General features: G+C 46.0%; 2 protein-coding genes across 2 annotated transcripts in view; both read left to right on the forward strand.

The window, feature by feature from the left end:
- The window catches only part of LOC138801838 (NXPE family member 4-like), a 10,479-nt gene extending 26 nt beyond the window's left edge, over positions 1–10,453 (forward strand). Inside the window, exons 1-10 of the mRNA XM_069984938.1 lie at positions 1–114; positions 486–636; positions 1,508–1,631; positions 2,581–2,902; positions 3,686–3,812; positions 6,090–6,182; positions 6,706–7,439; positions 8,351–8,412; positions 8,862–9,083; positions 9,909–10,453. The exon at positions 1–114 is cut by the window's left edge and continues 26 nt beyond it. Coding sequence (XP_069841039.1) covers positions 1–114; positions 486–636; positions 1,508–1,631; positions 2,581–2,902; positions 3,686–3,812; positions 6,090–6,182; positions 6,706–7,439; positions 8,351–8,412; positions 8,862–9,083; positions 9,909–10,453 — 2,494 coding nt within the window. The remainder of the gene's footprint in view (positions 115–485; positions 637–1,507; positions 1,632–2,580; positions 2,903–3,685; positions 3,813–6,089; positions 6,183–6,705; positions 7,440–8,350; positions 8,413–8,861; positions 9,084–9,908) is intronic.
- Positions 10,454–32,623: 22,170 nt separating this feature from the next.
- LOC138800468 (NXPE family member 4-like) lies at positions 32,624–56,608 on the forward strand. Its single transcript, XM_069982153.1, has 7 exons — positions 32,624–32,652; positions 41,816–41,911; positions 47,738–47,826; positions 48,928–49,661; positions 52,271–52,332; positions 53,417–53,638; positions 54,927–56,608. Exons 2-7 carry the CDS (start codon positions 41,902–41,904, stop codon positions 55,469–55,471), a joined length of 1,662 nt encoding a protein of 553 aa, XP_069838254.1. The 5' UTR covers positions 32,624–32,652; positions 41,816–41,901; the 3' UTR covers positions 55,472–56,608.
- The last annotated feature ends 15,481 nt before the right edge of the window (positions 56,609–72,089 follow it).

Below are 72,089 nucleotides of genomic sequence, written 5' to 3' on the forward strand. Positions count from 1 at the left end.
AACGAGCGCAGATGCTGTCGGACCAAAAGTCCAACAGTCCGCGCAACTCTACTTGTTACCTGGAATGAGCAGAGTGGTCAGAATTTTATGGTTACACCCGCGCTGTGAGATAGAGTACGTAGGCTTCTAGCAACTTTGCTCTATGCGGATCAGTTCTTCTTTCTTCAGGATACTGTCCTGCACTTTTAGATGTGTTCTCGGCGTGGGCTTGGATGATCCCTGACTTGTCCTCTCTAAGTGTGCGTTCAGCACTGCATAGTGTATGGAAGTGCTGCTTTGAAGAAAGAAGTGCTCTCTGGTCCCATGTGCGTGCATCCACTACCACACCTCAGACTCATGTGACTTCCTACAGCATCTGTAAAGTGTAAAGCACGAACTCCTCTCTAGTGTTCTCAGCTCACTCTACTTCTCCATGCACAACCAAGTCAGATCACTTCTTCTATTCTACGGCTCTCATTACAGATTCTGTTCAGTTGTGTCTACAGTCTGGTCAACTACTGTACAAAGTATTCTCACAATAAAGTAAAGAAGATTTTATTTATAACAGGACTCAGTTATTGCTCAAGCATCTACACAGTAGATACCCCATCCTTGAGTCATCTGCCTTTTCTGTGGGTGGCGGTACCGATAGTCCGGGTGAGTCATAACTCCACTCCGGACCACTTTGATAGACTTATATACTTCATTACCACAAGGCACCCCCTCCTAACCCGGCAGGTCACTGACCACAGAGAAAAAGGTATAGCTCGCCACTGTAAACTAAAAGCAGGTGCGCCTCTATACCTGTGTGCCCAACTGGCACTGGAGTCACAACAGTAAAACATCTGGCTGAGCTATACTTTGACCAACCACCACAGGGGTGGCGTCACACATCACCATCTGGCAAGTGACTGGTTGACCGCACACATGGGCGTGCACCACACCACCACGGGTGTTGTTAGTCTGTACATCCCTCGCAAAAGCCTGTTCTCCAATTAAAGTGGTAATGAAGTTATGCCTAAGTTATGCCACTAGATGTCGCTATTATATATCTATGTACTTGTATTTTGCACAGCTGTAGTAAGCAAAGGGTTATTGTTTATCTGTGATCTGTGCACCAATGTGAGCTCTTTCTTTTCTCCACCTATCTCTATCCTCTTCTTTTTCTGCACTTTCTTCTCCACCACTCACAGGAGTTATTACATACCTTGTAGGAGGTTGTCACATAGGGAGAGGAAGTACACACCCACACCTAGTGAGTTTTACAGAAATCTTGGTAGAGAGAGGATGCAAGACAAGACGGTCCCTGCTGTAGTTCAGCTGGGCCCTGGCTCGGCCAGGTCTCCTGTCAGGGACAAGAGAACAAGTCCAGTGTAGACTAGTCTGGAGTGTGGTAGTAGACGAACACACATGGGAGACACAGAGAACTTCTTAAAAGCTACACTTATTTCAACCATGCAATGCTGAACTACTTAAGAGAGGACAAGTCAGGGATCATCCCAACCCACGCCTTTGAACATCTCTAAAGTTGCATGACAGTATCCTAAAGCTAGAGGAACTGATCCGGATAGAGCAAGGTTGCTACAAGCCTACGTACTCTATCTTGCAGCGCAGGTGTAACCAGGTAATTTTGGCCACCTTGCTCAACTTAGGTAACAAGGGCTGGGCTTGTGTCACCTTGTTAGGACGGGTCATCCGACACTGCAGGGCAATCGGTGGTATCACGACAGAGGTCGAAATACGGGCACAAGTATTCTTCTACTCTCAAGTATTCTACTTCTTCTAAAGTTCTGGCAGAGCACACTTCTAAACTGGGTTGGGACCTACTCTACTTATCAGCACGCAACCAAGTCAGCACTATTAGTCTGCCTCTGAAGCTCTCAGCACAGATTTTGTTCAGTCAAGTAAAAAGTCTATTGTCAGCTGGCTGGTGTATTAAGTGTTCCTACAGTAAAGAAGAGTTTATTTGTGGTAACAGGACTCAGTGGTTATTGCTCCAGCACCTACACCCCCTTTCTGTGGGTGGCGGTACCAATAGTCCGGGTGGGTAATATGCGCCCAAGGGACCCCTCACAGCCCGGCAGGTCACCGACCACAGGGGAAAGGGTATATCCAGCCACCCTAAAATAAAAGCAGGTGTGCCTGAGTGCCCAAACGACACTGGCGTCATGACAACCTACCATCCGGCTGAGCTATACTCCGACTAACCACCACAGTAGTGGCGTCACACAAAACCATCTGGCAAGTGAGCGGTTGACCATAGCGCACCACATATACAGTCAGGAGCTAGGAGGGGTTCGTATTAAGTCCCCAACCAAATTGTCACACAGGGCCTCAACCAACCTTATCCCGGCTCTGTCACCACCTTGTGTCTTACTCTCTGCTGTCTGTTGTGCACAGCTGAAGGATTTAAAGGGTTAATTGCTGTTTGCTCTATGGTTACTGTTGTCCAATCACTGGTGCAGGTACCACACACACTCACAACCTATCACTCTTCTTCCCTCTCCTCTTTGTAGTATGTTCTCCACCAATAGGTGGTTAGACCGGCTACCCCTATATAAGAGAGTTAGTTCCTGGTGGGAGGGTCATTGTCTTCTGTAGTGGAGTTGGTGAAAGACAGAAGTCTGAGAGAGAAAAGCCAAGATGTACTGCTAAGCCCAAAGGTGGGGAAACTGTCTCCTGGGTTCATCCTCGCCTACTTCTGGGATCCTTCTAATCCATCAGGAGAATCTACAGAGACAGAGAATGATCCGCAGTGGAACAAAGAGCCTGAGCTGACGTCATATTACACTCATACCTGCTTGACCTTCTCGGGGAACCTTGAGAGGTTAGCGTCGGCCAGCAATTCAAACCTGAGACTCCGGCTACCAAACCTGACACTCGCTGGACTTGTTTGGCAAAAGGCGGTCTTCTTATCTAAACCGTGAGTACAAGGTCTTCTTCTCCTTCACACTAAGTTCTCCTACACCACCATCCCGGCAGAGTACTGTACTCACTAGGCAGGGTCCCCAAGACAGTCCCTAAACCTATCCTAAGTCAAGCAACATTTCTTCTACTCCTTACTACTACTTTCAGATACTACCTCACCCACTACCAACACCATGTAAATATATTCACTTGTAACTGAACTTCTCAAGTAACGCTATCTTCTGTATAAGTGCTGGACTTTACAAGGCCCAATGCCAGTGTGTCCGAGGTGGGTATCGCCTCTCCTGGCCACGATGACAAGTGCCCGAGTAGAAACACCAGAAACCCACCTGCTGTTCCCACCTAACAACTCAGGGACACTGCATATGTATATAGTATATACTGATGGTAGACAGTGATAGTCATCCGCTGAACGTTTGTTGTGCCCCAAGGCCATTGGAACATTAGAATTTCAAAGGCCATGAGTACAGGAAGAAGCCAATGTAACCAGTTGGTCAACATTCTCCATGTCACCCACTCTAAGGTATGTAAGTGGTCTTAGGGTGGAGTCCACAGAGTGGGTGGTGACAAATTCTAGGGATCGTGATATCATCCTCTAAGCGAGCTCTCTTCTCTGCAGCCCTGGGAGACAAAGCACTTAGGAACAGGTATAATATATATGTGCCGCCTTCCGTGAGTGTATGTAGCATTGAGTGTGTGTAACATCACAGTAGACTGTATATGTGAGTATATAAACAGTGTAGGTACCATAGCTCTTAACATTTGAAATTTTTTCCAGGAGCACTTTGTTTTTGCAAAGAGAGGGTCCCTCGTCTTATGTTGCAATACTCGCAACCGAGTTAGACTTTGACTTAAAAGGGGCCACCTTGGTATTTCCAGGTTTATGTCCCAATACTCGCAACCGGGTGGGACTTAAGGGGCTACATATCAGGGTGGTTTGGTGAACTCCCCACTGGGAGGCACCCCTTGGCAACAGGTTTGCTTCTCTGGAGGGATATCTGGCTATTCCTGTGTTCTGAGGCTCCACAGACCCCTTCTTTGCATATTGAAATTTTATAGGGGGCAATCGGTGGAGACTCTTTAATAAGTACTCCATTGGATTTTTTTTTACGGATCCCGCTGAGCTCAGTGATTGTTCTGTTTGGTTGCACTTTGCTTTTTAAAAGCTATGGGGTGTGGTTTCTGGTCGGTGTATTTTGTGGGGGTGTGGCATATTGTGGGTTTTAGTTACCAAATTCTCCCTATATTAACCTCATTTTATGGACCTTACATTTAGGACAATACAGAGGGAGCATATTACGCTAGTATCAGGCCCCCAGCATATTATAGACCCCAGTATTAGACCCCCGGTATGTTACACACCCCAGTATCAGATGCCCAGCATATTACACACCCCAATATCAGGCCCCCAGCATATTATAGAGCCCAGTATCAGACCCCCAGCATATTACAGACCCCAGTATCAGGCCCCCAGCATATTATAGAGCCCAGTAAGGCCCCCAGCATACTATAGAGCCCAGTATCAGACCTCAGTATATTACACACCCCAATATCAGGCCCCCAGCATATTATAGAGCCCAGTATGAGGCCCCCAGCATACTATAGAGCCCAGTATCAGACCTCAGTATATTACATACCCCAGTATCAGACCCCCCAGTATCAGACCCCCAGCATATTATAGAGCCCAGTATCAGGCCCCCAGCATATTACATACCCCAGTATCATACCCCCAGCATATTATAGACCCCAGTATCAGGCCCACAGTATGTTATAGACCCTATTATCCAGTCCTCAGCATATTACATACCCCATTATCGGGCCCCCAGCATATTAAAGACCCCAATATCAGCACCATCCCCACTTCTATACATACTTCCCAATTGTTTTGTTCCAGTGCTCCCATGTAACAGGACCCATATAATTTATCCATCTATACATTCATTCATTTATTCATTCACTCACTCACTCACCCATCCTTTCTTTATTCATTCTCATTTATAAATGTATTTATAGATTATATATTCATTTATTGTTATTTATGCATCTACACCTTCATTCATTTCATTCATCCATGTATACATTCATTGAATTAACCAATCAATAATTTGTTATTGCATTAATTCATTAATTTTTATCCATCCATTCATTTATAAAGTTGTATAGGTGAAAAGTAATAATTGGAAAAAAAGACACGTTTGACCAAAGCAGAGAAGTGCAATCAAGGGAGGAGGTTCAACCACTGAATTTGTTAATTCATTCATTCATTCATTTTCTCATATATCCAGTAAATCTCATATCTTATGTGTATATATATCTGTGCTTTAATTTCATTTAGTCATTAGTTCTTACATTGTAAGTTCAATCACTTGTTCTAATTATCAATCTATACATTAATTCATTTCTTTCATTCTCATTTATCTGTTTATACATTCATTTCTTTTATTTGGTTATAGATATATTTTTCCCCTTAATTATTCATCATATATCATTTGGTCATCCATTCTACTTTATCCATGTGTTTATAGTTTTTTTTGTCATTGCATTCATGAATTAATAAATAAATGTATTTATGTATTAATTCATTCATCTATTTGTTCTTGTAATAATTCTACTTTCATTCATTATTTAATTTTCATTCAATCATTAAATAAATAGTACAGGTCATCTGTACCAACTCATCAGAATCCAGATGTCTTCTCAGATGAAACCAGAAAACTTATTTTCTAATAATTGGTTGTTTTATTGTCCATTAAATAATCTTTTTTAAAGATTATTCAATACATTCCTAAATTTTTATTGATTCATTCTGGCTATAGGAAACACCACAGAGGTGGTGGCTGTGGCCGGCAGACATAACAGGTCTCAGAAATTTAATAATGAATTTTTAATAATCTATTTTTAATAATTATTTCTTCATTCATTATATTCCTATAACATTAGACTTTATGTATGAAAAATAGTGCAGGAAAAATTTAGGATTTTCAGATTCTAGATGTTCCTTGGCCAATGTGGACACCTGTTGTCATTCATTCATTTAGCTACAATGGACACTATGCGCCAACACTGGGATAGATTGGAATTATTCATAATTGTTTGATTAATTATTCAGAATGGTCCAGTGGACTAATGAAAATAATACAAGAACTTGTGTATTTATGAGTGATCATGTCTGTCTCCAACAGGTAAAACGACCCACCATGGGCAAAGTCTTCATCGGAATACTAATCTTTGCCATTTTATTCTTGAGCTTTAGCTTGCACAAGCTTTATTTCCAGGTGAGAAATTTCACTTCTTTCAAGTGTGTAGAAATTACAGTACTTTGCCCACCATTGGTGTAAGTGGTGGGGTTAGTGGGGGTGGTGGGGCGGAGGCTTACCTACAACTTCATTCAGGATAGTAAAAATGATAGTACTTTTCCCACCTTTAGTGTACATAGTGATGGTGGTGGGGAGAGCTTACCAACAACATCATACATGATAATAGAAGTTACAGTACTTTGCCCACCACTGGTGTACATAGCTTACCTACAACCTATTTCTGGATAGTAGAAATTACTTTGGCCACCATTGGTGTATCTGGAGGTAAATGCTTAACCACAACTCATTCAAGATGTTAGAAAATATTTTGAGGGGAATAATTCACCTAGGGCTCATTTATGATAGTAGATAATACTTTGGCCACCACTGGTGCAGATGGGGGGAAGGGCTCAACCACAACTTTTTGACACATTCATCTTTTCATAGTATCAATAAAATCCACTTTTATTCCTGTGTATGTAAAGAATGTTGTAAATTTCAGGAATCTCTGAGACATATTGTTCAGAACTGCCTTCTACCCACCAACCCTGAACAACCTGTGACGACTCCTCCACTGAAGACCTCTCCACCGAAAACTGAGCTTCAAGCACAAGTAGATGCAATATTCGACAAAATAGAAGCGCTCATCCCCAAACCTACATATACACACATAAGCCAAACCTCAAATGGAAAGAACAGTAAGACCTCTATTGTCAACCCACGGGGGGTGTACTGTGTTGGAGAAGACCTTGTTGTCCAGGTTGATATGTATGATCACGCGGGCAACAAAAAGTCCTATGGAGGAGACTTCTTAAGACCGCGACTCATTTCTTCAAATCTTGGAGCTGCTGTTTCAGGAGTTGTGGAGGATTTCAAGAATGGCTCCTACCATGTTCGCTTTCCGTTGTACTGGGCCGGCGCAGTCAACATTAACATTTTGTTGTTCTACCCAAGTGAAGGGGTGGCCGCTGTCTGGAGGTCGAGACATTCCAGTCAAGGAGTTATTGGTTTCCAAGGGAAATTTGAAAAGTCTGGTAAAACAGCGGCGGCTACATGTGGATTTAAGCTCCCTGAGGCTGATGGGAAGGAGATCTGTGAGTACAAGGACACTCTATACGAGGAGGTCTTCGAATGCTACAAAGTTGAAGGTTTTCCCTGTGAGAGTCTGGATGAAATGAGGGGCTATGATCTTTTTGCAACATATCTTAACCCGGTGGAAAAGCAAATATTTCAAAGGTATAATTTTCATTATTAATTTCAGAATTTTAAAAGGGAAGTCTACCCGAGATGTTATCCAGATGATAGTGGTGGCTAGGGGACCATGTTCCATAACGTCCATGCAGTCTCTCTCTAACCTCCAGAAGAATCTTTGGTCGTTTTGACCTTGTATTATAAACAGAATATAAGGAGACTTTGATCTTAATGGATCTAAAGAACAAAAGAATAAAACCATAGAGAAGTGATGTATTTTAGCTTTCACGGAGTACGTCCCCCTTCCAGTGAAGGTTGTAAAATAAAAAAAATTCTGTAGAAAGTCACCCCTAAAAATCGGGTCTGTAAAGGAGTATTGTGGTCTGGTAAAAAACATATTGAATCATATCACCTCCTTGAGACTAACAATTACCATACGTTATTATCCTTTCAGTCTCCTCCCCCTAGGTGTGAGCTGCAGAAAACTGTGTGTGAGCTGTTTACTCCATCTCCCCTTCTTCCCCCCTCCCTTCCGAGATGGCTCATGTAAACACTGTCCCTCCCTGGCTGTTTCTGCACTCTGTGATGCCAGGAGGGTTAATCACAGTAAGGTCACATGTAACCTGACTTTAGATTAACCCTCCTAGCATAACAGAGTGTAGAGACAGCCAGCCATGGACAATATTTACAGGAGTGGGGGGAAGAACGGGTTCAGAGCAGAGAGGGAGAGAACAGCTCACACACAGTTTTCTGTGTTTTTAGCAGAAAGCAGCAGACACAGAACTGGGGGAAGTAAACTGAAAAGATAATAACAAGTATGGAACTAACTGCTAGTCTCCAGGAGGGGGATGATTAAACGTGTACTTTTCCTGACCAGAATACCCCTTTAATACTTTATGGACATAATTTGTTGCAAATACAATGGACTCACCACTTGTACCATTTCTGTTTTAAAGCTCAAATATCGTTATCGAAATCCCACAATCATTTCCGTCTGTCACAGTCACCCAGTGCAACAGTAAGTTTAAGCAATGTTTTTTTTTCCCCCTGTAATCTGAAAAATATTTCTTCTGTTAGGTCAGGGTCACATGGAGACTTAAAGGGATTTTTTATGGGGGACTCTATCCAAGCCCTGCTTCCTACTTCAAGCCCTGGTTAGTCTGTAAAGGACCTCTTTTTCTCTGAAAATATATAAATAAATAAATAAATCAAGCTCTTTTTTAGTCTAATATAGATACAGTATATGAGAAGAGTATTTGCTTTGTTGATCTTATACTCTATTATGCCCTATACTCCAGAGCTGCATTCACAGTTCTGCTTGGCAATCTGTCAGCACTGTGCAGTCAGACACACCTCAGCTTATCTGAGTTTCTTGTTATATTGCTGTGACATCTTGTACATGTTTTGTGTGGTTCTCCAGCTATTGAAAAACTATAACTCCCCCTTTTTTTCTTGGATCTTTTCCAGCATCGGTGACATTACCCCCAAAGCCCAAGTGTCAGACTGGAATGAGCTCTCCTTACCCCAGCGGATACTTCTACGGTAACACCTGGAATCCAGTTTACTGTAGTATGACGGCTTACAAAACGCCCGAAATGTATACCAATTGTCTGCAGGGGAAGGATCTCTTCCTGATCGGAGACTCCACGTTGCGCCAGTTCATGATGCACTTCACCGAGGGAATTAAGAGTAAGGCTATAGTTACATGTTACTAACACTGCTGCATGCAGATACGGAGCCTCCCTTAATGTGTATATATAGCATATTGTCATTAGAATTGACATTACAATGGGGGAAGCTGTCTGTGTCAGGAGCGCTGCAGGAACAGCACCGTATAGCAGAGCTACTGCAGCGCTAGTGACACGGACAGCTTCCCCCAATGTATTGTCGATTCTAATGTTAATGTGCATTAGACATAAACATCAGGGATCCTCGATATTGCATGTACACGGTGGCAGGACCAGGGTTTTAGCACTCCTGCAGTTCCCAACACAGCCAATGGCGGCAGCAGAGGAGCTGTGTCCACCCTTACTGCTGCCACTCAGTGTAAAGGTAAAAAAATAGACATTTTCTTTAATAAAATTATATTACAAAACTGTGTTGTTGGGGTGCCAATTGGGCGCCTGATTTAGTCTTTCAAGCAAATGTACCATTAGGTACATTCGCTTTAAGTGTTGCACATGAATAGAATGGTGCCGACATGTTGAAGCTGGTGCCACAGTCTTTTTTTTAAAACCGCGGCCTGGTTCCCACACATGGCGCCAGTCTGTTACTGAGCACCGACACAGGTTTAAGCTATGAAGGAGGGCCGGCTTACCCCCAGTGTGATGTTCTGCTCTCCCCTCTGTGATTCGGCTTCATTAGAATCAATAGGGCCATGTCATAGAGGGGCGGGGGTTTCCTCCCACTGGTGGTGGGTCTCTGTTCTACAATATATCCTAATAAAACATAGGTTGACTTGACATGTGATGACATTACATTTTCATCTGATCTGTGATGTTTTGTCTTTATCAGTCGTGCAATATTTCCGCTACCATTACAGCGGCTGGGCTGGTTGGTCTTTAGCACTGGAAGCACTGAATATGGACAAGGATATATACGTTTCCTACAAGAGGCATGGATTCCCATTGGAACACGATGAATTCTACTACTTCAAGGGAGACCTGTACACCAGTCAGCAGATTGACCGTACCCCCGGGGGAAAAAACACCATTTTTGCTATCACAATGGGACAACACTTCAGGCAATTTCCTCTAAAAATTTTCATTCGTCGAGCTATCAACATCCGACGAGCTTTAGAACGACTGTTCCTCAGGAGTCCCGACACCAAAGTCATCATAAAGACCGAAAACACCAGAGAGGTCTACGCCCCAGTGGAAAGGCAAGGGGACTTCCATGGCTACACCCAGTATCTAGTCCTCAGGGAGGTTTTTCAGGGGCTAAATGTTGGCTTTGTGGATGCATGGGACATGACGGTGGCATCGGGTTCAGCATCTGTGCATCCTCCCGATCCCGCATTTTCAGGAATACTCAGTCTGACCTTCAGCTTTGCTTGTTAACAAAACAACATAAAGAAAGAAAGACAATTTGGAAATTTACTTGCATAGGACGGGTTTCTTGGATGAGGACCAGGACAGGTTACTTGGACCTTGATTATATTTTTGATTAGGGAAAGTGTTTAACCCCTTAACACAAATGGGCGTACATGTACGCCCAGTCGGGGTACCGCTCTATGAAGCAAGGTCAGAAGCTAAGCTTGCTTCCTAGGGGGTGAGGACAGGCTGCTATCAGCAGCTGTACCCTCACCGTCAATGACGGGCCGCTGCAATCGTGTGACCACGTTTAAGTGTAAGTGACAGGAGCAGCTCCTGTCACTTACCGATCAGGACCCCCACAACGTGTCTGCGGGGGTCCTGACTGCTGCAGTTATATCGCTTACCTCTGTGCAGTCTGATCTTTTGTCTTCTGATAGAGTCTGCCACAGGTTTTTTCAGAAGATCGCAGATAACACTGATCCTTGCTATGCTATGCTACAGTATGACATAGTAGTGATCAGTGCGAGAAATCTAACGTATGTATGTAATAGTCCCCTGGGGGGCTTTAAAAGTGTAAAAAAAACCTAATGAATAAATGTTTTTAAAAATGTGCCAAAGCCCCTCCCCCCAATAAAAGTCAAAATCAACCCCTTCCCATTTTATAAATAAAACACATAAAAATAATAAAATAAATAAACGTATTATATGTTGTAGTGTGCGTAATTGTCGAATCTATTAAAATAAAACAATTATTCCCGCACGGTGATTGGCGTAAACAAAAAGCAGTAAAAAAAGGGCAGTATTGCTGTTTTTTTTATCACATTTTATATATAAAAATATGTTTAAAAAGTTATGCGTCAGATCTACACTAATGTGATAATAATAAAAACTAGAGATCATGGCGCAAAAAATGACGCCCCATACAGCCACATAGGTGATAAAATAAAAGCGTTATAAGAGTCACAATAGGGCCGTTCCTAATATACCTATTTGCAAAAAACAAACAAAAAACTTTTCCTGTTAATAAAAATAGTAAAACATTAGAAAAGCTGTAAACCTGCCTATGGCTGTATTCAGACCGACCTATAGAATCATGGTATCATGTCAGTTTTACTGTAAAGTGCATTACGCAAACACGGAAAGCCCCCAAATTTTGTGGAATTCCATTTTTTGTCCCAAATTCATCCCATGAATGATATTTTGAGGGTTACGTCATTAATCTTATGGCAGATTGAAAGAAGCCATTACAAAGTACACCTGTTCCTGAAAAAAACAAGCCCTCACATGGCCCTGTAGGTGGAAAAGTAAAAGTGTTATAGCACTTAGGATGTGTTCAGAATCTTGTACCTTGTGTCTATGGGAGGGCTTGCGCACCTCCGCTCAAAGATTTGACATGTCAATTCTGAGAGCGGATGAAGTGGAGGCGCGCGAGTCCTCCCATAGAGGCACCGTTTTACACTGAGATCCGCTGAAATTGCTCAGTGTGAATTTATCCTTTAGAAGGTGAGGAAGAAAAACTAAAATGCAAAAATAAAAATTGGCACGGTCATTAAGGGGTTAAGACCTGGTAGGAGTGTTGAGTCAGGGATAGGGATGGTCCGAACCTGCCGAGGTTCGGGTTGGTACGAACCCGAACTCTCGGCAATGATTCCCGCTGTCTGTCCGCTCCATGGAGAGGGTGGATACAGCGGGAGGACCGCCTGGAAAACTGGGATACAGCCATAGCCATAGGCTGTATCCCAGTTTTCCAGGCGGTCCTCCCGTTGTATCCACCCGCTGCACGGAGCGGGCAGAAAGCGGGAATCTGATGCCGAGTGTTCAGGTTCATACAACCCCGAACCTCGGCAGGTTCGGACCATCCTTAGTCAGGGAGGACCATGTGGACTTGGATATTTTCCCCTAGATTAAGGGAACGCTTCTTGGATCACAGAAGGACTCTCATAAAGCAGGGAACGTGTCCTAGGTTACGGAACATATTGGATATTTGGAAGGTATTGGACCAGCGTATGATTCTTGGATCAGTAAAGGTCACATAGCTCGAGAAAACTGTTCCTAAACTAGTCAAGGTAGTCAAGGTATTCTAGTTTACAAGGTTAAATACACAAGGTACTCTTGGACCAGAGTAGATTTCTTGGATTAGAGAAGGCCACTTGGACCAGGTATTGCCTCTTAGGAGAGACATCTTGGACTAGAGAAGAACCTTTAGATTAGGTCCAGGGAATGTCTCCTCATCTAGGGAAGGTCACAAGGCAGTCTTAGATGGTTTGTATCTCTTCGGTCCAGAGCTGATTTTTTGGATCAAGGAAGGCATTTTTAATCAGGAAAGATATTGTAAATAGAGATGAGCGAACCTCAAGCATACTCAAGTCCATCCGTACCCGAACTTTCTGCATTTGATTAGCGGTGGCTGCTGAACTTGGATAAAGCCCTAAGGCTATGTGGAAAACATGGATATGGTCATTGGCTGTATCCATGTTTTCCAGACAACCTTAGAGCTTTATCCAAGTTCAGCAGCCACAGCTAATCACATGCCGATCATTCGGGTTCGGATCGACTCAAACCCGAACCCGATTCGCTCATCTCTAATTGTAAACCAGAGTAGATCTCTAGGATCAAGGAAAGCATTTTTAACAAGGAAAGATATTGTAAACCAGAGTAGATCTCTTGGACCAAGGTAGGCATTTTAAAGATACGTCCAGGGCCATTGTAGGTCGCCTCCTGGATCATGGAAGCTTCTTAGTCAATTGCATAGAACAGGTCGCCTCCATCAGGTGGCATCGGGAAGATGTGTACTGTCTGGTAATAAACAGAGGTTTATTTTTATACTAATAAACTTTTTACCACAGAGTTTATTACCATGTTGTTTTTTGTACAATATGTAATTTGGTAGAAATCAATCAACAGTTTTAGGCCGGGTTCACACAGTGTAAAACAACAGCTGTTGCTGCAGGATGCAGTGTATGGAACATTGGCCGCAGTGTATACAGTGTATGGAACACTGGCCACAGTGTATACAGTGTGTGGAACATTGGCCGCAGTGTATACAGTGTATGGAACATTGGCCGCAGTGTATACAGTGTATGGAACATTAGCCGGAGTGTATACAGTGTATGGAACATTGGCCGCAGTGTATACAGTGTATGGAACACCGGCCACAGTGTATACAGTGTATGGAACATTAGCCGGAGTGTATACAGTGTATGGAACATTGGCCGCAGTGTATACAGTGTATGGAACATTGGCCGCAGTGTATACAGTGTATGGAACATTGGCCGCAGTGTATACAGTGTATGGAACATTGGCCGCAGTGTATACAGTGTATGGAACATTGGCCGCAGTGTATACAGTGTATGGAACATTGGCCACAGTGTATACAGTGTATGGAACATCCCCCGCAGTGTATACAGTGTATGGAACACCGGCCACAGTGTATACAGTGTATGGAACATTAGCCGGAGTGTATACAGTGTATGGAACATTGGCCGCAGTGTATACAGTGTATGGAACATTGGCCGCAGTGTATACAGTGTATGGAACATTGGCCACAGTGTATACAGTGTATGGAACACCCCCCGCAGTGTATACAGTGTATGGAACACCGGCCACAGTGTATACAGTGTATGGAACATCGGCCGCAGTGTATACAGTGTATGGAACACTGGCCGCAGTGTATACAGTGTATGGAACACCCCCCGCAGTGTATACAGTGTATGGAACATTGGCCGCAGTGTATACAGTGTATGGAACACCGCCCGCAGTGTATACAGTGTATGGAACACCGGCCACAGTGTATACAGTGTATGGAACATCGGCTGCAGTGTATACAGTGTATGGAACACTGGCCGCAGTGTATACAGTGTATGGAACATTGGCCGGAGTGTATACAATGTATGGAACACCGGCCGCAGTGTATACAGTGTATGGAACATTGGCCGCAGTGTATACAGTGTATGGAACATCGGCCGCAGTGTATACAGTGTATGGAACATCGGCCGCAGTGTATACAGTGTATGGAACACCCCCCGCAGTGTATACAGTGTATGGAACACCAGCCGCAGTGTATACAGTGTATGGAACACCCCCCGCAGTGTATACAGTGTATGGAACATCGGCTGCAGTGTATACAGTGTATGGAACATCGGCCGCAGTGTATACAGTGTATGGAACACCAGCCGCAGTGTATACAGTGTATGGAACACCCCCCGCAGTGTATACAGTGTATGGAACACCCCCCGCAGTGTATACAGTGTATGGAACAGCCTCCCATAGACTCCCAGTATGAGAGGGAGGCTAACGGAATTCCGCTAGTTTTGCTACGTGTGAATGTAGCCTTACACTGACATACAGGATGCTGGGAAAGCTGTGTGACCTCCATTACACTGACATACAGGATGCTGGGAGACCTCCACTACGACCTCCACTACACTGACATACAGGATACTGGGAAAGCTGGGTGACCACTGAATTTTGGCGCCGGGCAGGGCTTATCACGAGGGGGCGGGGCTTATCGCGGGGGGCGCGGGATTATCGGGACATATCCAGGCCTCCGTTTGTGCAGGCTTCTCCCCACCCTCTCCTCACTAGCCCCCGTAGCTCCAGCACATGAGTGACGTCACTCATGTACACAGAGCAGGGAGAGGAGACGCTGGAGGACAGAGGAGACCAGCGCCAGAGGTGAGTATATGTTTTTTTTTTTTTTTTTTTTTTTTTACTGTACAGGGGGCATTGTCCACATGGAAGAGAGGAGGACTGCCTACCAGGGGGCCATGGCTACCGGAGGAAGGGGGCTTACTACCAGGGGGCGATGGCTACCTCGGGGGGGGGGGCTTACTACCAGGGGACAATGGCTACCTTAGGGGGGGCTTACTACCAGGGGGCAATGGTTACCTCAGGGGGGGCTTACTACCAGGGGGATAAGGCTACCTGAGGGGGAGGGGCCTACTACCAGGGGGAAATTGCTACCTGAGGGGGGGCTTACTATCAGGGGGCAATGGTTACCTAAGGGAGGGGCTTGCTACCATGCGGCAATGATTACCTCAGGGGGGGGGGGGGGGCTTGCTACCAGAGGGCAATGGTTACCTCGGGGGGGGGGGGGGGGGGCTTACTACCAGGGTACAATGGCTACCTGAGGGGGGGGGTTAATAAGAGGGGACAATGGCAGCTGCAAACTGCTCCACAACTACAGCCCCCAGCATGTCCTGTCAGCTGCATACTGCTCAACAACTACAACCCCCAGCATGTCCTGACAGCTGCATACTGCTCAACAACTACAACCCCCAGCATGTCCTGACAGCTGCATACTGCTCCACAACTGCAACCCCCAGCATGTCCTGACAGCTGCATACTGCTCAACTATAACCCCCAGCATGTCCTGACAGCTGCATACTGCTCCACAGCTACAACCCCCAGCATGTCCTGACAGCTGCATACTGCTCAACTACAACCCCCAGCATGTCCTGACAGCTGCATACTGCTCCACAACTACAACCTCCAGCATGTCCTGACAGCTGCATACTGCTCAACTACAACCCCCAGCATGTCCTGACAGCCGCATACTGCTCCACCACAACAACCCCCAGCATGTCCTGACAGCTTCATACTGCTCCACAACTACAACCCCCAGCATGCCCTGACAGCGGCATACTGCTCCACAACCCCAACTGCAGCCCTCCAGATGTTGCAAAACTACAACTCCCATCAGGCCTGGATATCTAAAGCTTTGTCTGTCCAGGCATGATGGGAATAATAGTTTTTCAACAGCTGAAGGATTGCGAGCATGACACAGACAATGCTCTGTGAGCTGCAGCTGCTTCCTGTTACATGTTATATATACTGGTACTCTGTATACAACTCAGACTGTACAGCACAGGACTGGATATACATTCTCTATACTAATACACTGTATACAGGACTAGATGTAGGGCATCTATAAGGGATGGGGGAAGGGGGGGCCATCTATAAGGGATGGGGGAAGAGGGGGTCATCTATAAGGGATGGGGGAAGAGGGGGGCAACTATAAGGGATGGGGGAAGAGGGGGGCAACTATAAGGGATGGGGGAAGAGGGGGGCAACTATAAGGGATGGGGGAAGAGGGGGGCAACTATAAGGGATGGGGGAAGAGGGGGGCAACTATAAGGGGTAGGGGAAGGGGGGGACATCTATAAGGGATGGGGGAAGAGGGGCCACCTATAAGGGATGGGGGAAGGGGGGCCAACTGTAAGGGATGGGGGAAGAGGGGGGCATCTATAAGGGATGGGGAAGAGGGGGCCATCTGTAAGGGATGGGGAGGGGGGCATCTATAAGGGATGGGGAAAGGGGGGCATCTATAAGGGATGGGGGAGGGGGCCATCTATAAGGAAGGGGGGCATCTATAAGGGAGGGGGGCATCTATAAGGGATGGAGGAAGAGGGGGCCACCTATAAGGGGATGGGGGAAGAGGGGGGCATCTATAAGGGATGGGGAAGAGGGGGCCATCTACAAGATTTGGGGGAAGAGGGGCCACCTATAAGGGATGGGGGAAGAGGGGGGCATCTATAAGGGATGGGGAAGAGGGGCCACCTATAAGGGATGGGGGGAGAGGGGGGCCACCTATAAGGGATGGGGGGAGAGGGGGGCCACCTATAAGGGATGGGGGAAGAGGGGGCCACCTATAAGGGATGGGGGGAGAGGGGGCCACCTATAAGGAATGGGGGGAGAGGGGGCCACCTATAAGGAATGGGGGAGAGGGGCCACCTATAAGGGATAGGGGAAGAGGGGTCCACCTATAAGTGATGGGGGGAGAGGGGGCCACCTATAAGGGATGGGGGGAGAGGGGACCATCTATAATGGGGGGAGAGAGGGGACCATCTATAATGGGGGGAGAGAGGGGGGCCATCTATAAGGGAGGGGGCATCTATAAGGGGAGGGGGGCCATCTATAAGGGAGGGGGGAGAAGAGGGGGCCATCTATAAGGGAGGGGGGAGAAGATGGGGCCATCTATAAGGGAGGGGGGAGAAGAGGGGGACATCTATAAGGCAGGGGGAGAAGAGGGGGCCATCTATAAGGGGTGGGGGGAGAGGGGGCCATCTATAAGGGGTGGGGGGAGAGGGGGCCATCTATAAGGGGTGGGGGGAGAGGGGGCCATCTATAAGGGGTGGGGGGAGAGGGGGCCATCTATAAGGGGTGGGGGAGAAGGGGTCATCTATAAGGGGGGCAACATGCAGTGGGGGCCATCTATATATACTATAAGGGGGGTCACATAGTGTCAGGGCTACCCACTAAATGAAGGGTGTAAAGGGGCCAATACAGATGTGAGGTTAGTATAGAGATGAGAATGGTGCCAGAGTGAGGAGCCTAATATGTCTGTCTGGCAGATTCTGTGGATTCGTGGCTCTGAGAATTTCTCATAACGGCACAGGGCAAATGGAGAAGAAGAAAATGAAAAGGGAAGAACTCTGATCAGAGAAGACGTCCCCTGTGAGTCACCTGATATAACTGCTATGCAATTTATATGGTGTATACAACCTTGTGGAGCTGCGTCCACCTCTATATGACTGTATGAGGTGATAGTGATCTGTGTACAGTGGATCTTATTCAGTAGCAGCGGTGGTGTTAGTCGGTATGTGCTGGTATTAGTCGGTATGTGGTGGTAATATTAGTTACTTGCTATCTGGTACTGTGTTTTATTGGTCTTAGTACACAGGATTTGGTCAGTAACAATGTGGTGGTGATGGAAGTGGTTGTGGTGTGACGGTAATATTTTCCCCTTGTACACTGGTATTATTGGCAATATTGGTCTCAGTATACAGGATTTGGACAGTAACAGTATGGCGGTAATATATATGGTGATAATATTTTTTCTTCCTATATGCTGGTGTTATTGGTAACATCTGTCTTGCGGTACATATCTATCTATCTATCTATCTATCTATATACACACATACACCTACCAGTAGCATCACTTGGTCGTGAAAGGGGGGGGGCCCAAGTTGACCTCTCGCACCAGGGCCCAGGAGACATAAGCTACGCCCCTGATGGTGAGGATGGTCTGGCAGATTTTTCGAGGTATTGCCAGGAGTGGTTCTCATGATGGACTGTACCAGATGGAGAAGAAAAGAAAAAGTGAGCAATTCCGATCAGAGAAGATGCCCCCTGTGAGTCACTAAATGTAGCTGTACTGTAATCATGTATATGGTGTAAAGAATATGGTGTAAAGAGCCTGTGCAGCATTTGTATCTACCTCCATATGGGTCAGTGTAGTGGAGATACTGGTCTTTGTATAGTGGATGTTATGTAGTAATGGTATGGGGGGTTAAAGTCACGATGTGGTGAAAATATTTGTTTTTTATATAATGGTAATAGGTGACGTGGATATAAGGGGGTGGGTATGGGGGCGTGGTTATGTGGAGGGAGTGGATCACTGGTCCTACAACCAACTGTTAGGCCTTATTTACACAATCCAAATATACGGGCGGTGTACGATGCATCGGAGTTCCTCACATCATGTATATGGTTTTCAACATTTGCATATACCGTATTTTCCAGCGCATAAGACGACTTTTTAACCCCAAAAATTCTTCTTGGAAGTCGGGGGTCGTCTTATACGCACGGTGGGAGGGGGGGCTCAAAAGTGGCCGCATCTCCACCGAATGGGGCAACCACTATGAAAAAAACAAACAGTTAACTCACCTGGGGCTCGTTCCCAGCATCGGCACGCCTCCCTTACCATTCCCGACACAGGCAGTGTGACATACACTGCATGCGCTGGAGGGCAGGGCTACGGTCAGGCAGGGGTTAACATTTTCCGGCTTATAAGGCGAACCCCTGACAATCTTATTAAAAGTCAGGGGTCGTCTTATACGCCCAGTCGCCTTATACGCCGGAAAATACGGTAGTTACCAGATCTATCAATCCAGTTAAGGCCGGACATCTGCAGAGCTAGGGGGAGGCCTACATGACAGGGGCTTAGAAGGGGTGGGGCAACATGAGGTGGGTTCAGGGGGAAAAGGGCTTATTGGATTAAAGGGGGGAAGGGCATAGGGACGGGGTCAGTTCTTATAGAGAGCTGGAGTGGGGGGTTTGGCAGCCATTTTAGCCACAGAACCTGTGAGGAAAGAGTAGAATGTGGCCTGCGTGGCTCTGTGCGGAGGGGGTGTCCTCGAAGTCGGACGGAAAATGGGTTATGCGGGTAGTACATGATGGTGCTTTCGAAGCCAATGGCCTTAAGCAATATCGGCAGAAGGTAAACCTGCAAGGTTAGTGTTAAATTGGTGAACCGCCATGTTTAGTGGCTTCGAAAACAAACCCCACGATATTGCTCAGGAATGTAATTTGTTAATGCATTTTGTTGATGTACACGGTGTACGGTGGGAGGTCGGGTGTCGTTCAGACATTTTGGATTATTGTTAAAATATCTTAGTTAATATAATTTTGGCTGCTGTGGCCAATCAATTCCACCCATGGTTTCTGTGTCTCATTTAAGGGGATAATAGATGGGAGGGGTGTAATGGCCCAGTCCGCTATATATTGTAAGGCGTCTGGAGGTATATTGTTGCCTGGACTGTCTGTATTGGGGCCTATGTGTTTGTGTCTTTTCCTGGCCTCTCTTGTGGTAATGTATGAAATGAGCATTGTTTTCTGTCATGTATTTGTTTAATATGCTGTTATGTATTGATCTCTAGTGGTACAAGTGTTATTACAGTTTCCATAGCAACCCACTAGGAGAATATTGATTGGTCAATTTATATGTTTGTAAACAATTGTTGAGCTTGATCAGTGCTCCTCCCCTGCAACCTATCAGACAGTAATGATTGGCCAGGGGAAAGCTGGCTCCGCCCACCTTCTACCCAGAGGTCTGTGCGGGTCTTGTCAGTGACAGTTGGTAGTCTGGCTTGGCCAGAGTCACATCTAGTAAAAGGGGAGGGGAGTGTGAGTTCGACTGCTGGAGTGCACTTCTAAGGAGGTTAACCTAAAGTTGTTCCTATACCCCAAGGAAAATTAGAATACAAAAAGAAGAAAGAAGGTGTAGGTCCTCTAGTTAGAAATGTAAATTGGTGGTATGAATATATAGTGGGATTATCAAGTGTACAAGTCGGTAAACTTTGGTTTTATTTGTAACAGAAAACAATGTAAACCAGATATTAAGTATATATCTAAAACATAGACAGCCTAGAGATCTCTAGTTTAAAACATCAAAAAATAGGATAAAGAAAAATATAAAAATAGTTAAGAAATTGTAGATATCGAGGTATTATAAAATATGGACCAATGAGTTCATATATTAGTCTTTTGTAAAATGAAATGATATATTCATAAAATAGTCTCTTGTAAAAGATTAATCACATTCATTCATCTGTATGATTGCTGATATCCTGTATTGGAAAGCAGCGGTCATATATTGTTGCAAGACAGCGATATCCAGTGGTTATCCAATTTGGCAATAATTGTAGCTAGATCATGTATTCATAGGCATTTGTAAACAAGATTATAGTGCTTGTATGTATAGGATATTTAGTAGCTCAATTAGTAGTATCCCTGGTCCACGCTTGCGCAGATGGGGATGTTGCCCGCGGGACCTCGTGGGTTCTGGCGCCAAAATTTGGATACTTGCTGTTACTTGGATTGAAAAAGTTCTTTTTAGATGAATGAATGGGATTGTAAATTTACATAAACGACACCCACTTCCCCCACATTAAGTCTCCTTTTTCTTGCTCCTCCTTCCCATTCCACTTTTTTTTTTCATTCTACGATTAACTTGAAACATCATTTTAACTACACTTTCATTTTACTATTTACTTGAAACATCATTCTTAACTATCCATCATCTATGCCATACATCTGTTTAGACATGTGACACATACCCATATTTGTATGTTCCATCACAGATTAGATTGTTAATGTTAGTTTGCTTCTTGTTCTTATCTTTTATTCTCTATTACTATACATTTTTTCAGTTTTACTCCTATAATATCTAGATGTAAATCTAGATCTAGATAACTAAATGTGGTACGTTTCACTATAACTGTACCCATCTCACTCTATTCCGATTAGACCACACCGTTATCTACTGCTACTTGCCATGTGTATGTATGTTTAACACAAAACAAACCCACTAATCCAGTCCAGATCTTTGAATCATCAATGCAGGTATGGTGGCGATTAAACCAATTATCTGGACACTCCTATAAGAACCTGCAACATCTACAACCCAGGACTGAACTTATTTTTGCTGTTGAGAAAGGAGCCAAGAAGGCTCCGAAACGCGTCCAGCTCACCATTTTTTAATGCTATCTTTGTTGTTTACCTACCAATAGTATTATCTGCATTTTTTTATTACTCATTTCATACTTTTTTTTTTTTTGATCTTTATATATTTTTCCATTTATCATCCACCCATCTCTGCGTAAACAAGCAGTAAATTTACAATCCCATTCATTCATCTAAAAAGAACTTTTTCAATCCAAGTAACAGCAAGTATCCAAATTTTGGCGCCAGAACCCACGAGGTCCCGCGGGCAACATCCCCATCTGCGCAAGCGTGGACCAGGGATACTACTAATTGAGCGCGATTCAGCGCTACCAGCGCTTACCGCCTAGAAAGAGCAACACCGCTGGGACGTCACTCCACCTAACCAGTTACCTCCTGCGTTTGTATCGCAACCCAGGACAAGTGTGAGGACCGGACCGCAACCCAGGACTGGTGAGAGGTGTCTGTGACACCAAATATATGCTGCCAAGTTATTAACATATACTTTACATGCCGCCTAAGCATTGAATGCATTGCTACTAATACCGGCAAACTGCAGCACATTACAAGCACGGAACAAGGGATTGCCGATATTGTATTTATTTATTTGCTACAAATCGTGTGCTACTAAATATCCTATACATACAAGCTCTATAATCTTGTTTACAAATGCCTATGAATACATGATCTAGCTACAATTATTGCCAAATTGGATAACCACTGGATATCGCTGTCTTGCAACAATATATGACCGCTGCTTTCCAATACAGGATATCAGCAATCATACAGATGAATGAATGTGATTAATCTTTTACAAGAGACTATTTTATGAATATATCATTTCATTTTACAAAAGACTAATATACGAACTCATTAGTCCATATTTTATAATACCTCGATATCTACAATTTCTTAACTATTTTTATATTTTTCTTTATCCTACCCTTCAGAGTCACATCTAACCTCCCTGCATCACCTCAGTAATCCTGTCAGACTCCATCCTCAGCCCCCTAACCTGTTTCCAGGCAGCTATAAGGATTAAGACGTGTCCTCAAAGTCTCAGCAGGACATCCTCTGTATTTATTTATTGCCTGCTGCTGGATTGGTGAAGTGTTAGAGAGTCACCCATTCACCGTCTATATCCTCCTGCCTTTCCAGTCAGTGCGTTCATGCGTTTGAGTCAATGCGTTTGTGCGTTCTCCTTCTGCCAATGAACCTTGACAGCGTCATTTCTTTCAAGTCTTTTCAGTAACTTTAAGTATCTATTCACACGTACCTTATAAAGGCTGGGAACCGCAAAGTCCCTGGAACAGGTCTGTCTACACTATTCCTGTCTATCTACCAAGTTCAAGTTATAGTAACCAAGGTAACCAAGTTATAGTAACCAAAGTACCCTCCCCCCCCCCGCCGAAGCTAAGGACTCTCGTCAAGCCAACATATATTCACTATCAGATGCCCCTGTATTGGATTGTACATAGTTATTCTTCAAGTAAAGTTTCCACATACTTGCACCGTTACTGTGTAAAGACTTTTATTAAAGATATTCCCGTGTTTATGCTGAGAGGAGAGGCCCCGGTACCTTCGGACCCCACCGTGACAGGAAGGTTACAGAAGGTGAGCCTTATAGTACAATGCAGGGGTATGGGTCTGGAGCGACTTGACAGTACCCTGTCATGTGATTTCCATCATGTCAGGAAGGTTCCTCCATGGAGTTGCAGCGTCAGTAGTCGTGAGGGGTGTAGTTTATTGCTGCAGCTGGCACTGGGCGAGCTCAAATAAAAGGCAATTATGGAGCAGAAGAACCGGATGGGATGGAAGAGTAAGGGGCAGGCGGCCTGAGTGCCAGATAAATATGGGAGGATGAAGACCGGAGAAGATGTGAGAAGAGAGGCAAGACGCTGCTGGAAGATACTGCTATAGACTACTCCATGTAAGTACCGCACTTGACTACCACCCTTCATAGGGAGGCATTTATTAAGTCCGGCGTTTTTTACGCCGGACTTAAAAATGCCCCCGCAGCTCCGGCGGTACGGGGATTTATGTAGAGGCGGACTGCCTGTACATAAATCCTGTGCGCGCCGGTGCGCACCGCCGAAAACCTACGCCAGCTAAGGACTGGAGTAGGTTTTCGGCGTACATTTGGGCGGAACGGATGATAAATCGCGCGGACTCTGAGTCCGCGCCCTCCGTTCCGCCCACTTCCCGCCTACTTTCCGCCCCCTTTCCGCCCCCTGGCGTACTCGGCGGAAAGTGCCGATTTGCGATTATTTTATTCGCAAATCGGCCATTTGGGTATAAAATAATACGCAAATCGGCACTTTCCGCCAAAAATCATCCGTCCGCCGGATGATACATGTGGCTCATAGTGTCTACAGTGATGTCATCAGAAAATCAGATGAGTCATGGGTGGTGGACGTGATGTAATCATTCCTTGCGTAGAGAAGTCTTCCCCAACCTGCGGCCCTACAACTCCCATCATATCCTGGCAGCCATCACTGCACCAATGGTATCAGTGTACATATGGATGTAGTAAGCGCCCCCTAATGGTAATTGCTGGTAATCCGAATTCTATAGAATTCCTTGGCTGTGTGATGGGAGGCGCTCTGCTGGTACAGTGTATGTGGTGCCCGCTGCTTATAGTGTTTACGGGGGCACTCTGCTGGCAATGCTTATTGAGGCAACTTTACTACCACTGTAGCACAGGGCATTCTGTTAGCACTGTTTATGGAGGCATAAAGTTTTTTTTATAAAGGAGACCTCTACTGGCACTGTTTATGAGGGGATCTTCCCTGGCACTGTTTATGTGAGCACTCAGCTGGCATTGTTTTTAAGAGGATTCTGCTGATACTGTTTAAGGGGGTCCTCTGCTGGCACTGTTTAAAAGCCGATCTCCATTGGCACTGTTCATGGGGGGGTCTTCTGCTGACGCTGTTTATGGGGGCACTCTGCTGGTATTATTTATATGGGGTATATGGGGCATTGTTTATAGGGTCTTTTGCTGGCACTATGGGGGCATGCAGCTGGCATTATTTATGAGGGTAATCTTCTGGCTACGTCTATGTGGATCCTGCTGGCTTTTTTTCTACCACTGTTAATGTGGTGTCCTTCTGGTGGGCCCTCTTCTAGCTTCTTCTGGTACTGCTTATGAGGGCATTCTGCTTTTACTGATTTAAAGGGGTCCCCTGCAGTTTTTTGAACACTCTCTGCTCTCATTGTTTCTCGGGGCTCTTGTGCTGTCGCATTTGAGATTAGAATAAAAGGCCCTCCTGACCCACACACACTAGCCCGCAGCCCGCCGGCCCCACTACCCCACCTGCCCCCCCCCCCCCCCACACACACACACACTATTCCACCTGAATTCCCCACACAAACACTAACCAACATGACCCCCCCACACACTACCCCACCTGATCTTCCCACAAACACTACCTCTCCTGACCCCCCCCACACACACACTACCCCACCTGACCTCCCGACACTACCCCAACTGACCCCCCCCCCCCCACACAGACACTACATTACCTGACCCCACACACACACACTACCCCACCTGACCCCCCACACAGACACTACATTACCTGACCCCCCCCCACACACACACTACCCCACCTGACCCCCCCACACAGACACTACATTACCTCCCCCCCCCCCCCACTCACACACTACCCCACCTGACCTCCCCACAAAGACACTACACTACCCCAACATGACCCCCCCACACACTACCCCACCTGACCCCTCCACAAACACTACTCTACCTGACCCCTCCCCAAGAAACTACCCTACCTGACCCCCCACACTACCCCAGCAGACCCCCCCACAACCTTACTTGACCCCCAGACACTAACCCACCTGACCTCCCCACACAGACACTACCCAACATGACCCCCCCACACACTACCCCACCTGATCTTCCCCCACACACTACCCCATCTGACCCCCCACACAGACACTACTCCACCTGACCTCCCACCCCCCCACACACAGACAGTGCAACACCTTAACACCCCACTACCATCCCCCCACAAATACACTATTCACCCTGAGAGATGAGAGAATAGGGGAGTTCGCCTGCCAGGAGAGCTGGGTGACCACCAATATGGCTGCCACTTGGCTTGCAGAGTCTGCAGCCCGCCGGCCCCACTACCCCACCTGACCCTCCCACACACACTATTCCACCTGAATTCCCCACACAAACACTAACCAACATGACCCCCCCACACACTTCCCCACCTGATCTTCCCACACACACTACCTCTCCTGACCCCCCCCCCCACACACACTACCCCACCTGACCTCCCGACACTACCCCACCTGACCCCCCCACACAGACACTACATTACCTGACCCCCCCCCCCACACACACACACTACCCCACCTGACCTCCCGACACTACCCTACCTGAACCCCCACACACTACCCCACCTGATCTTCCCACACACACTACCTCTCCTGACCCCCCCCACACACACTACCCCACCTGACCTCCCGACACTACCCCACCTGACCCCCCCACACAGACACTACATTACCTGACCCCCCCCACACACACACTACCCCACCTGACCTCCCGACACTACCCCACCTGACCCCCACACACAGACACTACATCACCTGACCCCCACACACACACACACTACCCTACCTGACCCCCCCACACACTACCCCACCTCTGTGCTTTCTCCCTGGTGTACATCCCGGCCGCAGTGTCATAAATGTCCCCCTATATTCTCATCTTTAGCATCTCGGCCTCCTTTGATGGAGCCCATATTGATGGATTTTATTACTGCCTGCCACTAATAAAGGTGCGTTTACTGTCCGCCAGGTCATTCTAGGAAGCAGGTTTACCCAGTGTTTTATTATAAAGTAATTATACTTATATAGTTATTATACCTATATAGTATTTATACTTATATAGTAATTATACCTATATAGTTATTATACTTATTATTTTTATGGCCTAAGTGCATTACCCTACATAACCCTATCTGCTGCAAAGGAGCGGCAGGCTGCACACAGATGAAACCTATCGGCTCTTAAAGGGGTATTCCAATAAAAACTTTTTTGTACAAACAGTATAAAAAGTAATCTCCTAGATATCTCACCTTGTAATAATATGTAAGGTACTGCAGTGCTCCGGCTATTTTCCAGTGTAACAGGCCAGACTATACCCCCAGTCAAGACCATGGGCCTCCAAACTCAGGCCCTCCGGCTGTTGCAAAACCACAATTCCCATAATGCCCGGAGAGCTAAAGCTTTGGATTTGGCTGTCTAGGCATGATTTTTTCTATTAACTTTTTTTACATTAGACTTAGGCTGGGTTCACACTGCGTTTTTGCAATCCGTTTTTTGAAAGAAAAAAAAAAAAAAAAACGGATGAAGAACGGTTTGCAAAAACGGATGCATTTGTGTGCATCCGTTTTGATCCGTTTTTCCATTGACTTCCATTATAAAAAAAAAAGTATCAAAACGGATCCGTTTTTTTATTCGACGGACACAAAAACGTTGCTGACACCATTTTTTTTCCGTTAAAAAAAACGGATACGTTAAACGTATGCTAAAAACGCAGTGTGAATTCAGCCTTATCGTGTACAAATGTTTTTTTGTACAAAATTTTCTGTAGCATTTCTCCGCTCCTACCCTAGCGTAGTGTTACCCAACCTGTCTTAGCAACAAATATGCGAGATTTATCAGGGCACTTGCTTCTAATTAGCATTTTTACGAGCGCAAAAGCCCATAAAAAGCCCCTCCTGCTAAAAAAATTTCCGACTTAGACTATTATTACTTAAACCAGAAAAACTTGACTGTTCAAGTCATAAATCCTGAAACTTATCAGTCGAATGTTTATGGGTCACCTGATCAGCACATGACGTCTCCTACACTAATTGGGTGACTCGGAAGCCCTGCAGACCCAAGAGGTAGGCCAAATTAGAGACAGACCAGTGAAGTAATAATGTGATGGTGCCCATGGATGGTGTTATAGCGGTGGGACGGCCGGTCACTTGCTAGATGGAAGTGCGATGCCACTACTATGGTGGATGGCCGAGATACAGCTGGACCTTAGGGTTTTGTCACGTGACGCCAGTGCCTGGTGGGCACACAGGTGTGATGGTACGCCTGCTTTTAAGGTGTAAGACCGGTTGTACCCTTTTCCCCTGTGGTTGGTGTCCGGTTGGGTTGCTGCTGGGTCCCTTGGGATAGTGTAATCACAAATGGCCAGAGCGGTGTAATGACCCTCCCGGATAGTAGGACCCGCCACCCACAGAAAGGGGAAATGTCCCAAGGTTGCGGTGTAAGTGCTGTGCAGGTGCTAGTGAATAATCACAGACTCCGTTGATAATGTTGACTTGGTTTACTATTAGCAAATGTGCAATAGGTAATACAGCAGTACTTGGATATATACTTGACAAAGTTCCAATAAATATTGACCACCAGATCTGTGTGATAAGTGCGGAGTAGGATGTAGTAGAGTTGATAAGGTTGTACTGAGGTAGCGTAGTAGAGAGGAGGGTGCCGTGAGAGTCTCAACCCATGTAGTAATGTGCTCTGCTGGGATGTTGGACTGTATAGAAGAATACTTTTAGAAGAAGAAGACAACCTGCCTGCATATTGACTTTCCTATAGTCTTCACACCGCCTTATGCCGTCTAGCTTTGGCTGAACCGTATTATTAGGTGACACAGGCCCCAGACCTCGTTACCTGGAATGAGCAGAGTGCTGAGGGTTTCCTGCTGACACTCTCGCTGCGAGATGGAGTTCATAGACTTTCCAGTAACTTTGCTCCACCCAGATCAGTTCCTAGCTCTTTGACTTTGTAATGCATACTGTCCCGCTCTGTTGTAACTCCTAGTCCTCGGCATGGGTTGAGATGATCTTTTGGCTAGTCCTCTCCTGAAGGGTTTAGCACTGTATTACTCGCGATACAGGTACTTCAAGAAAGAAGTTTGTAAGAGGGCACTGTCCTGCGTCCTACCCATGCGGGGTACTGACTAAGACTAGGACTTCTCTGTCGAGGGGACCTGGCAGAGGGCCAGGGCCCAGGTAGAACCACTGTGGAAAGCTATCTGAGCTGCGTCCTTTTCCACAGAAGCACAACTGAGACTCCTCCCTCGCCCAAGGGACTAACTTCCTAATCAGTGTGTAAGGTGCTGCTGTTGTTGGGTAGAAAGAGTGCAATAGAAGAGTAGAAAGGGGAGAGGTGATAGGACAGAAAAAAGGAAAGATCCTACTCGTTCACAGAATCTGGTACATATGAACACAATAACCCTTTGAGATACTTCAGCCGTGCAGCTTCCACACTTCAATATGGAACACAGTGACATCTAGTGGTCATCTTTTAGTACTACAGGGCCACAAAAAGTACAGACTTTTACGAAGGTTGTGAATAGCAGTAACACTCCTAGTGGGACACCCCAATAACTTTATGGCTTTTAGGAATATAGTCTGGCCTAGGCTATTTTACACCCTGGGGAATAGAATATATATCCCCATGGGTATACTGTGGTCTGAGGTGAGAACACCAGTGAACAAGTAATAACATTATAACCTGGAGGGATATAGTATGGCCTAGGTTGTTTTACACCCCCAGGTACAGATTTTACCCCCGAGGTATACTGTGGCCTGGGTCAGACTATACCCAGGTTTGACAGTAGATGTTTTTTTTTTTTTCCAACCTGGATGGGTATAGTTTAGCCCAGGCTGTTTCATTCCCTGGGGAATAGTTCGTACTAGGCTGTTTTACACCCTGGGGTATATTCTGGCCTGAAGGGGTATAGTTTAGTCTAGGCTATTTTACACTCTGAGGTATAGGTTGGCCTAGGCTGTTTTATACCCCGGGGTATACTCTGGTCTAGGCCAAACTATACCTGGGTATAATCTAGGAGGGTGTTAATTTGGCCTGCTACACCGGAAATAGATGAACCACAACTGCAGATAAACATCCATGTACTATGAGATGACATTGACCAGACCAAAGCTGAGCTGAGAACCAGGGATGGAACAAGATCCAAAGGAAGAGTGGGAAATGGCAGCCAGCCAGGAAGCACAGATGTGGTTGCTGACTGGAACAACACCAACAACTGAGCACAGAGGTGATGGTAAGAAATACCCTGAGGTGATCAGCCTAGAATTTACTAGAACTTGTGTGCTGAGCCTTTAAATACAGGTGAACAGGCATACATCTGCCACTAGAGGAAGCTCAGTCCCCCTGGAAGCCAGCTCAACACAGGTGAGAAGCTACCAGAAGACAAGTACACTGAGAAAGAGCAGAAGAACGAACAGATGACCAGTGCTGTGGGATGCTCAGCAGGTACAGGACACCACCTTGTGCCATCACACTTGGTTTTCAATCAGCAGGGACTCCTCTGTTGCAAAAAAGACACTGCATGGCTCCTGGACAGTATCACTGGTCCCACAACCAACTCTTAGGCCTTATTTACACAATCCAAATATATGGGCGGTGTGCGATGCGTCGGAGTTCCCCACATCATGTATATGGTTTCAATATTTGCATATAGTTACCAGGTCTATCAATCCAGTTAAGGCCGGACATCTGTAGAGCTAGGGGGAGGCCTACATGACAGGGACTTGGAAGGAGTGACAGGGGTGGGGCAGCATGAGGTGGATTCAGGGGGAAAGGGACTTATTGGATTAAAGGGGGGAGGTTCCCCTAGGAGGGAAGACATAGGGATGAGGTCAGTTCTTACAGAGAGCTGGAGTGGGGGGTTCGGCAGCCATTTTAGCCACAGAACCTGTGAGGAAACTCCTGTACACCCTCTCTTTAGTTGTTTGGCTATATGGCGGGGTTTTTCTCTTTAGGGAATTGGGCAACTTTGGTTAAGAGTGGAATGTGCCCTGCGTGGCTGTGTGGTGGAGGGGGTGTCCTCGAAGTTGGACGGAAAATGCACTACTGTTGGAGGTGAAGGGGGGACCCTAATAGAATGGGTTCTTGGCCCCCTTAGGTTGATTTATTTGTACTGGCGGGTTGTGGCTGGCCGGTGAAAAACGAGGGTTGTAGGCCCCAACGTAATAAATGGGTTATGCGGGTAGAACTTGATGGTGCTTTTCAGCCAATGACCTTAAGCAATATGGTGTACGGTTGGTTTACGGTGGAGGTCAGGTGTCGTTAAGACATTTTGGATTTTTGTTAAAATATTTTTGTTTATAAAATTTAGGTTGCTGTGGCCAATCAATTCCAATCATGGTTTCTATGTCTCATTTAAGGGGATAATAGATGGGAGGGGTATGGGTCTGGAGCGACTTGATGTGGTGTCCCACTAGGGGTGTTACTATTATAAACACCCTTTGCAAAAGTCTGTACTTTTTGTGGTCTTATTATTGTAAAGGTAGTATTAAGAGTTGACCACTAGATGTTGCTGTATTATGTATTGATGTATGGAAGCTGGACAGCTGAAGTATTGCAAAGGGTTATTGTGTTTATGTGTGCCAGAATCTGAGACCAGTAGGGTTTTTACTTTCTTCTTTCCTATCTCCTCTTCTCTCTTTTCTTCTATTGCTTTTTGTTTACCCAATCACAGTGCCCTATACACACTGTAGAGTAAGTTAGTCCCTTGGGTGTGGGAGGATCAAGAGCTTTCTGTTCGGGACAGGGTGGAGGAAGGACACAAGCTAGATAGATCTCCACAGCAGTCTCGACCGGGCCCTGGCCCTCTGTTCAGTTCTAGTTCTAGTTCAGTCTTAGCCAGTACCCCACATAGGTAGGACACAAGACAGCACACTCTCACCAACTTTCTTTCTAGTACCCATACAAAGCACTAGGCAGTGTTAAACCTCTTAGGAGATTACTAACCAACAGATAACCTCAACCCATGCCGTGGACAAGGAGAAGTCACAGAGCAGGACAGTATCCACTATACAGCCATAGAGCTAGGAACTGATCCGGGTGGAGCAAAGTTGCAGTAAGCCTATGAACTCCATCTCGCAGGGAGGGTGTCAGCAGGGAACGCTCATCATTCCGCTCAGCCCAGGTAACAAGGTCTGGGACCTGTGTCAGCCATTAGTACGGTTCGGCCAACGCTAGTGGGCATAAAGTGGTGTGAAGACTAAAGTAAAGGTCAATACACAGGCACAGGTGTTCTTCTTCTTCTTCTTCTACAAGTATTCTACTATATCCTCCAACGTCCGGGTAGAGCACATTACTACATGGGTTTCAGACTCTCACGGCGTCCTCCTCTCTTCTACTCTACCTCAACACAACTCTACCAACACAACTATCTCCTACTCCGCTCTTATCTCACAGATCTGCTTGTCTTATGTGCAAGTGTTTATTGGAACTCTTATCAAGTGTATACCAAAGATCTACTGTATTAACTTCTGTACATTTACAAGTAGTAAACCAAGTCAACGTTATCTCAGAGTCTGTGATTATTCATCACCACCTACACAGCATACACGCCGCAACCTTGGGACACTTCCCCTTTCTGTGGGTGGCGGGTCCTACTACCCGGGAGGGTCATTATTCCGCTTTGGCCACCTGTGACTACATCATCTGTGACTACACTATCCCAAGGGACCCGGTAGCAACCCGGCAACACTGACCACAAGGGAATCCATCACACCTGTGTGCCCACCAGGCACTGGCGTCACGTGACAACATAATAAGGTCCGGTTGTATCTCGGCCATCCACCACAGTAGTGGCATCACACTTCAACACCTAGCAAGTGACCGGCCGTCCCACCGCTATAACTCCATCCGGGGGCACCATCACATTGACAGTACCCTGTCATGTGATTTCCATCATGTCAGGAAGGTTCCTCCATGGAGTAGCAGCGTCAGTAGTCGTGAGGGGTGTAGTTTATTGCTGCAGCTGGCACTGGGTGAGTTAAAATAAAAGGCAATTATGGAGCAGAAGAACCGGATGGGATGGAAGAGTAAGGGGCAGGCGGCCTGAGTGCCAGATAAATATGGGAGGATGAAGACCGGAGAAGATGTGAGAAGAGAGGCAAGACGCTGCTGGAAGATACTGCTATAGACTACTCCATGTAAGTACCGCACTTGACTACCACCCTTCATAGTGTCTACAGTGATGTCATCAGAAAATCACATGAGTCATGGGTGGTGGACGTGATGTAATCATTCCTTGCGTAGAGAAGTCTTCCGCAACCTGCGGCCCTACAACTCCCATCATATCCTGGCAGCCATGACTGCACCAATGGGATCACTGCCACTGCCTGGCTACGTCTATGTGGATCCTGCTGGCTTTTTTTCTACCACTGTTAATGTGGTGTCCTTCTGGTGGGCCCTCTTCTAGCTTCTTCTGGTACTGCTTATGAGGGCACTCTGCTTTTACTGATTTAAAGGGGGTCTCCTGCACTGTTTATTGGGCACTCTCTGCTCTCATTGTTTCTGGGGGCTCTTGTGCTGTTGCTATTTAAAGGGGAGTTCTGCTTATTATGTGGGAGGCTCTTTACCTGCTATTATGTGGGTGTGGCTTGTACTTATCGGTGGGATTTACATAGCGTGTCAGTGTGAAGTAGTGATGAAGAAGAAATCTATTCTATTTTTCTCTGATATTCAAGATAAGTGACATCATAAGCATTTGAGATTAGAATAAAAGGCATCATCCCTTGATAGTGTCATCCCTCGCAGGTGTCAGCCTTTGTAGGTATCATCGCTCGCAGGTGTCAGCCTTTGTAGGTATCATCCCTCGCAGGTGTCAGCCTTTGTAGGTATCATCCCTCGCAGGTGTCAGCCTTTGTAGGTATCACCCCTCGCAGGTGTCAGCTGTTGTAGGTATCATCGCTCGCAGGTGTCAGCCTTTGTAGGTATCATCCCTCACAGGTGTCAGCCGTTGTAGGTATCATCCCTCCCAGGTGTCAGCCTTTGTAGGTATCATCCCTCGCAGGTGTCAGCCTTTGTAGGTATCATCCCTCGCAGGTGTCAGCCTTTGTAGGTATCATCCCTCGCAGGTGTCAGCCGTTGTAGGTATCATCCCTCGCAGGTGTCAGCCTTTGTAGGTGTCATCCCTCACAGGTGTGAGCTCCTTTGTTGGTATCATCCCTCACAGGTGTCAGCCTTTGTAGGTATCACCCCTCGCAGGTGTCAGCTGTTGTAGGTATCATTGCTCGCAGGTGTCAGCCGTTGTAGGTATCACCCCTCGCAGGTGTCAGCCTTTGTAGGTATCATCCCTCGCAGGTGTCAGCCGTTGTAGGTATCATCCCTCGCAGGTGTCAGCCGTTGTAGGTATCATCCCTCACAGGTGTGTCATGGCCGCGGCGGCGGCCCGTACTCCGGGCCGCCGCCGTGACCTCCCTCTGTCCCACGCAGCTGCCGGGGTCCTTGTGCAGGGACCCGGCGCTGCAGGCTGTTCGGCCCCGGGGGGCGCCTCAACTCGTCCCGCTCCGGTCACCGTCTGTGCCGGCCGGCGCGCGCGTCCCCGCCTCCTAGGGCGCGCGTGTGCCGGCTGTCTCAGATTTAAAGGGCCAGTCCGTCCCTAATTGGTAGTTGCACCCAATCACTCCCTATAAATCCCAGCGTGCCCTGCCCCTCGTGTTGGAGCCTCTATATGCTTCCCATAGCGTTTGGCCCAGCTCCCTGTTGTCCCTGACCTTAGTCCTTGTCCCTTGTTCCTGTCTTCAGTCCTAGTCCCTAGTCCTTGCCCGCTGCCTTCCCATTGTTCCTGAGTCCTGTCCGCCACCTGCAAGCACGTATACTATCCTCAGCCTGCACTCCTGCCTACTGCTCCTGCCACGCCTCGCCTGCCGTCACTAGTAACCAAGCCAGGGGTAGCGACCTGGGGGTCGCCTGCCGCAGCAAGTCCATCCCGCCTTGCGGCGGGCTCTGGTGAAGACCAGCGGCCCCTTAGACTCTGCTCCCTGGTGAGGTTAGTGCCATCGCTGGTGACGGTCCAGTGGATCCACTACTCAAGGTGTTACAGTAGGCTCCAACCATGGATCCCGGCGAGGTGCCTGATATCCGCGAAGTAGCCCGAGTGGTCGCCCTACAGGCTCAACAGATCCAGCAACAGTCACAGCTGATCCAACAACTGACTGCAGCCGTACAGCAGCATACCACAGCTCAGCAGTCATCACCTCCTGCAGCCTCTTCAAAACTACGACTGGCTCTCCCAAGTAAATATGGAGGTGACCCCAAGTTGTGCAGAGGATTCCTGACACAATGCACTATGTATATCGAACTTCTAAGCAGTCAGTTTGCCACCGAGCGCTCTAAAGTGGCTTTCATTATCAGCCTATTGGAGGGTAGAGCTCTAGCCTGGGCCACGCCGCTATGGGACCGTAATGATCCGGTTGCTGCCAATCTCCGAATCTTCCTGGACGAGTTCCGCTCTGTCCTTGAGGAACCTGCCCGTGCGTCTTCGGCTGAGACTGCTCTCCTCAATTTATCCCAAGGAACTTCCTCCGTTGGTGATTATGCCATCCAGTTCCGCACCATGGCTGCGGAACTAGACTGGAATGAGGCCGCTCTTATTGCCACCTTTAAAAAGGGCCTGTCCAGTCAAGTGAAGGATGTACTTGCTGCCCGAGACCTGCCTACCTCTTTGAACGAACTCATCCTACTGGCTACCAGAGTCTAGACCAGGTTTTCCGAGAGAGAGGAGGAGGTTCGGCAAGAACGGCGTCTGAGTCTGCCCCGTCACCATCCTCGGCTGGCACCAGTGTTCCAGAATCCCGTTGCTCCTATGTCCCAGTCGTCTCCAGAGGTTCCTATGCAGGTGGAACGTGCTCGCCTGACGACTGATGAGAGGACCCGTCGACTGGACCTGAATCTCTGCCTCTATTGCGGTGGCGCTGATCACTATCGGCAGAGATGTCCCCAACGTCCTCAGCGTCCGGGAAACGCTCGCACCTAGGTCCGGTGGGAGAGGCCTCCCTAGGTGTGAATGCCCCCTCTCCAAGGTTGACTATGCCAGTCTCCATCCAGACACCCTCTGGGCAAGTTCTCCAGACCACTGCCCTCATCGACTCCGGCGCTGCTGGCAGTTTCATTTCTGCTTCGTTGGTCCAAAGATGGCGGCTACCCGTGATCCAACTAGCCCAACCCCGGTCTATCTCTTCGGTCACGGGCGAGATTCTTAACGAAGCTGTACACTGCCAGACTGTACCCCTAATCCTCCAGGTGGGCGCTTTACATCAGGAGAGGATCTCCTTCTACGTCTTGCGCCATTCCTCTTCCAACATCCTGCTGGGTCTTCCTTGGCTGCAATTACATACCCCTAAGCTTGACTGGAGAACTGGGGAGGTTCTCAGTTGGGGCCAGGACTGTCCAAATAGGTGTCTGAGGTCTCCTCAACCCAAATGCTCTACGAGGTCACCTGCTTACGCCAAGCCTCTGTCTGGACTACCGGAGGATTACCAAGACTTCGTTGATGTCTTCTTGGCTAAGGAGGCGGACTCCCTACCACCTCATCGGCCCTATGATTGCCCTATAGACCTTCTTCCAGGAACTTCTCCTCCATGGGGTCGAGTATACCCCCTCTCTGTGCCCGAGACTGAAGCCATGTCCTCCTACATCCGGGAGAACTTACAGAAGGGCTTCATTCGTAAATCCACGTCTCCCGCTGGCGCTGGATTTTTCTTCGTGCAGAAGAAGGACGGTTCCCTCCGCCCATGCATAGACTACCGGGGCTTAAATAAGGTGACTTTCAAGAACCGCTATCCTCTTCCGCTAATCCCCGAACTATTCGACCGTCTTCGTGGAGCTAGGATCTTCTCCAAGCTGGATCTCAGGGGAGCGTGTAACTTGATCCGTATTCGTGAAGGAGACGAATGGAAGACCGCTTTCAACACCAGGGCTGGGCACTACGAATATCTGGTCATGCCATTCGGCCTATGCAATGCCCCAGCGGTCTTCCAGGAATTCGTGAACGATATCTTCCGAGACCTCCTCTATGTCTGCGTCATTGTCTATCTTGACGACATTTTGGTCTTCTCCCCTGACCAGCAGACTCATGTGGCACAAGTGCGTCAGGTCCTACGAAGACTACGGGCCAATCATCTATACGCCAAGCTTGAGAAGTGCGTTTTCCATCAGCGCAGTCTTCCGTTTCTTGGCTATATCGTCTCCGACCTGGGTCTACAAATGGATCCGGCCAAGCTCTCAGCTGTCCTCCAGTGGCCACGCCCTGTGGGACTTAGAGCTATCCAACGCTTCCTTGGATTCGCCAACTATTATCGGCAATTCATCCCTCACTTCTCGACCCTGGTCGCACCCATAGTGGCTCTCACCAAGAAGAAGGCGGATCCCAGACGTTGGCCTCCTGAGGCCGAACAAGCCTTCAATAGCCTAAAGTCTGCCTTTGCCTCTGCTCCTGCTCTAGTCCGTCCGGATGTCACCAGGCCGTTTTCTCTTGAAGTCGATGCATCTTCTGTGGGCGCAGGAGCCGTCCTCTCGCAAAGGGACAGATCAGGCAAGACCAGAACCTGCGGGTTCTTTTCTAAGACTTTCTCCCCTGCCGAGAGGAACTATACGATTGGAGACCGTGAGCTCCTGGCTATTAAGTTGGCACTGGAGGAGTGGCGTCATCTCCTAGAGGGGGCTAAACATCCCGTTAACATCTACACGGACCATAAGAACCTCCTCTACCTCCAATCGGCTCAACGCCTCAATCCCCGGCAGGCCAGGTGGTCCCTCTTCTTCTCTCGGTTCAACCTTACCATTCATTTCCGTCCAGCCGAGAAAAATATAAAGGCCGATGCATTATCCCGAGCATCCGATGTCATGGGGCAAGAGGAATCTCCTCGTCATATAATACCTCCCGATCGCCTAGTACCAGTTGCCACTTCTGCTCTGCAGAGACTGCCTCCCAGTAAGACTTATGTGCGCCCCGCACTCCGAAAACGTATCTTGAAGTGGGGGCATTCCTCTTTGGTGGCCGGGCATCCAGGAGCTCAAAAGACCGGGCAATTGATCTCCCGTCACTACTGGTGGCCCAATCTCCTCCAGGATGTCAAGGACTTTGTGGCTTCCTGCGCAGTCTGTGCCAGGAATAAGTCTTCCCGTCAAAGACCTGGCGGCCTACTTTTGCCCTTGCCAGTCCCGGACCATCCCTGGCACCACATTGGGATGGATTTCATCACGGACCTACCTCCATCTGCGGGCAATACAGTCATTTGGGTGGTGACTGACCGCTTCTCTAAAATGGCTCACTTCGTGGCCCTTCCTGGACTACCCTCTGCTCCTCGTCTGGCTCAGTTGTTCTTCCGACACATCTTCCGCCTGCATGGACTTCCTCTTCACATTGTGTCCGACCGAGGCTCTCAATTTGTCTCCAAGTTTTGGCGTGCCCTCTGCTCGCAGCTCCAAGTGAAGCTGGACTTCTCATCGGCCTACCATCCCCAGACCAACGGGTAAGTGGAGAGAGTCAATCAGATCCTGGGTAACTATCTACGTCATTTTGTGTCCAGCCGCCAAGACAACTGGTCCGATCTACTTCCATGGGCGGAATTCTCCTATAACCATCTGGACTCGAGTTCCACAGGCAAGTCTCCTTTCTATGTGGTCTACGGGCATCACCCTCGTCCTCCTCTGCCTCTCTCTCCATCCTCTGGGGTCCCAGCCGTGGAGGAGTTGTTATCTGACCTGCAGTCGATCTGGGAACAAACTCGACAGTCCTTACTCAAAGCCTCTGAACGCATGAAGGACCAGGCTGATAAGAAGAGGAGACCTGCTACGAATTTTCTTCCAGGTGACAAAGTCTGGCTCTCGGCCAAATATGTTCGACTCAAGATTCCCAGCTACAAGTTGGGTCCTCGATTCCTTGGTCCTTTCTCGGTGCTAAAACGCATCAACCCTGTCACCTACAAACTCCGCCTGCCCCCTACTATGCGGATTCCGAACGCCTTCCATGTCTCCCTCTTGAAGCCAGTGGTCCTCAACCGGTTCTCCGATAAGTCTCCGTTCTCTGTTCCACAAGCCGTCTCTGAGGACGTCTACGTTGTTAAAGACATTCTGGCCATGAAAACTGTCAGAGGGAGACGGTTCTTCCTGGTGGACTGGAAAGGATTTGGTCCTGAGGAGAGGTCCTGGGAACCCGAGGCTAACATCCTGGACAAAGATCTCATCAAGGGGTTCCTGCAGGCTAGAAAGAGGGGGAGGCCAAAGGGGGGGGGGTACTGTCATGGCCGCGGCGGCGTCCCGTGCTCCGGGCCGCCGCCGCGACCTCCCTCTGTCCCACGCAGCTGCCGGGGTCCTTGTGCAGGGACCCAGCGCTGCGGTCTGTTCGGCCCCGGGGGGCGCCTCACCTCGTCCCGCTCCGGTCTCCGTCTGTGCTGGCCGGCGCGCGCGTCCCCGCCTCATAGGGCGCGCGCACGCCGGCTGTCTCAGATTTAAAGGGCCAGTCCGTCCCTAATTGGTAGTTGCACCCAATCACTCCCTATAAATCCCAGCGTGACCTGCCCCTCGTGTTGGAGCCTCTATATGCTTCCCATAGCGTTTGGCCCAGCTCCCTGTTGTCCCTGACCTTAGTCCTTGTCCCTTGTTCCTGTCTTCAGTCCTAGTCCCTAGTCCTTGCCCGCTGCCTTCCCATTGTTCCTGAGTCCTGTCCGCCACCTGCAAGCACGTATACTATCCTCAGCCTGCACTATCTCCTGCCTACTGCTCCTGCCACGCCTCGCCTGCCGTCACTAGCAACCAAGCCAGGGGTAGCGACCTGGGGGTCGCCTGCCGCAGCAAGTCCATCCCGCCTTGCGGCGGGCTCTGGTGAAAACCAGCGGCCCCTTAGACTCCGCTCCATGGTGAGGTTAGTGCCATCGCTGGTGACGGTCCAGTGGATCCACTACTCCAGGTGTTACAAGGTGTGAGCTCCTTTGTTGGTATCATCCCTCACAGGTGTCAGCCTTTGTAGGTATCACCCCTCACAGGTGTCAGCCGTTGTAGGTATCATCCCTCGCAGGTGTCAGCCTTTGTAGGTATCATCCCTCTCAGGTGTCAGCCTTTGTAGGTATCACCCCTCGCAGGTGTCAGCCTTTGTAGGTATCATCCCTCACAGGTGTCAGCCTTTGTAGGTATCATCCCTCGCAGGTGTCAGCCTTTGTAGGTATCATCCCTCACAGGTGTGAGCTCCTTTGTTGGTATCATCCCTCGCAGGTGTCAGCCTTTGTAGGTCTCATCCCTCGCAGGTGTCAGCCGTTGTAGGTCACCATACCAAAGATGTTTAAGCACAAGTATTATTGGTGAGGTCAGGCTTTGATGTTCAGCAATTTCCTCAGTTGTACCTTACCCCCCCCCCCCCACACCACCAGGGGCGGATTACCTTTACCATAGGCCCCGGGCTGTTCACCAAGCCTGCCCCCCCCCCCACCCCACTGTAACTATGGTAGCACTAGCCTGCCGTTCATAGTACAGGATAGATAATGTCATAATGCCCTGATTTGTGCAAAATTGTGGTTAAAAAGCTGAGATTTTTTCAAATCATGGCAGAACTATAGCCCGGAGACAATACACCACTGAAAGTATAAATATAAGTCTTTTTGGGTGGCCCCCCAGGAGCTCAGGGCCCCGGGCTGCCGCCCGAAAAGGACCTATTATAATCCGCTACTGCCCCCCCCCCACACACACTATCCCACCTGACCCCCCCACACTACCCTATCTGACCGACACACACTACCCCACCTGATCCCTCCCCACACTACTCCACCTGACCCACCCTTACCCCACATGACCTCCACACACACACTACCTCACCTGACCCCTCCACAGACACTACCCTACCTGACCCTCCACTACCTCACCTGACCCCCCACACGCTACCCCACCTGACCCCATTCACACTACCCCACTTTCTACACACACTACTCCACCTGACCCCCCACACACTACCCCACCTCACACACACATACACACACACACAAACTACCCCACCTGACCTCCCCCCCCACGCACACCGAACATGCTCCCCAAATTAATGCAGAACAGGGGCGTGGGGCTCCTGCTCCGTATTGATTGGAGGAGCAGGTTTGGGCGCTATGTGGGGTGGGCAGTAGGTGAGGCTGCTGGTACTGTCATTGTGGCGCCAGCGGCCAGTGAACAAGCCCGATGCAGCAATCACAAGAACCACATCTGGCTTGTGAGCCATAGGTTCCTGACCCCTGCTCTAGAGGCTCCATCATCTGCCAGGTCACCACTGGCAATATTATTTGACCCCCTCCCCATCTAGCATATTGGGTGGCTCATTTAAAGCGGTATATAGAGACGGGGGGGGGGGGGACATAATAACCATTACTTCTCACCTGTCCTCGTGCCTCTTCAGTGCCGGATAGCTGCTCCGGGACCCCTGCTGACCTCTGGGATCTTCTTCTCAGCCAATGTCCTGACCGGCTGATTGACAGCCCGCTCACCCAGTCAGAGAGTGGGGTGGGACATCGCGGCCAATCCATCAGCTGGGTTGGGCAAAATGCATTCTGGCGGGGGTCTTGGACCTTCTCGCACAGTGATTTGTGAACATGGGGAGAAGTAAGTAGTTGTTCCTTACTATTCCCCCCTGGATTTTAAAATAAAAAAATCTCCGAACTTTTCCTTTAAGGCTAGGTTCACACTACGTAAGTTTCCGGCCGTAGCGCGCTCCGTGAATAAGCGGCCGGAGATTTACATAGTTTGCGTACAATGGAAAGTCTACGATCTACGGCCGCACAGTTCACACTACGTACGAACTTACGCCCGGATCGTATGCGGCGCCGTAAAAAATGAACCAGACCATTGTTTCTGGACGGAAATGCTGTAACTTACGCCCGTAGCGTAACATGCGGTCCCGTACGTAGTGGTGATTTCTTCATTTTTAAAGCTTTTTGTGCCGATCCAAAAGGTTCTGTGGGGTGTCCGGGGCTAGCCAATGATTTCCAAGTAAAAGACCGCTGTCAGATGGCTCCGTACGGCGCTCGGGAAGCGTAAGTAGACTACGGGCGTAAGTTTGCAGACCGTACGTAGCCGGCTGCAACTTGCGTAAATCGCGGCCGGAGTTTTACACGTATATGTCCGGCCGCGAAAAATATGCGGCCGGACATATACGTAGTGTGAACATAGCCTAAATGTGGTAATAGGTAAGGTAGCATTATCCTATATCTCGAGGCTTCCGGAGGACAGACTGCACCTTGGGTTCAGACTCGGCACATTCTCTGTTTTATGACTGTTAATATTGTACATTTACAACTCTGTTGCTCCTCCCCGTGAATCATCCTCTGCCCTCTCCAGGTCCCAGTGGATGAGAATGGAGAACTGAGAGACCAGGTGTGAAAAGGACTACTGGGGAAGATTTTCATGAGCGTGAGGTGTGACAGATGATAGACGGTAAGTGCCTCTACCATACCTCATGTAATTATACAGAAAAGAGTGAACAGATCCCACTCCTGGGATATAAAGCATTCAGCCCCAGTATGGAGCATTACTTAAAGGGGAAGTCCACTTTTACAATACATCACTGCATGGACTGAAAAACCTTAAGGGTTCAGCGTTCTCACTCTCATGTGTGAGCAGTCTGGCCCCTGAGAAGCCGGGGGCCCAGTTACGGGTGGATGTAGCTGGTTACAATCTTGTATGTGGTTTTCTATGGAGAAGTTGTGTTTCTTGAGTCCAAAGGTCCGTCTGGTATCAAATTAAGAGAGATCTATAGAAATTCCTTTAACCCTCCACTCTCCACATGACTCTCAGAGAGTGTGTGAGTTATGGGTCTCGGGGAGGGCGGACATGCTGAAGCCTGTATACAGAATGTGCAGGTCACTGATGTTACCTCCTGCCCTTTGGCACACAAGCTTTAAGGGTTTTACAGCTGTAATCTGTAGATACAGGGTTAATGTGATGACGTACATGGTAGTAAGGAAGTCACTTTCCCGGTATCTCATTGGACTTTGCCGCTGCTTATCTCTGAGGTTGTTCACACGTCATCTTGTGCCCCATAGTTTTGCTGTGATTACGTAAAAATTCAAAAAATTTAAAATAAAAAACCTGACGTGACTGTGATCTCTTAAAGGGGTTCTCCTGCTAGATACAAAGGTGATTAGTGAAACTATTTGGGGGTCCCCAATGTATCTGAGTGCGCGGGTTTCGCTCTCTAAGAGTCCCTTATCTGATATAAGAGATGGGTGGGACCTACATTGATCCGTGACTATCGACTTTTCTGGGAAAATCATTTGTGCTGAAGCTCTTGAGGTTCCATAATGGTTATTGTTGGGGCCCGGATTGGACGTGTGTAAGTACACTGATGGTGTTTGTGTCAGCTCGGCCAGTGATGTTATAGTCGTGATGCCAGGGCTGGTCCAGCACACAGGTGTGATGTTGGTATCTGCTTGTTTGTGTGGCTGGCTGTGTTCCCCGAATGGTCGGTGACCTGCCAGGCTGGGATGGGTCCCTTGGGCTCTTGTCACGGTAGTCCTGAGCATTAATGCAATAATTTATTCATTCTCACCTATCCATCCATACATTCATTTATATAGTTATATATAGGTACACATTAAGTTTGACCAAAGCAGGGAAGTACAGTCAAGGGAGGAGCTTTAACCACTGGATTTGTTTATTCGTTCTTCATTCATTCACTTTCATATACCCAGTGAATCTCTTATCTCATAGACCTGTTCATTAATTTCATTCAGCCATTCGTTATTACATTTTATGTTCAATTATTTGTTCTAGTTATCAATCTATGCATTAAAGGGGAACTCCAGGTAGAGGTTAAAAAAATGAAACTTCTGCAGAAGCATAAAGCATTACTTACCTATCTATCCCAGTTTTTAAACTACCAAAAATCTGTTTGTTTTGGGAGTTTCTGTTCTGTATTGTGTGGCTGTACCTCCTGGTTGAGCAGTTTTACACAGTACGACAAGTGCCAGAATGCATTGCTTTCCCTTAACTGTTCATCACAGTCCCCCACCCTGCCCATTCCCTGCCCATATCTGTTGCAGAACATCTAGGCTGTGTTCACACATTGCAGTTTCATTGTTACTGAGTTATTTGCTTCATTGTTATTTGCTTCTATATACTCTACCTATAACACCACACAGCACACTGTATTCTCTACCTGTAACACCACACAGCACGCTGTATTCCCTACCTGTAACACCACACAGCACGCTGTATTCTCTACCTGTAACACCACACAGCACGCTGTATTCTCTACCTGTAACACCACACAGCACACTGTATTCTCTACCTGTAACACCACACAGCACTCTGTATTCTCTACCTATAACACCACACAGCACGCTGTATTCTCTACCTGTAACACCACACAGCACACTGTATTCTCTACCTATAACACCACACAGCACGCTGTATTCCCTACCTGTAACACCACACAGCACACTGTATTCTCTACCTGTAACACCACACAGCACTGTATTCTCTACCTGTAACACCACACAGCACACTGTATTCTCTACCTGTAACACCACACAGCACACTGTATTCTCTACCTGTAACACCACACAGCACACTGTATTCTCTACCTGTAACACCACACAGCACGCTGTATTCTCTACCTGTAACATCACACAGCACGCTGTATTCTCTACCTGTAACACCACACAGCACGCTGTATTCTCTACCTGTAACACCACACAGCACACTGTATTCTCTACCTGTAACACCACACAGCACGCTGTATTCTCTACCTGTAACACCACACAGCACACTGTATTCTCTACCTGTAACACCACACAGCACACTGTATTCTCTACATGTAACACCACATAGCACACTGTATTCTCTACCTGTAACACCACACAGCACTGTAGTCTCTACCTGTAACACCACACAGCACGCTGTACTCTCTACCTGTAACACCACACAGCACTCTGTATTCTCTACCTGTAACACCACACAGCACACTGTATTCTCTACCTGTAACACCACACAGTACACTGTACTCTCTACCTGTAACACCACACAGCACACTGTATTCTCTAACTGTAACACCACACAGCACGCTGTATTCTCTACCTGTAACACCACACAGCTAACTGTATTCTCTACCTGTAACATCACACAGCACACTGTATTCTCTACCTGTAACACCACACAGCACACACTGTATTCCCTACCTGTAACACCACACAGCACGCTATATTCTCTATCCGTAACACCACACAGCACACTGTATTCTCTACCTGTAACACCACACAGCACACACTGTATTCCCTACCTGTAACACCACACAGCACACACTGTATTCTCTACCTTTAACACCACACAGCACACTGTATTCTCTACCTGTAACACCACACAGCACACTGTATTCTCTATCTATAACACCACACAGCACACTGTATTCTCTACCTGTAACACCACACAGCGCGCTGTATTCTCTACCTGTAACACCACACAGCACGCTGTATTCTCTACCTGTAACACCACACAACACGCTGTATTCTCTACCTGTAACACCACACAGCACACACTGTATTCTCTACCTGTAACACCACACAGCACACACTGTATTCTCTACCTGTAACACCACACAGCACACACTGTATTTTCTTCCTGTAACACCACACAGCACAGTATTCTCTACCTGTACCACCCCACAGCACGCTATATTCTCTATCTGTAACACCACACAGCACACTGTATTCTCTACCTGTAACACCACACAGCACGCTGTATTCTCCACCTGTAACACCACACAGCACGCTGTATTTTCTACCTATAACACCACACAGCACACTGTATTCTCTACCTGTAACACCACACAGCACACTGTATTCTCTACCTGTAACACCACACAGCACACACTGTATTCTCTACCTGTAACACCACACAGCACGCTGTATTCTCTACCTGTAACACCACACAGCACGCTGTATTCTCTACCTGTAACACCACACAGCACGCTGTATTCTCTACCTGTAACACCACACAGCACCCTGTATTCTCTACCTGTAACACCACACAGCACACTGTATTCTCTACCTGTAACACCACACAGCACACAGTTACTACCTGTAACATCACACAGCACACTGTATTCTCTACCTGTAACACCACACAGCATGCTGTATTCTCTACCTGTAACACCACACAGCACACTGTATTCTCTACCTGTAACACCACACAGCACGCTGTATTCTCTACCTATAACACCACACAGCGCACTGTATTCTCTACCTGTAACACCACACAGCACAGTATATTCTCTACCTGTAACACCACACAGCACACTGTATTCTCTACCTGTAACACCACACAGCACTGTTTTCTCTACCTGTAACACCACACAGCACGCTGTATTCTCTATCTGTAACACCACACAGCATGCTGTATTCTCTACCTGTAACACCACACAGCACACTGTATTCTCTACCTGTAAAGCCAGACAGCACACTGTATTCTCTACCTGTAACACCACACAGCACACTGTATTCTCTACCTGTAACACCACACAGCACACACTGTATTCTCTACCTGTAACACCACACAGCACACTGTATTCTCTACCTGTAACACCACACAGCACACTGTATTCTCTACCTGTAACACCACACAGCACACTGTATTCTCTACCTGTAACACCACACAGCACACTATATTCTCTACCTGTAACACCACACAGCACACTGTACTCTCTACCTGTAACACCATACAGCACTGTATTCTCTACCTGTAACACCACACAGCACGCTGTATTCTCTACCTGTAACACCACACAGCACACTGTATTCTCTACCTGTAACACCACACAGCACGCTGTATTCTCTACCTGTAACACCACACAGCGCTGTATTCTCTACCTGTAACACCACACAGCACGCTGTATTCTCTACCTGTAACACCTCACAGCACACGCTGTATTCTCTACCTGTAACACCACACAGCACACTGTATTCTCTACCTGTATTGGCAGCGCAGGCTCTGATCCTCTCTGCCATTTAGCAGAATATACTTGTTTTACTGCATCATTTTTGTAAATACGCTGCAGTGCTGCAATGAAACTCCAACGTGTGTGAACACAGCCTTAATTTCACTGCAGACTTTTGCACAATCAGTGAAATCAGTGCAGTAGCTGCTTCTGGCCAGTCAGAGATGGTAAATCACACAGGGGATTGGGGGATCCAGCCAAGCCTCCTGTGACATCACGCACTGCCCCCTGTCTGCATCATCAGCCTGATCTCAGCAAACGCACACAATGTGAGACAGAGGCATGGAAGATTTGTCTCCTAAGGGGGATAGCAGAAGGAGAAGGACAATGTGAATTGGCACAGAGGACATTTTTATTCACTTCCTAGATTCCTATCAGCTACCAGTGTGGCAGAACCATACAGATACAGTAATACATTGTATAGACACATCTATATAACTTTTAATGTACTTTTAATAGAAAACACGTTTTCCTTATGTGGAGTTCCCCTTTAAATTCTTTCAATCTCATTTATCTGTGAATAGATTCATTTATTTCCTTAATTATGCATCATATTTTTGTTCATTTGGTCATGCATTTTACTTCATCCATGTGTTCATATTTTTTGCCATTTCATTCATGAATTAATAAATAAATGTATTTATTAATTCATTCATTCTTGAAATATTTCTTCTTTCATTCATTATTTAATTCTCTTTCAATCATGAAATAAATTGCGCAGGTCACCTGTACCAACGCACCAGAATCCAGATGTCTTCTCAGATGAAGATAGAAAACTAATTTTCTGATTATGTTTTTCATTCAATTGTCCACTAAATAATCTTTCATTCACTAATCAATACATCTGTTAATTGTTCATCCTGGCTGGCCTGCTACAGGAAACACAATAGAGGTGGTGGCTTAGGCCGGCAGACATGATGGGTCTCAGAAAGGTAAACTTGTGATTTAAAAAAATAATTTTTAATAATTCAGTTATAGATTTCTTCATTCATTATTTTTCTATAGGAAATCTATTAGGCATTATATTCCTATAACACACTTTATGTATGAAAAATAGTGCCGCCAAAAATGGAAGGTTCTCAGATTCTAGATGTTCCTTGGCCAATGTGGGATCATGTTGCCATTCATTCATTTAGCTATATTGGACACTGGGATGTATTGGAATTATTCACTATTGCTGTTGACTTAAGAATGGGCCAATTTTGTGGACGAATGAAGATCATACAAGAACTTGTGTATTTATGAGTGACCATGTCTGTCTCCAACAGGACAAACCACCATGGGCAAAACCTTTATTGGAATATTAATCTTGGCAATATTCCTCGTGAGCTTTAGCTGGCACAGGCTTTTTTTCCAGGTGAGAAATTTCACTTCATTCATGATAGTAGAAATTACAGTACTCTTGGCCCACCATTGATGTACGTGGTGGGGGTGGTGGTGGGACGAGCTTACCAACATCATCATTCATGATAGTAGAAATTACAGTACTTGGCCCACCATTGGTGTACATGATGGTGGTGGTGGTGGGACGAGCTAAGCAACATCATCATTCATGATAGTAGAAATTATAGTACTTTGCGTATCATTGGTGTACATGATGGTGGTGGTGGTGGGACGAGCTAAGCAACATCATCATTCATGATAGTAGAAATTATAGTACTTTGCGTACCATTGGTGTACATGATGGTGGTGGTGGTGGTGGGGAGAGCTTACCAACAACATCATTCATGATAGAAATTATATTATTTTGCGTACCATTGGTGTACATGATGGTGGTGGGGAGAGCTTACCAGCAACATCATTCATGATAATAGAAATTATAGTACTTTGCGTACCATTGGTGTACATGATGGTGGTGGTGGGGGGGAGAGCTTACCAACAACATCATTCATGATAGTAGAAATTATAGTACTTTGTGTACCATTGGTGTACATGATGGTGGTGGTGGTGGTGGGGAGATTACTTACAACTTAATTCACAAAAGAAATTACAGTACTTTGCCCACTACTGGTGTATGTGGTGGTGGTGGTGATGGTGGAGAGCTTACCCACAACTTCATTAAGGATAGTAGAAATAACTTTGCCCACCAGTGGTGTAAATGGGGGAAGGGCTCATTTATAACTTCATTTGTGATAACCAAAAGTACTTTGCCCACCACTGATGTATTCAAAAGTAAAGGCTTACCCACAATTCATTCAAGATGGTACAAAATATTTTGGGGGGAATGACTCACCAAGAGCTTACTTATAATAGTAGATAATACTTTCCCCACCATTGGTGCACATGAGGGGAAAGGCTCATCCCCATATTCATTCATGACAGTAGAAGTTACTTTGCCCACTTTTGGTGTACATGGGGGGAAGGGCTCAACCACAACTTTTTGACACGTTCATCTTTTCATAGTATCCATAAAATCCACTTTTATTCCTGTGTATTTAAAGAATGTTGTGAATTTTAGGAATCTCTGAGACATTTCCTTCACACCTGCCTTGCACCCACCAACCCTAAACAACCTGTGACGACTCCTCCACTGAAGACCTCTCCACCGAAAACTGAGCTTCAAGCACAAGTAGATGCAATATTCGACAAAATAGAAGAGCTCATCCCCAAACCTACATATACACACTTTAGCCAAACCTCTAATGGAAAGAACAGTAAGACCTCTATTGTCAACCCCCGGGAGGTGTACTGTGTGGGAGAAGACCTTGTGGTCCAGGTTGATATGTATGATCACGCGGGCAACAAAAAGTCCTATGGAGGAGACTTCTTAAGACCGAGACTCATTTCTCCAAACCTTGGAGCTGCCGTTTCTGGAACTGTGGAAGACTTTAAGAATGGCTCCTACCATGTTCACTTTCCGTTGTACTGGGCCGGCACAGTCAACATTAACATTTTGTTGTTCTACCCAAGTGAAGGGGTGGCCGCTGTCTGGAGGTCGAGACATTCCAGTCAAGGAGTTATTGGTTTCCAGGGGAAATTTGAGAAGTTTGGTAAAACAGCGACGGCTACATGTGGATTTAAGCTCCCTGAGGTTGATGGGAAGGAGATCTGTGAGTACAAGGACACTCTATACGAGGAGGTCTTTGAATGCTACAAAATTCAAGATTTTCCCTGTGAGAGTCTGGATGAAATGAGGGGCTATGATCTTTATGCAACATATCTTACCCCGGTGGAAAAGCAAATATTTCAAAGGTATAATTTTCATTATGGATTTCAGAATTTTAAAAGGGAAGTCTACCCGAGATGTTATCCAGATGAGAGTGGTGGCTAGGGGACCATGTTCCATAACGTCCATGCAGTCTCTAACCCTTCTGCTGAAGAATCTTTGGTTGTGTTGGCCTTGTATTATGAAGTGCTATTTTCAAAAAATCAAGAGACCCAAAATTACTGAAGTCTCTGGCCAGCTCTGAAGGGAACAGATTCTACATTGTGGAAAACAGTGTGAGTCCTGGTCCACGAACCTCAATTGATGTTTTCTAATGAGGGATCCTAAAAAGGTTCTGATTATGAAAACTATTTTCAACTTTCCATGGTCTTTCATGCTTTCCTTCTGCCTTTGATGCAAACCATCTGTACTGTTGTTTTCATGTCTACTGGATTTCCTGTTACTGCTATACACTCTAGCTGGGAATTCAGACAACTCTGTTTCCCTCCCAATATGTGGGAGGCTCCTGTAATTGCAATGGGCAGGGTTATTGTCCAGAAACCTTGGTGGGAGGGAGACAATGCTGACTGAATCCCCAGCTAGAGTGCACATAAGGAAAAGGAATTCTGTTACCAAATTTACATTATACAGAAAGTGAGGCAAGGGAGAGAACAAAATGCACAAGAGCACAAGGAAAGCATGAAAGACTACAAAAAAAAGTAAAATAACTTTATTTACCAGTATCTGTTATTTTATTAGATCATTGATGATAGATTTATCAACAGCAGTTTTAAAAGTTAACCCTCTCCAGTCTGATGGTTTTAGAGTAAAACTTGAGGAACAATACAGATGGTCCTTTAATCATACTTTACCCTTTTACATAGGCCAACGGCTCCAGATAATGATTAGTGATGAGCGAATAGTGAAATGTTCGATATTCTCCCGAATATCCGATCGAATATTTGATCCCATTAAAGTCTATGGGAACAAGTATTCGATTATTGAAAAACATCTATTCGACCACTTGGAGGTAAAAAACAGAAGCTGGGGGATTTGAACGCTTATCGAATATTTATCGAATATTCGGCGAACTATTCGATAATATTCGATAGATCGAATACCTTATTATTCGATCAAATATCTATTCGATCGAACAGTATTTGCTCATCACTAATAATGATTACTGATCCTTGTGATTGCCTTTAGATGGCTCGATATAATGTATCTAGCAGCCAGGGCCACACAAATGATTGCTTGATTGTTTGTACAATCATCACACACACATCCCCTGTTATAAAAAAAAATAATAATAATAAAAATATAAGGAGTGATGTATTTTAGTCTATACAGGGTATGTCCACCTTTCAGTGAAGGCTGTATTATATCTAATTTATAACTATTGTAGAATGTGTTCCCTAAAAATTGCCTATTGTTTTGTTGTAACAACTCCTATTCAGTCCTATGTGTCTCTATGGTAACAGACTACTAATAACCCCAATGTAGTCTGATTCTACAAAATCCTTAATTTGCCAAAATTGTAATGCTAAATTAGCAAAAACAATAGAGTGATATGCGCCAAATACATTTAGTGTCTTGGACATACCATACTCTAAAAACGGGTTGTGGCTAAAAAGTAGAGTGTCTAACAACACGGAGAACCCACTTTCACTTTCTTTAGCATTTAAAGAGGAGCATCCCCCATTCAACACTTCACCTTATTCCTAGAGTGATGGGTGACTACAAAGACAATCTCTCTCTGAAGGACCCAGCAAGTCTCTTCATTAATCAGATGGCCCATTGATCTCAATAGCCCCTCTGTAATACTTTATTTCTTGCCAAGTTTCTGCACAGATCCTTTGAGGTTCCAGTCTAAGATCAATAGAAAAGACCCATCTAACATAAAATTACTGACCACAGCTCATGTAAACAGTGTGCCTGGCCGTCTGTTTCTGCACTCTGTGATGCCATGAGGGTTTATCACAGTAAGGTCACAAATAATGACCTCAGATTAAATCTCCTGGCATTACAGAGTGCAGATTACAGCCAGCCATGAACACTGTTTACATGAGCAGTCTCATAAGAGAGGCAGGAATAATGGGTTCAGAGCAGAGACGGAGAGAAATTTAGTGGCTGCACTATTACAGAAGGGTGAATTTGTTTTAAAAGTGTAAAAGCATGTTGCTGTAAAAGTGTCAAAAATTGGAAAATCACAATATAAAAAAAAGTCAATCAGCCAGTCAGTCATCCAATATCCGCCATTCCTCTCCTCTCTGAGCGTATATCTCTCTGTTAGTCTCTCCCTGCTCTGCTCTAACTGCCTGCTGCCATCCTGCTCTCTCCTCCACACACAGCCGACTGGCCACCTCCGTTACCGAACCTCCTTATATAGAGGGGGCGGTGGAGGTGCTGACATCACAGAGGGGACTGCAGCTGATTGGACTGGCGCTAGGGATTATAGTTAATCCCTTTCTCCCGCCCAGTGAATTCGGTGGGAATTCGCTTCACTCATCTCTAGTAACAAGTATTGTTAGACTCCAGGAGGGGGATGATTAAACATGTATTTTACCTGACAGGAATACCACTTTAATACTTTACGGACGTATAGATTTATTGCAAATGCAATGGAATCACCACTTGTGCCATTTCTGTTTTAAAGGTCAAATATTGTTGTCGAAATCCCTCAATCATTTCCGGCTGTCACAGTCACCCAGTGCAACAGTAAGTTTAAGAAATGTTCTTTTTTTCTAAAAAAAAAAACAAAAAAAAAACTGAGACGTATTTTTTCAGTTAGATCAGGGTCACATGAGGACTTAAAGGGATCTTTTTAAGGGGTACTCAGGAGAATAATAACAACGAGTGATGACGCAGCCTCTCTGCTGTCACCAATATTCGTGTCGGTAACAGCAGGGTTATCCAAGCCCTGCTTCCCAATTCAAGCCCTGGTTAGTCTCTAAGTACCCCCTTTAAGGAGAGACACTGCTTCTAAAAAATAAAATAAAAAACAAGCTTCAAGATTTAAAGTTTAATTGTAACAGCCGCGGCCGGGGCTCGTACCTCCTCCTGCGGCCACTCTGTCTCTTCTGGCTGCAGCCCGTGCTCGTGTCCCCAGCCACATGTGGTCTCTCCCAGTCTCCCCCGGTGTCTCCTCCTCCCACATGGTTCGGTGCGCACATCCTTGTCTCCTAGGGCTCTGTTTAAATTTAAAGGGACAGTGCGTCCTTAATTGGTAGTTGCACCTATCACCTCCCCTATAAATTACACACCTGTGCTGACCTTCCCTGTTGGAGTCTCTGCATGCTTTCCTTTGCATGTGTTTCCAGCTGCCCCTTGTTCCCGCCCATTGTTCCTGCCCGCGGTTCCTGACGCCTGTGCTTTTAGCCCTGAGCTCCGCTGTGTTCCTGCTGCCTGCGGTTCCAGCCCTGAGTCCTGCTGTGTTCCTTCCTGTCCACCTGTCTCCAGCTGCACCTCACCAGCCGCTGTTAGCAAGTCTAGTCGGGGGTAGCGACCTGGGGGTCACCTGCCGCAGCAAGTCCATCCGGTCTTGCGGTGGGCACTGGTGACTCAGCTCCCTGGTGCAGCTTACACCATTGATAACAGTGGTACAGCGGATTCACGACTCCATACTCTATTATGTCTTATACTTCAGAGCTGCATTCACAGTTCTGCTTGGCAATCTGTCAGCACTGTGCAGTCAGACACACCTCAGCTTGTTATATTGCTGTGACATCTTGTACATGTTTTGTGTGGTTCTCCAGCTGTAGAAAAACTATAACTCCCCCCTTTTTTCTTGGATCTTTTCCAGCATCAGTGACACTACCCCCAAAGCCAAAGTGTCAGACTGGAATGAGCTCTCCTTACCCGAGCGGATACTTCTACGCTAACACCTGGAATCCAGTTTACTGTAACATGACGATTTACAAAACGCCAGAGATCTTCACCAATTGTCTGCAGGGGAAGGATCTCTTCCTGATCGGAGACTCGACATTGCGCCAGTTCATCATGCACTTCACCGAGGGAATCAAGAGTAAGGCTATAGTTACATGTTACTAACACTGCTGCATGCAGATACCGAGCCTCCCTTGATGTGTATATATAGCATATTACCATTAGAATTAACATAATCATGGGGGAAGCTGTCTGTGTTGGAAGCACTGCAGGAACAGCACCGTATAGCAGAGCTACTGCAGCGCTAGTGACACAGACAGCTTCCCCCAATGTATTGTTGATTCTAATGTTAATGTGCATTAGACATAACCATCAAGATAGCATTCCAGTTCTTTAGCATAATATATAACATCTATAACGGTAAGATATGTAAGTCAATTTTGTTCACATGATAGTAATGTATACTTTATTACTAGAGATGAGCAAAGTGTATCTGAAGAATTAAGATTCACCGTGAATCGCGATGTCAATTCACTTTTGTTCTGCAAAACAAATTCCCACCAATTTGTTAAGGAAATTCACAAAAAAAATGAAATGGTGGCCACACATGCTGTCTGGAGCGTCCCTGGGTAAGAGAAAGGGATTAACCATAATCCCTAGCGCCTGTCCAATCAGCTGCAGGCCCCTCTGTGATGTCAGCACCTCCCCCTCCCCCTCTACATAAGGCGGTCTGTTATCAACCATTATTATTATTAATAACCCTTACTATGGTTGATAATGGTTCTGTGAGAGAATCGAAACGTTGCATCTTTTTGTGTTCTAGCAATTTATGCCATAAACTGCACCGTTTTCATTGGAAGCTGGCGTGCTGTGGATTATCTTTTTGTATTTGGGGAACCCTTGCCAAAGGACTTACCATAGTCATACAGCAACACAGTAATACCGGCATTCACCACTGAACTGAGCAAACCCAGTATACCAAGACCAACATTACCAATATTATCCCTGTACAATGGACACATAATACCGCTACCATTACATCACATAATTACATCACATAATGTCTAGATAATACTACTTTACTGTTATTGAAAACAGTACATATAGACCAATGTTTCTCCATACAGTGACCATATAGAGGTAGATAGACAGACATAGAAGACCATGTATGCACAGTGCACTTATATCCTAAAATCTATTGAATCCTTTCAGCATCCATTTTGCACCGTGAAGATGCACACACAGTTAAAAGCTGTGATTGCTCTGGGTCCTGGGATGTGGATCCCCAAACAGGCCCCCTTTCCTTGCCACCTTACACCTCTGGGTAGGGCTTTCTGTTATACAATATATCCTAATAGGACATAGGTTGACTTGACATGTGATGACATTACATTTTTATCTGATCTGTGACGTTTTGTCTTTATCAGTCGTGCAATATTTCCGCTACCATTACAGCGGCTGGGCTGGTTGGTCTTTAGCACTGGAAGCACTGAATATGGACAAGGATATATACGTTTCCTACAAGAGGCATGGATTCCCATTGGAACATGACGGCTTCTACTACTTCAAGGGAGACCTGTACACCAGTCAGCAGATTGACCGTACCCCCGGGGGAAAAAACACCATTTTTGCTATCACAATGGGACAACACTTCAGGCAATTTCCTCTAAAAATTTTCATTCGTCGAGCTATCAACATCCGGCGAGCTTTAGAACGACTGTTCCTCAGGAGTCCCGACACCAAAGTCATCATAAAAACTGAAAACACCAGAGAGCTTTACGCCCCAGTGGAAAGGCAAGGGGACTTCCATGGCTACACCCAGTATCTAGTCCTCAGGGAGGTTTTTCAGGGGATAAATGTTGGTTTTGTGGATGCATGGGACATGACGGTGGCTTCAGGTACAGCGTCTGTGCATCCTCCCAGTTACACATTTGAAGGAATAATCAGTCTGACCTTCAGCTTTGCTTGTTAACAAAACAACATAAAGGAAGAAAGACCATTTGGAAATTCCCTTGCACGGGGCGGGTTTCTTAAACGAGGACCAGGACAGGTTCCTTGGACCTGGATCATGTTTTACATAAGGCAAAGTGTTAAAGACCTGGTAGGAGTGTTGAGTCAGGGAGGACCACGTAGACTTGGGTATTTTCTCCTAGATTAGGTAATGCTGCTTGGAGCATTGGATATTTGAAAGGTATTGGACCAGCGTATGATTCTTGGATCAGTAAAGGTCACATAGCTCGAGGAAACTGCTCCTAATCTAGACAAGATACTCAAGGTACTCTAGTTTACAAGGTACTCTTGGACCAGAGTAGATTTCTTGGATTAGAGAAGGCCACTTGTACCGGGGAAAGCCTCTTAGGAGAGACATCTTGAACCAGAGTAGAATCCCTAGATTAGGTCCAGGGAATGTCTCCTCATCTAGGGAAGGTCACAAGGCAGTCTTAGATGGTTTGTATCTCTTCGGTCCAGAGCTGGTTTCTTGGATCAAGGAAGGCATTTTTAACCAGGAAAGATATTGTAAACCAGAGTAGACCTCTTGGACGAAGGTTGACATAGTTAAGATACGTCCTTGGCCATTTTAGGTCGCCTCCTGGATCACAGAAGGGTCATGGTCAATTGCATAGAACAGGTCTCCTCCATCAGGTGGCAAGGGAAGATTGTGCATGGTCAGGTAATAAAAAGAAGGGTTCATTTTCATAATAAAATTTTTAAAACAATGAAGTTTATACCATGTTGATTTTTTGTACAATATGTAATTTGGAATAAACAAACAGTTGTAATTTTTTTTCATTTTATTAAACCATTTTAGTAAGCTGGACAGGACATTTCCTCCAGATCTCCTGGTTATCAGACCCCAGATCCCAGGACTGATGTGCTGCCAGTGGCCCAGGATATTGTGCTCCAAACATTTCTTGGAGCAACATCTTTTTTTGGCCAGTATTTGGACGTTCCTTTTGTTCTTCTTCTGACCACTAGATGGTGCTGTGTCCCAGACACTCTTATATGTACAGCAATGGCTGACACCACAGTGCTCAGATCACTTCGTTATTAGTGTCAATTTCATTATATACTAAAATTCCAGCTGAAATGTTGTCAGTACCTTTAAGTATGGAGTAAAAGAATATATATTTTTTGTTGTTGTTTCCTTCTGTAACCCTAGAGTTATATGAAGCAAAACTGATCTGTGCTCGACTCTCTCAGGCTACCGGCTCTTTGCAGAAGGTGGATACTGCCCGGGGACCGCCTGGAAAATATGGATACAACGGTATCGCCCCACAGAGCTGGCAGCCTGAGGAATTTGTTTTGTAAGAAACAAAACAAATCTGGTTCGCTCATCTCTACCTCTAATAAGAAGATGAGGAGACTGGCATTGAAGTAAGGTTGTAAAATCTGCTGGGGCATAGACGGATAAGTACAGGTCCTATTAACAGTGGAGCTTACCTGTAACAATCCCCCATATACCACATCCAACAACTACTTGTTCCTTAGAAATCCCCCCCCCCCCCCGTGCACCGTAAGCACAGAGGGGCCCATGTTGTCCCGTCACTGCTGGTATATAACATATATATATATGTATACATGTATATATATATATATATATATATATATTTTTTTATTTTTTTATTTTTTTTTTAAATGAAGTTTAGATGACCGATTGTTCAGATGAACGATTCGCTCAACTCTACTGGCAACACTAGTGTCGTGTTCACAATATGGGATACATAATGTCATATTTACTGTGTACCTGGAATATATTTATGAAAAATGATTATCAGGCAGCTCTGGGCTCAATCACCATTTTTTAAAGTACTTCCATTTTTCCCATTTAAAATTTGGTCCCTAAGTACCTTATCAGAGGCGCCGTTGTCTCCGCTCCCTGCTGTCTGTACCTGAGGAGGCGCCGTTGTCTCCACTCCCTGCTGTCTGTACCTGTGGAGGTGACGTTGTCTCCACTCCCTGCTGTCTGTACGTGTGGAGGTGCTGTTGTCTCCACTCCCTGCTGTCTGTACCTGAGGAGGCGCCGTTGTCTCCGCTCCCTGCTGTCTGTACCTGTGGAGGTGCCGTTGTCTCCGCTCCCTGCTGTCTGTACCTGAGGAGGCGCCGTTGTCTTCGCTCCCTGCTGTCTGTACCTGTGGAGGTGCCGTTGTCTCTGCTCCCTGCTGTCTGCACCTGAGGAGGCGCCGTTGTCTCCGCTCCCTGCTGTCTGTACCTGTGGAGGTGCCGTTGTCTCCGCTCCCTGCTGTCTGTACCTGAGGAGGCGCCGTTGTCTTCGCTCCCTGCTGTCTGTACCTGAGGAGGCGCCGTTGTCTCCGCTCCCTGCTGTCTGTACCTGTGGAGGAGCCGTTGTCTCCGCTCCCTGCTGTAGTTTCCTTAGGAGGCACCGTTGTCTTCGCTCCCTGCTGTCTGTACCTGAGGAGGCGCTGTTGTCTCCGCTCCCTGCTGTCTGTACCTGTAAATTAGGAGGCGAAGCTTCCTGATCTATCTCCAGTGTGACACCCAGTGTAATGTGACTCTATGGTGCCATCTCCTAATGCACAGGCACGCTCAGCAGTAAAGTTGATCGAACCTCTGGAAATCCTAGGTCCGATCAAACTCGAACATTCACAAACCTGCTGCATTACCTAGGCTGAATCCCAGAATTCCAGGCGGTACTCGCGCTGTCTCCTCCTTCCCCACGGAGCAGGCAGGCATCAGCAATCTAATGCGGCAGGTTCATGAATGTTCGAGTTTGATCGGACCTAGGATTTCCCGAGGTTTGATCAACTCCACTCAGCAGTGGAGAAAACAGCAGCAGTATCTCCAGTAAGGTATGCCTTCAAAATATTCAAAATAGAAATAATTTAGAAAAATGACTCTTTTATCATGGTCCACAACACAGATAAAGCGATCGGCACTACCGCAAAGTGAATAAGGTCCTATTGAGTTTCCCTGTAGTATTTTGCCATTGCCGTCAACAAATGGGGTGCTCCTCTCCAGGAAACAAAGATGCCAGTCATAAGTAGTAAATATAAAAGAAGGTTGGGGGGCACCAACCATAAAACATGACTTTTACTTTCATTTTATTTAAAACATTCCAATTTCATCGGGCGACTCGTACGCCAGCGCCATGCAGCAAACGTGCGTTACGTGACAGCTGTTTCGGCACGCTTCTCCAGCGTGGAGAAGGAGGTTGGGGGACACTCACATGTTTGCTGCATGGCGCTGGAGTAGCCCGATGTAATTGGAATGTTTTAAATGAAGTGAAAATAAAAGTCATGTTTTATGGTGAGTGTCCCCCAACCTTCTTTTATATTTAATACTCTTGAATCATGGTCGCTGTATATACAGATACAGGTGCTTTTTAGATTGGCGTAGGAAACCTTGGCTCCCCAGCTGTTGAAAAACGACAACTCCCCATCATACCTGGATAGTCAAAGCTAAAACTTTGGCTGTCCAGACATGATGGGAGTTGTAGTTCTGCAACAGCTAAAGAGCCAAGTTTCCCTACCCCTGCAGATAGTAGGTAAGGTTTATATAAATGTGATATATATTTGGAGAGGGCAGTTATTAAGGGGTTAAGTATAGAATAATGTACAACCAGACCAGACTGCTAAATAGACACTGGACACTTTCTTGGGTGTCTCCCCCCATCCCAGACCTGTGCCCCCCTGCCTACTCCAGACTGGGCACCCTTCACCCCCCTCCCCAAACTGGGCACCCTTCACCCCCCTCCTCAGACTGTGCACCCCTGATTGTCCTCCCCCCTACCACACGGTACCTGTATTTTCTTTCTTCCTCCTCCATAGTGCAGTGTACATACAGGACCTGTGGTGACATCATAGTCACATGTCAAGGTCCTTCACCATCTAGACAGTAACTTTGCTGTACTGTCTCCTGGCTGCTGTTTAGCCCTGATTTGCGCAAAATCTTGGTAAAAACTCAGTGATTTTGTGCAAATTATAGCTAATCAGCAGCCAGGAGACAGGACAGTATGGGAAATACCTCTTTTGATCAAATTAAAATCTTCTCCTGTCTCCCCACACTGACAGAGGGCAGTCTGCCTCATCCACTGTGATCCTTCTCTCTCTCTGCTCCCTGTGATGGCGCCCCCCCCTGGTCTCTGTGCCTGGGGCAGCTGCCCCCCCCCTCCCTACGGCCCTGGTGTTACAGAGGCCGACTTCCTGCTGTCACTAGGCCAAAATATAGGCCAAAATATACCCCAGACCAAACTATACCCAGGGTTAAAATGGCCTAGGCTAGGTTATACCCCAAGTATATTTTGGCCTAGGCTAGATTATACCCTGGGGTATATTTTGGCCTAGACAAATTCATACCCCCTCAGGCCATTTTATACCCCCATAAAATCAGTAGCATTGAGCGATATACACAAGAAATAATTAATTTTTCACCATATTTATTGGGGATTCGGCTTTGTCTGCTGAGTTAAGTGAGAAGCTACTGATGGAAATCTTAAAAATCTAAACACATTGGGGGAGATTTATCAAACATGGTGTAAAGTGAGACTGGCTCAGTTGCCCCTAGCAACCAATCAGATTCCACCTTTCATTCCTCACAGACTCTTTGGAAAATGAAAGGTGGAATCTGGTTGACCGCATTTTTTTTGTACGCTAAAAAAAAGATGCGTTTTGATCTGTTTTTTCAATCCTTTTTTTTTTTTTTTAAAGGGTGAAAAAAAAAGGACTGCAATAAATGCAGTGTGAACCCAGTCTTAGGCATAAATTGTGCAATAAATTGTGCAAGATGTATCCAGGCACTTGCATCTAATGATGATTTTTGCGCAACAACCATAAAATTTTGCGCAGCCCATAAAAACCTCCTCCTGCTCAAAAACATAGTGCAAAAGATGCAATGATGGGACAGCGCCATCTACTGTCAGTTCAATGTAAGCTCTGTACTGTATTTTCCAACAAGAGGAAGCAGCTGTGTATCCGAGTATGATATTAAAAAAAAAAAAAAAAAAAAGATCTGCGCACTTTTCATCAAATTAGAGATAAAAAGAGAAATGCAGTGAAGTGATAACATTATGACCTGCAGGGATATATTCTGGCCTAGGCTATTTTACACCCCCTGGTATAGAATATATCCCCTGGGGTATACTGTAGCCTGAAAAACAGTGACATGATAACTTGGAAGGATATAGTCTGTCCGAGACCAGAGTATACCCAAGTTTATAGCATGGACTAGGCTGTTTTACACCACCAAGTATAGAGTTTATCCCCCGGGGTATACTGTGGCCTAGTTCGACATTAGATGGATATATTCTGGCCTGGATGGGTATAGTTTGGTCTAGGCTATGTTACACCCCGGGGTATAGTTTGGTCTAGGCTATGTTACACCCCGGGGTATAGTTTGGTCTAGGCTATGTTACACCCCGGGGTATAGTTTGGTCTAGGCTATGTTACACTCGGGGTATAGTTTGGTCTAGGCTATGTTACACCCCGGGGTATAGTTTGGTCTAGGCTATTTTACACACCAGGTATAGTTTGGGCTTGGCTATTTTATACCCAGGGGTATATTCTGGCCTGGAGGGGTATAGTTTGGCCTAGGCTATTTTATACCCCGGGGTGTACTCTGACCTAAGCCTAAGTATACCCGGGTATAATCTGGACGGGGCTTAATCTGGCCTGCTACACCGGAATTCCAGTCCCCCGGCACTCTCCACCTTCCGCACAGACCGGAAAGGCATCAGCAATCAAATACGGCAGGTTCGAGTTCGATTGAACCTAGGATTTTCCGATGTTCGATTATCTCTATTAATAACTTCATGGTTGGTTGTGACTTGGCACAATCAAACCAGGTGAGCGGTTTTATAGAGGATTCTTGGGATCACCTTATATTGAGGACCACCTTATATCCCTTCCTCCCTCCCCTATTCCCCAGACCCCCAGCATATTACAGATCCCAGTATCAGGCCCCCAGCATATTACGCATCACAGTATCAGACCCCCACCGTATTATAGACTCCAGTATCAGACTCCCCTCCCCCGCCGGCATTACAGGCCCTAGTATCAGGCCCCTGTTTTATTATAGACCCCAGTATCAGGCCCCCGACATATTACAGACCCCATTATCAGGCCCTCAGCATATTACAAATCCCAGTATAAGACCCCCAGCATATTAACAACTCCAGAATCAGGACTTCAGCATATTACAGACCCCACTATCAGGACACCAGCATATTACAGATTTCCGTATCAGGCCCCCCAATTTAAAGATTGTTATCCAGCTTTCCCAGATTCCTAACTCTGCCTGCTTTCCATCAACCCAACCTGAGCTTATCCCGAGGTGCACTAAACCTTGAAAAGCTGGATGATCACCAACATACAAAGTATAGGATGGAAAGCTGGGCAACCCCCATTCTACTGACTACAAAATGCTGGGAAAGATGGACGACCACCATTCTACTGACTACAAAATGCTGGGAAAGCTGGACGACCACCATCATACTGACTACAAAATGCTGGGAAAGCTGGGCGACCACCATCATACTGACTACAAAATGCTGGGAAAGCTGGATGACCACCAAAATACTGACTACAAAATGCTGGGAAAGCTGGGCGACCACCATCATACTGACTACAAAATGCTGGAAAGCTGGGTGACCGCCATCATACTGACTACAAGATGCTGGAAAAGCTGGACGACCACCATCATACTGACTACAAAATGCTGGGAAAGCCTGGCGACCACCATTATACTGACTACAAAATGCTGGAAAGCTGGGTGACCGCCATCATACTGACTACAAGATGCTGGAAAAGCTGGGTGACCTCCATCATACTGACTACAAGATGCTGGAAAAGCTGGGTGACCTCCATCATACTGACTACAAGATGCTAGAAAGCTGGGTGATCACCATCATACTGACTAAAAAATGCTAAGAAAGCTGGGCGACCACCATCATACTGACTACAAACTACTGGGAAAACTGAGCGACCACCATCATACTGACTACAAGATGCCAGAAAGCTTGGCGCCCACCATCATACTGACTACAAACTACTGGGAAAACTGAGCGACCACCATCATACTGACTACAAGATGCCAGAAAGCTTGGCGCCCACCATCATACTGACTACAAGATGCCAGAAAGCTTGGCGCCCACCATCATACTGACTACAAGATGCTGGGAAAGCTGGGCGACCACCATCATACTAATTACAAACTACTGGGAAAGCTGGGAGACCACCATCATACTGACTACAAGATGCTGGGAAAGCTGGGAGACCACCATCATACTGACTACAAGATGCTGGAAAGCTGGGCGACCACCATCATACTGACTACAAGATGCTGGGAAAGCCGTGTGCCCCCATACTAAGTATAAGATGCTGGAAAGCTGGGTGACCATACAGAATCCCACCCCACCCCCATTGCCACTGCATGTATGAGCACCAGGCCCCAAACAGAACATAGGTAGGGTGGTTACTGTATAATAAACACCCCCTCCACCCAGACACCGTTCAGGCCCTGGCCTTTAACACTTTAGGTCCAAGGAGGTTCATCCGGATGTACCTTTCAAAAATGTTTGGCTATGGCTCCAATGGAATAAACTTATAGCTTTCCTGATGTCTGGGATGTGCGCCAATGGTCTGACTTTAAATTCCCAGGAGGTCATGCAAACATGAATAAATCCACATGGACAGGTTGTGTGATATACGACTTTCACTGCTACTTGTGATGTGATGCGAACCAAGAGAAGAACATATGCACACAAGGCTGCACATCAAAAAGTAAACCTAAAAAAGATACACCTATATAAAACATGGTAAAAAGAGCTGATGATGGGAGACGAGCCTCCTCAAAGACCACCACAAAATATTCCAATCACCTAAACATGACACCACGCATCCTGCTTGTGTATAAAACAGAATACCCCACAAAAAGTGACCCCATTAGTCACACAACATGGACAACTCACATAATATCAGCAATAAATGGAAGAGGGTATAAATAATGGGGTATACACAGAGAGGTAGAATAGATCATTCACCATGTGTGGAGTGGAGATACAGGGTCAGGTGGGAAGGCACCCACACATCCCACCATCACTATGGATTTCTCAAACGAAGGATACTGTATGTAATGTGATGTTTTAAGTGACTGTAATGTTTTGTGGTGGTCTTTTGAGGAGGCTTGTCTCATCATCTGCTCATTTCATCATTTTCTAATAAAGTTATTTTTTATGTTCAACCTTATGTGCATATGCTGTACTTTACTTGGTTTTGATTATTGTTTATATGTATAGGTTATGCTGAGTATAAGTTGCCAGGAAATCTGGGTGACCTCCATCGTGCTGACTATAAGATGCTGGAAAGCTGGGTGACCGCCATCATACTGACTATAAGATGCTGGGAAAGCTGGGTGACCTCCATCATACTGACTATAAGATGCTGGAAAGCTGGGTGACCTCCATTATACTAAGTATAAGATGCTGGGAAAGCTGGGCAACCTCCCTCATACTGAGTATATGATACTGGGAAAGCGGGGTGATCTCCATTATACTGAGTATAAGATGCTGGGAAAGCTGGGTGACCTTCCTCATACTGAGTACAAGATACTGGGAAAGCGGGGTGACCTCCATCATACTGACTATAAGATGCTGGGAAAGCTGGGTGACCTCCATCGTACTGACTATAAGATGCTGGGAAAGCTGGGTGACCTCCCTCATACTGAGTATATGATACTGGGAAAGCGGGGTGATCTACATTATACTGAGTATAAGATGCTGGGAAAGCTGGGTGACCTCCATCATACTGAGTATATGATACTGGGAAAGCTGGATGCTGCTAAACCTTCTTTTACAAGCACCTTGTCTCTACTTCAACCGCAAGCACCTGAGCAACTTCAAGTCCTTTATTGTATTAAACTGTATTTTTGCCAGGCACAACTGTTTTTTTGTGTTGGACTCTGGCCTATTCTTGCGCACCTGCACCTACACGCATCTACACTTGGGTAAAACTTTTTGTGCAGGCGGAGCACCAAGCTGTCCGGGTTAGATCCTACACCACTCCAGGCTATCGTGACAAGTGCCCAAGTGACCCTAGACCCACTCAGGTACCACACCACCGTACCAGTTGACCCTGCAGTGCCCCTAACACCACCAGTGCCTCACATGTCTCCACTGCACCCAAGAAGCGTCTGTCAGGACGGAAGCGCTGCTGAGAAGAATGTTAGAGTGGGCAGAAGCAGCGGGTGGGGAGGAGTGTCTCAGAGGGTGCCTGAAACGGACACCGCCCTCCTTGGTAGACCTACAGTAAGCCAGGCTATCATCTGTGCTGTTCTCACAGGAAGGATGGAATTAGTAATTCCATGTGGGAACGGGGGGGGGGGGGGGGGGGGGGGGGGTTGGGTTGGGAGGGACAGACATGGTCGCACATCCAAGGCAAGAAGGCCAAGGTGCTCGCCATTTTAAATTTAGAGACCCACACAAATCAGGAACCTTGACGTGGTGTGTGGGCTTGGACACTTTCATCAAACTGTAACTAACTCTAACTCCTGATGTTAGTAGTATATAGTGCTGAGATGCAGAGGATGAGTGATAAGTATACGGATGTGCGGTCACGTCTGTTTTTTCTGCAGGAAGTGGTAGTGAGACAGTGCTCTCTGCTGCCACCTCAGTTCATGTCAGGAACTGTCCAGAGCAGCAGCAAATCCTCATAGAAAACCTCTCCTGCTCTCCAGACGGAAAGAATACATCACTTCCTGTAGGACACACAGCAGCTGAAAAGTACTGGAAGACTTTTAATTTTTTAATAGAAGTAAATTACAAATTTCTGACTCTTTCCGGCACTTTTTGATTTGAAAGAAATTTTTTTCTATGGTGAATTGCCCCTTTAACCCCTTTTGCGCTTACGCCGTTTAACGTGCACTCTCAGGAATGTGATAATTCAATAGTTCGGGCAATTACGAATATATTTATTAATTTTATTTATAAAATTGGGAAAAAGGGGTGATTGAGACTTTTATTAGGGGAGGGGGCTTTTTATTATTTAAAAATTCCCACACTTACCCCTCTGGGGTTAGGGTTATTCCCCCTGGGGTTAGGGTTATTCCCCCTGGGGTTAGGGTTGTTCCCCCCTGGGGTTAGGGTTATTCCCCCTGGGGGACTTCTAGTATAACTACTCTGATCTCTCATTGAGATCTATGCATATAGTTATACTGCATAGATTCATGAGATCTGTGTTCTTTTGCTCTCGGCTGCTGCTGCCAGGAACAATAGATCGCTGATCTGGGATCAGCGCCATTACAGAGCAAACCCATGGCCAGCTCAGATGCTGCCCCCCCCCCCACTAGTCCACCAGGCATGGGGAAAACAGGCATTTAAATGCAGCCATCAACTTTGGCAGCTGCGTCTAAATGACTAATTAGGACCGCCGATAGGACCATGCTCGCTAATAGCGCCAGTCCCAGGCTGCAGATAGCACCTGGCATTGCGGCAGTTCAGAGCGGGGTCACTGCACGGCCCCTCTCTGAACGCCCCTAGCAATGCCAGGACGTACATGTAAACCCTGTATCGTTAAGGGGTTAAGTAAGGTATGGTGTAATTGTGTCTCTGATCCCGTGAAGCAAAGAGCCAAAGAGGCTACAAGTGGGTGAGGATAAAAACACTTACATAGGGTGTGAGGGCTGCCTGTCTGAGAATCCGTACCAAGCTGCTGCTTAGTCGCAGTACAGATGCCCAGGAGAGGGGGGGGGAGAATTGACAAGTAATACAGAGGCAGACACAGGGCTGAGGGGACAGTCAGCCACATGTATTAACAAAACTGTCCAATTTAGCTTATTAAACTATATTGCAAAAATTCTGATCATGGCCTAAGCTAACTGGAACTAAATTGACCAAATATTCTATGCTTTAGGTCCATGGAGGTTCGTCCGGAGGCACCTCTCAAAAATGTTTGGCTATGGCCCTAATGGAATAAACTCATAGCTCGCCTGATGTCTGGGATGTGCGCCAATGGTCTGACTTGTAATTCCCAGGAGGTCATGCAAACAGGAATAAATCCACATGGACAGGTTGTGTGATATACGACTTTCACTGCTACTTGCGATGTGATGCGAACCAAGAGAAGAACATATGCACACAAGGCTGCACATCAAGAAGTAAACCTATAAAAGTTAGACCTATATAAAACATGGTAAAAGGAGAAGATGATGCGAGATGAGCCTCCTCAAAAGAACACCACAAAACATTACAATTACTTAAAGGGATACTCCGGTGAAAATCTTTTTCTTTCAAATAAACCTGGTTTCAGAAAGTTATATAGATTTGTAATTTACTTCTAATTAAAAATCTCCAGTCTTCCAGTACTTATCAGCTGCTGTATGTCCTGCAGGAAGTGGTGTATTCTTTCCAGTCTGACACAGCGCTCTCTGCTGCCACCTCTGTCCATGTTAGGAACTGTCCAAAGCAGCAGCAAATCCCCATACTAAACCTCTACTGCTCTGGACAGTTCCTGACATGGACAGAGGTGGCAGCAGAGAGCACTGTGTCAGACTGGAAAGAATACACCGCTTCCTGCTGGACATACAGCAGCTGATAAGTACTGAAAGACTGGAGATTTTTTTTTTTAAATAGAAGCAAATTACAAATGTATCTAACTTTTTGAAACCAGTTGATTTGAAAGAAAAAGTTTTTCGCTATATAATGCTTTCAATCTTTACACCACAAATCCTGCTTGTTCACAGGAGAGAATATTCCACAAAAAGTGACCCCACCTTAGTCACACAACATGGACCACCTGCCAGATGGTTCTGGTTTGTATGAACCCAAGCCTCGGCCCGTCTCACTCATCTCTAAAACTAAGGACAAATTAATTATATGTGAATTATTAGCTTCATTAAAGGGGGATTCCCATCACAACTAACATAGACTTGTAGTTTTTGAAGAGGAGAGCACACGTCGGCAGAGCTGCAGCAATGGGGCAGCATGTGGGGGGTGAGTGGTTTTTTTATTTATTTTTTTCCATTATTTAAAAGAGAAGTCCGGCGAGACTTTTCATTAAAGTATTGTATTTCCCCCCAAAAGTTATACAAATCACCAATATACACTTATTACGGGAAATGCACATAAAGTGCTTTATTCCCTGCACTTACTACTGCATCAAGGCTTCACTTCCTGGATAACATGGTGATGTCACTTCCTGGATAACATGGTGATGTCACTTCCTGGATAACATGGTGATTTCACTTCCTGGATAACATGGTGATGTCACTTCCTGGATAACATGGTGATGTCACATCCTGGATAACATGGTGATGTCACTTCCTGGATAACATGGTGATGTCACTTCCTGGATAACATGGTGATGTCACTTCCTGGATAACATGGTGATGTCACATCCTGGATAACATGGTGATGTCACTTCCTGGATAACATGGTGATGTCACGCCCCGACTCCCCATCCTTGATTTTTTTTCTTACACAGAGTGGTCCTTGCTGTCTTCTCCCCGCTCGGTCTCCCTATTGGTACGGGTCTGAACACTCACACCCAGACTGATCAATACTTTTTTGCAAAAAAGTTTTGCGAAACAACAGTGACACTTTAAGAATGATTGACAGCTGGACTAAATAGTTAATAGTTAAATAGTTAATAGTTTTTTTTTAATCTGTGGAACATTACCTTGTGTCTTCTAAGATAGCTGTTGGCTGGTAACCATACATATGCTTGGTTGGGTTGGCCAAGTGTTTGTGTATTCTGAAAGGGCAAATGAAAGAAAGCTGCTGCCAGAAACCCCAGAGGGTTTCTCTGCCCCAAAATCTGCCATCTGGAGCCAGTTAGCAGGCCACCATATGCATAAGGTTTGGCGGACCCATGTATAATGTGTATGGCCAGGTGATGATGATGGTGATGGCAGTGCTGGTGGTGGCAATGCTGGTGGTGGCAGTAGTGATGGTGACAGTGGTGGTGGCTGTGATGGTGGTGACAGTGGTGATGGTGGCAAGGGTGGTTCAGCTGTCAAGCCTTATTTGTATGGCCAGCTTAATAGGTTTTTCTGTACTATGGTAACTAAGACCCTTGCTTGTAGTTACAGCCTATTAGGGGTGGTGTCTTGTTTCTATGTGTATCCTTATTCTCAATTGGCTTTTCTTCTTCAGTTCCTGCTCATAGTCTGCTTTACACTCACTTAGGTGATCTCTATTACTGCACACCTGAACAGCCACACAGTCTCCAGCAGCCCGGGACACCTGACAACATCGTATAGACAAGAACCGACCCAGCTCCACCGGGGATAAGAGACCAGACTCTAGATCCAATACAGGACTCCAGGTAAGAAGAATGAGTGAGGGCGGGGAGGGAGCCAGGAGGAACATCATATAACTATACAGAGATATTAGTAAGCTTCCAAATATTTGCCATTATTGTAACATAGAAACACACAAGATTGTCAGCAAAAAAAAAGTCCCTCGGACCATCAAGTATTTCCCTTCCTATTTTCTTATTTCTTCACGTTGCTTCTGATGGTAGTGGTGTTGGTGGTAGTGGTGATGATGATGGTAGTGGTGATGATGATGATGGTAGTGGTGTTGTTGGTGGTGAGGATGATGGTAGTGGCGTTGGTTGTAGTGGTGATGATAATGGTAGTGGTGTTGTTGGTGGTGAGGATGATGGTAGTGGTGTTGGTTGTAGTGGTGATGATAATGGTAGTGGTGTTGGTTGTAGTGGTGATGATGATGGTAGTGGTGTTGGTTGTAGTGGTTATGATGATGAGAATGGTGTTGGTTGTACTGGTTATGATGATGGGAGTGGTGTTAGTGATAGTGGGGATGATGATGGTAGTGGTGATATTGATGATGGTAGTGGTGATATTGATGATGGTAGTGGTAATAATGATGGTAGTGGTGATGATGGTAGTGGTGATGATGATGGTAGTGGTGTTGGTGGTAGTGGTGATGATGATGGTAGTGGTGTTGGTGGTAGTGGTGATGATGATGGTAGTGGTGTTAGTGATAGTGGGGATGATGATGGTAGTGGTATTGGTAGTAGTGGTGATGATGATGGTGGTAGTGGTGATCATGGTGGTAATGGTGTTGGTGATAGTGGTGATATTGATGATGGTAGTGGTGTTGGTGGTAGTGGTGGTGGTGATGATGATGATGGTAGTGGTAATAATGATGGTAGTGGTGATGATGGTAGTGGTGATGATGATGGTAGTGGTGATGATGATGGTAGTGGTGTTGGTGGTGATGATGATGGTAGTGGTGATATTGATGATGGTAGTGGTGTTGGTGGTAGTGGTGATGATGATGGTAGTGGTGTTGATGTTCCTCCATCTAGGCACTGCGTCTCATTAATAAAAATATATATTTATATAGGGCTACTCCTGTCTCATTCCCGTGCTCCATTCATTGGGCTTAGTTGCAGTACCTGCTCAGTACATGAATGACAGTGGCGCTGTGCAGAGAAATATCAACTCCTTTATGGACAAGGACAATTTTTGTCTTTCATTTTTGTTTTTTCCTCCGCAACTTCGAAATGCCATAACTTTGAATTTTCCATCAACTTCATTTTTGCAGGAGCAGGTGTACTTTTCATATTCCAATAAAATATGCTGTGATACAAAAATAAAAATAAAATTGTGCAGTGAACTAAAAAAAAAAAAAAGCATACACAAAAAATGCAATTTTTTAAACAGGGGGAGAGGGGTCTAGCGTGTTTTACAATGTTTAATGCACTGTAATACAGACATGTACTTTTTTCAGGTCAGTAATATTACAGCGACACTTTCTGTAATGTTTTACTAGTTTAAAATAAATAAAAAAGTTCAAAAATTCTATGATCTATAGTTATTCATACATTTTTTTCTGGGAAATTATCCAAAACCAGCAATTGTGGCATTTGGTGTTTTTTTCCCCCATTTATGGCGCTTACTATGTAGGATCTCTAGCATTATATGTTTGTAGTTTGGACAATTCAGCACAGGGTGATACCCAATATGTGGTTAAATATTGAAATTTTGTTTTAATATTCTTAAAAATGTTTAATTTTTTAAAAACTTTTTTTTTTTTTTTTGCAAACTGCAAGTGTCAGCACCGTATATACTCTCTCCATACTACATACGATAAAAACCTGTTCTGAAGTTTGGGGTTTTTATCCTAATAAAAAATGGGGTTCTTAGCAAACCATTTGATCGACTAGAATGTACCAACTCTTCACGCTCAGGTGACCCCAGATTTGCACCCTACACTAGCCAATGGCCTCTGACATGTCAGAAGTTTTTTATAATGATAGTCACCCTTTAATAGTCAGCAATGGAGATCGCTCCTTGGTGACTATTAGTGACGCTGCAGGGGGCAACCATCGGGTACAGAGTGGGCTCAGCTCCTGTGCCTGCTCTATACACCTTTAATGGCACAATTACATACTGCTACATCATGGTGCGCTAAGGGGTTCAAGGGACTTTGTCGTCAGAAAATGATCTATTGTTTAAATAATTTTTAAGAATTTTTACAGATTTGTTTTAATATTATAAAATAATCCTGAAATCTTGCAGTTTCCTTTCTGGCCACTAGGTCTAATATTAAGATGAGACTTCCTGTTCTGTCTGTGATGAAAAGGAAGAGACTGCTGGAAAGTGATCTGCACAGCATTACAGCAATAGTTGATACCTGTAGATAGAGAAGACAATAGCAGCCCAGCCACCCAGTAGAATGACCTCTGCACAGAGGTCACAGAGCACGCTCACAAATGAGTTCCATACCAAGATTCGGGCCTGGAGATGTTCATTGAGTCTATGGTCATTGGGTTTGCTGTACAGCATATCACTAAATGCTGTTAAAACCATTTAGGTAAGATGGCAGCACTCATAGTGTTTCAGTATGTGTCTCTAATCAGTAAAAAAAAAAAAAAATTAGGCAAATTTAGAATTTTTTTTCTAGATCAGACATATTGATCGCTTTTTATTAATTTTTTTATACATAAAATGTAATTTGAGAAAAAGCTATCTCTTTTTTACCGCTTTTTGTTTACGGTGCGGGAGCAATATTGTTTTATTTTAATAGATCGGACGATTACGCACGCTACGGTATATTATATGTTATTTAGCTTTATTATTTTTATGTGCTGTGCCGTGAAGGGGTTAAGGATCAGTGATAGTAAACTACAGACTGCTACAGTACCTAGGATGTGGAAATCCTTGGGGTCACACCCCTAACAGTCAGTAAGGCAGATTCTAGTGACATACAATACTATGGTATACTGTAGGCAAGTATAGAAACACGCAGTGTGATCAGACTGGGGTGATACTTCATACTTCCTCCTACAGGTTCTTTCTACCAGATTAGATTTGTATATTTGGTTACTATGGATATTACTATGGATATTACTAAGGATATTACTATGGATATTACTATGAATATTACTATGGATATTACTATGGATATTACTATGGATATTACTATGGATATTACTAAGGATATTACTATGGATATTACTATGGATATTACTATGGATATTACTATGGATATTACTAAGGATATTACTATGGATATTACTATGGATATTACTATGGCTATTACTATGGCTATTACTATGAATATTACTATGGCTATTACTAAGGATATTACTATGGCTATTACTAAGGATATT

Source organism: Dendropsophus ebraccatus, chromosome 9, assembly GCF_027789765.1.
Source record: "Dendropsophus ebraccatus isolate aDenEbr1 chromosome 9, aDenEbr1.pat, whole genome shotgun sequence".
NCBI lineage: Eukaryota > Metazoa > Chordata > Amphibia > Anura > Hylidae > Dendropsophus > Dendropsophus ebraccatus.

Bases quoted from the DNA above. Each gene is read 5' to 3' on its own strand.
- LOC138800468 (XM_069982153.1), top strand. The intron at 47,827-48,927 runs GTGAGAAATTTC...TGTGAATTTTAG, and splicing joins GGCACAGGCTTTTTTTCCAG to GAATCTCTGAGACATTTCCT. The intron at 53,639-54,926 runs GTAAGGCTATAG...TGTCTTTATCAG, and splicing joins CTTCACCGAGGGAATCAAGA to TCGTGCAATATTTCCGCTAC.